Source organism: Buteo buteo, chromosome 22 (genome assembly GCF_964188355.1).
Source record: "Buteo buteo chromosome 22, bButBut1.hap1.1, whole genome shotgun sequence".
Taxonomy (NCBI): domain Eukaryota; kingdom Metazoa; phylum Chordata; class Aves; order Accipitriformes; family Accipitridae; genus Buteo; species Buteo buteo.
The window spans coordinates 10,092,579-10,164,667 of record NC_134192.1 but is presented as its reverse complement, the minus strand read 5'-3'; the positions used below and the strand labels follow the sequence as shown (position 1 = coordinate 10,164,667).

The 72,089-nt window shown below is 41.1% G+C and overlaps 1 protein-coding gene across 1 annotated transcript; it reads left to right on the top strand.

Moving 5' to 3' along the window:
* Positions 1 to 24,482: 24,482 nt before the first annotated feature.
* LOC142043395 (uncharacterized) lies at positions 24,483 to 70,555 on the top strand. The gene is given in 8 exon segments (XM_075054558.1): positions 24,483 to 25,055; positions 26,083 to 26,270; positions 28,956 to 28,962; positions 68,385 to 68,930; positions 69,601 to 69,900; positions 69,903 to 69,979; positions 70,061 to 70,123; positions 70,510 to 70,555. Coding segments are annotated over 8 exon segments (1,800 nt in total).
* Positions 70,556 to 72,089: the final 1,534 nt, after the last annotated feature.

Below are 72,089 nucleotides of genomic sequence, written 5' to 3'. Positions count from 1 at the left end.
AATGCCCACTGTATAGCAACTGATTAAGTACATAAACAAGACAAACTCTCCCCCAAATAGTTTATTTTTAGTGTATCTGATGATTCCCTGAAGAATCTAAGGCACCAGAAGTGATAACTGTTACGGCTTCAAAGCAGCACAGGACTAACATCAAAGGAGTGCAAAAGAAGAGCAAGGGGTAACACAGGGAAAGAAAAAAAGAAAAAAAGAAAAAAAGAAAAAAAGAAAAAAAGAAAAAAAGAAAAAAGAAAAAAGAAAAAGAGAAAAGAGAAAAGAGAAAAGAGAAAAGAGAAAAGAGAAAAGAGAAAAGAGAAAAGAGAAAAGAGAAAAGAGAAAAGAGAAAAGAGAAAAGAGAAAAGAGAAAAGAGAAAAGAGAAAAGAGAAAAGAGAAAAGAGAAAAGAGAAAAGAAGAAGGAAGAAGGAAGAAGGAAGAAGGAAGAAGGAAGAAGGAAGAAGGAAGAAGGAAGAAGGAAGAAGGAAGAAGGAAGAAGGAAGAAGGAAGAAGGAAGAAGGAAGAAGGAAGAAGGAAGAAGGAAGAAGGAAGAAGGAAGAAGGAAGAAGGAAAGAAAGGAAAAAAGAAAAAAAAAAAAGAAAAAAGAAAAAAAGAAAAAAGAAAAAGAGGTGTCACAGTTCGGTCCAGTCCAAACCAAATTCTTGTGAAGAGACTTGGTCTCTGAGTATGAGATGGGGTCAGGGAATAAACAGTGACCTGTCCCACTTTGGGGTCCCTATGCAAGCTCATGGAAAGCACATCTTCATCCATGGTGCTTTTGTCATGGCTCTTCCCCTGTAACTAACTTTGACCCTTCAGGCTCTCCCACCACAGTTGAATACAATCCCATAAAGCTCTCACAACTGAACTACTCAGGAACACGCAACACCAAAAGAAACATATGAGGTGGATTATTCCCTGTCCTTCCCCCCAAGTAATGCATTGTTCTTTACAGACCAGCTGTATTAAAATATAGTACTCTTTGCTGGGTAAAAAACTAGCTGGATGGACGAGCCCAGAGGGTAGTGGTGAATGGAGTTAAATCCAGTTGGTGGCCAGTCACAAGTGGGGTTCCCCAGGGCTCAGTTTTGGAGCCAGTTCTCATTAATACCTTTATCAATGATCTGGATGAGGGGATCAAGTGCACCCTCAGTAAGTTTGCCAACAACACCAAGTTGGGAGGGAGGGTTGATCTGCTCGAGGGTCGGAAGGCTCTACAGAGGAATCTGGACAGGCTGGATTGAGGGGCCAAGGCCAATTGTATGAGATTCAACAAGACCAAGTGCCGGGTCCTGCACTTGGGTCACAACAACCCCATGCAGCGCTACAGGCTTGGGGAAGAGTGGTTGGAAAGCTGCCCGGCAGAGAAAGACCTGGGGGTGTTGGTCAACAGCTGGCAGAATATGAGCCAGCAGTGTGCCCAGGTGGCCAAGGCAGCCAACGGCATCCTGGTCTCTATAAGAAATAGTGTGGCCAGCAGGACTAGGGAAGTGACTGTCCCTCTGTACTCAACACTGGTGAGGCTGCACCTTGAATACTGTGTTCAGTTTTGGGTCCCTCACTACAGGAAAGACACTGAGTGCTGGAACATGTCCAGAGAAGGGCAACGGAGCTGGTGAAGGGTCTAGAGCACAAGTCTTATGAGGAGCGGCTGAGGGAACTGGAGCTGTTTAGCCTGGAGAAAAGGAGGCTCAGGCGAGACCTTATCGCTCTCTAAAACTACCTGTGTGTGTAGTGTGTGGGCACTGGTCTCTTCTATGAAGTAACTAGTCATAAGACAAGAGGAAACAGCCTCAAGTTGCACCAGGGGAGGTTTAGATTGGATATTAGAAAAAATTTCTTTACTGAAAGGGTTGTCAGGCATTGGAACTGGCTGTCCAGGGAAGTGGTGGAGTCACCACCCCTGAAGGTGTTCAAAAAACGCATAGATGTGGCACTTCAGGACATGGTTTAGTGGGCATGGTGGTGTTGGGTTGATGGTTGGACTCTATCTTAAAGGTCTTTTCCAACCTAAACGATTCTATGATTCTATTATAGTATATGATTTCATATTAACCAGGTTAGATGCCTACCTACATTTAGGGTGAAGATGAGTTTCTCCATAACCTGTTGAAGAAGATTCACCCAAGCAAAAAAGTATAAATACCTTACATGCATTTTATAACTAGCAGTCCAGCCCCTGTCATACAAAATTAACAACTTTTCACAAAAGAGCAATAATCCATGCAATAATTTCCTCTTGATAGAAGTAAGTTTTTACTTAGAACTATTGCATGTCAGTGGCGGGAGACAGTCTGCTATCTATTGCTGTGCCTATGCCATTTCTCCTTAGAAATTTCTGCCTGTGATAGAAATAAAAACAGCAGGAAGGTAAAGACCAGCTATAAATGACCTATACTACAAATCACTGCCAACATACCTTTTGTTGAGGATGAGCTCAGAGGAGGAAGGGGAAGCAAGGCATGCAGGTAGGCAATCCCGTGGCTGCTTGCAGCCATACAGGGAAAGCCCTGAATACAGACACAACTTCACCAGAAGCCTTTGACTTCACTTTTACCTTCTGAAGAGGACATTCAACTTCTACACAGAGAAAGTCTTCCTGCCAATATCCTGTGCATATACACTATGACACAATTGTGTCAGCATGCCTGTACTGGCAACACCTCTCCTACACACCTGCTTGTATAGCAGAAAAGGGTACTTCCAGACACATACTGAGTTCATCTTCTTAAAACGTAAGTTTCTTGATGTACACAGATACCCCAGACTGTCAGTAAGACTATAACTTGCATTTTCTAGTCTTTTTACAGGGTTATGTTTTTGTTTGTTGTATTTCATTCTACTAGGACTGCACTTAGTGGTAAAATACAATCATTTCGTCCTAAATTCTGACCTCTTAATTTAGAGAGGAAGAACTCTTAGGTGTGATTGTTATTCAGAGCATCTTTTCCACTTGAAGTTTTTACAAACCCAGCAGAGATGATGTGGCCTGTCCCATGATCAAGATAACTGTTTTATCTTTTGCTACTGACATCACAATGTTACTTTTACATGCCTATCCCTACAAAGCGAGCTAACTAAATTCAGTATTAATATAAGCAGTTGTATAAGAGTGTCTGGCCTCAGTTGGCATCTTCTTTCCCTTTTTACCCATTCCAGTGAATTTTCTTCAGGTCTCTCATGGGTTACTATCAGACATTCAAAGGAGAGATCAAGCATCAGAAAAAGCAAGAAGGCGTTTTATTATGGTGGGAAAACAAGAAGCTACAATTTAGTCAATGCCTTGAAGGCTTCTGGAGTATGTAGAGTTTAAGAGTACCAAAGAAGTTCCTGAGAGGAGGTAAATGTTAAGCATGCATGGCACATCACCGTAATTTACAAAAGAAAAAAATTTGTTCAGAATTCTGTCTTGCAGTATACGATAGTACTCATATATCATAGCCTTGTAGTATAGCATCATAGGGCAGACTCATTTGACCAACTCACTAATGACCTACATCCACATGTACTTCAGGTACAATGCAAGTATACACTTATTTTCTTGTATTATTCTCAGCTAGTCTGCAGAGGTGAACAGAGACCAAAGAAACAGCAATTGGCAAGAACCAAACCTACCCTTGCCTACACTAAGTCTTCTCTTCTAAAGAATTGCTTTTTCACAGGCACTAATTAAATATCAGCAGCAGCATCAAATACTGCTTCCAAACCCATGGAAAAGAGCAAAATCCAAAGAAAATAGTACCCAACTCCTGCAGTCCACAGTTGAAAAAGCAGAACAAAGCTACCAGGAGAGAATGATGGACCACAAAGAAAAGACCATATATGTGATGGAAGTATGAGGGCTGCTCACCTATGACATTACATCAAGGCCTGCATCTACTTCATCACTGCAAGCGCAGAGGTCATGGACCATATGTATTGTCCCAGTTCCTCCCCTTCCCCAAAACCACCAAGAGTCATTCACTTTGAAAATTAAATGGAATCTTTCCATAAAGTTATTTTGTGCTGCATGCTCCTCCTTTAAAGTGGGAGGAGGGAAAGAGCAAAGACACTCAAAATCCTTCAGCTGTGCGGCTCACCAGCAGCCCTTTTGCTGAGGAGAAGTTTTTGTCTGGGGGACCTCAGCCTTTGCCACAATAGCCTTTATTCTTCAAGGAGCTTTCAGGAATCAGTCCCGACACAGCCACCCTGACAATAATACATGATCAAGAAGCAACTTCAACAGGGAATCCTTGCTGAAATAGCTTCTCTTTCTTATTACCCTGTTGGAGAAATATTTTTATAAATGCAATTTTACTCTGTCCCTTTAAATTAACTACAATACATAACATATATAAATTCAACAAAATACTATATAAATTTATAAACAAAGGCTTGTTGCACTCCCTTTTTACACTGCGTTTACTAATTGCTTGCACTTCAAAGATGCTGGCAGTGCTTCAAATTCTGTGAGAAGTCTACAGACATCTTTCCAGCACTGGGGCAGTAACACTTATCTGATGCACTGCTCTGCTTTTCTGAAGTTCCATGGTGGCAGATCTGGCTACAGGCAGTGTTTTCTTCATCCTTTCATTTTGCTGCAAAAATTTATTGATAGCTTCTCTGAAGTGGAAGAAGAATAACCAGTTTGTACAGGAATGGGCTAAAGAGAAATCTGAAGTTATCTCATCTAGCTGTTTCCAAGAGAGCTTAATTTTTCTGTGGCTCGATTCCCTCAAGCAGTTTTTATTGCCTTACTATCAACATCACAATATCCTTCCCTAAAGCACATACATACACTACTTTGCTTAAGTGGTACAACAAAGACCTTTTCCCAAAGGACCCTGAAGCACTTGGCAATAAATTCGACTTCTGAAACATCATTTTTTCTAAATGATAACCACAACTCAAACCTCTAAACATAAACCTCTGTAAAGCAGCAATCTAACAATGAGAGCAATTTGACTGGACTGTGCTATTTGACAGATATTTTGCACTGGCTAAAAACATGGAGCTCCACTGCAGTAAACAGACTCCCTCATTTTTTACTTACTCTTTTTACATTTAAAGTATTTCTAAGCCTGCGCTGAAGGTACAGATTTCATTTATATTTCATGTTGCTCAACTATCTGGTCTTTCACTAGAGGACAAAGAGAAAGTGGTTTTGGTTTTGTTTACCTTGTAGAAATCTAAACAGAATCAGCTAACCTATACCTTATGCCAAAACAAACAGTCTCACAAACATTTCGAAATACAAATGAGTTCTTCTAATACATGCCTGTGAGTACCCAATTTACAATTATGCTAATGGATTAAACCATGGAATGAAATCTGTGTAGGATCTGGATTTAAAAAGTACATCTTCGCTCAAAGGACAACGTCTGGTAGTTTTAATGGTAATCCAGGAAATACTTGTCAGCTCTTGTGACACTGCATGTTTGAACTTGAAATGCTTCCCTGGCTGAGGAAAACAGTTTTTTCCACTGATACACTCTCAAGCTAATTTGAAGCCTAGTTCTAAGTGGGCTCAATTTGATATTTAGGCATGTGTTAAAGTTTAAGCATCTGGATAATCCCTGTGGAGACTGCACAACATGTACTTGACACCATCTCACTAAGCTGAGTCCTATTGCATTTCCTTTGTGGGGTCTGCTACCATTGAGGCAAGTTCAAAGTAAGGTGCAGTCCATTTAACTTACAAATAAAAAGAATACTAATACTCATGAGGAAAAATGTAATCAGCTTCAACAAACTCCAATCAAGCAAGCTGTAATTAAAAAGCATCTCTCCAGATCTGATGAATTACATCGACATCTATTAACTTTCTCATCTTGCTTCTCTTCCTCCTCTTCCTCAAAAAGTAGATCATATTCTTCACCCTCTTGCATAATAGAGTAATAACCTGGGGCACCCTAGTTGTCTTCACCATAGAATTAACATCTGCAGAATCAAACAGTATCCAACTAAAAAGAGAGGAGTAGGAAAAGAAAAGTATTTCTACCATGCTTTGGCTTGGAAGGAGCTCAAACATAACAGAGCTAGTGAATTCAGGCCAACATTGGGTAATACACTGTTCATATGTGAACTTCACTCAAATTCCCATCCATTATAAATTTATGTCTCCAACATGAGGTCCTGCAATTGTTACTGTCATATTACTCAGGTTCCCTCACAAATAATAGAGAGAAAACTAAGGTGTCTGGGAAGCCCCATATGTTAAATATGGTTCCTGCTGCTTTACTGAAACAAAAAAATCCTTTTAAACAAGGTGCAGAGAGCATTCTACCACTAAAAAGCCAGTAAAGACAGGAGTAAAAATACCTTTACTCTTTTTCTTTTTTTTAACCCCAAAAGCATGCTCTAAACTGCATCTTTTTAACTAAGCCAGAGGGCAGATCACATATTAAAGTCTATATTTGACTGAACCATAAATAACCCAAAGATAACTGTGTACACTAAAAACCAACTCCTCCACATCCCAATCTACTATTTGCAAAAGAAGCTGACCTGCTGCAAGGACTGGGATAATTGAGAACATGAGTGCCAGAGGGAGCAAACCACTTTAAAAGTTCACACTTCTAATTCACAGGGAGGAAATCTTATGAACTGTACCATATTAAACTTTCTTTACCTTCAAACCACTTTATTACGGCTCAGAGACTATTAAAAACAAGTGTTTCTGCCTAAAACCAAAGACAACCTAACTACATTTGCCGTTTTGTTTCTTTAGTTCTCACCAGCTATGAATTTTCCAGTCCATTCACTTCGTGGTCAGAAAGGCTATGAAAATAAATTCTAAGCACATGGAAGCAAACCTCAAGAAAAAAAATTGATTCGAAGTGTCTTATGCAGCTAAGAATTCAAACTAAGACCCTGCTATGACATACAAGCACTTTCGCTTAGGAATAAAAATCCCTACTGAAATTAAGCAATCCATCTTTATGTTCTGAATACTGATTACTTGGAATGAACTCTTATGAACAATTGTTATTTACTAGTGCAGTAAGCAGGTCATTTCCACTGATTCACATTCAAGCATATGCTACATGACTTGCGTACAATTTGCAAACAGAAGAGTGTAAATTTGTGCAGTAAGCTTGATTCAGCTTGACCCAACCATGTTACATTTTAGGAGCTAACTTAATTGCTATCCTTTACCACTCCCTACCCAATTCTACTCTGGAATATAAATAAAACAGAATAATCATTCAAGCTTCTTCAGTCCATCATAAAGTGTCCACGTGAAGAAGTTACAAAACAGTAACATTCATATACGGTGTATATCCAATATGTGCACCATTGTTGTATGTGCACCAAACCAACTTATTACCACTTTTAGATATACCTGTCTTGGTACTGAAACAATCAGATTTTAGTCTGGGATTTGACTACTCATAACCTGACGCATATCAAACCTAAAGTACCCTCAAGAAATTTCAGCATTTAGATTTCTCCTTCATGAACATTCACTAGCACATACCACACTGCAGGATATCCAGGCCAAACTGCTAAGGAGACCAAATGTTTCAACATGAAAGTCCATGTGTTGTCTAATTTGACCTTAAATAAGTGCATTTGATTTTTTTTTATCCCCAAGAAAAATACCAAACATGGCACAGCTTCCTTACCTAGCGTTTGCAGTCCAGATTGTCCTCTAGGTAGACCATTAAGATGGTCTGGCTGCACAAGTCCCTCTTGACTACATACTGCTCACCATCCACACAGCAGTACTCCCATCAAAACGTATTTTATAATATGTTTGCACTATGAAAGTGAGCAGAGTACCAACACAGTTTTGATGGAAGCATCTGTAAAATTCAGCTGTAAATTTGATAACTCTTTTTGCCAAATAGGCCATTCCTATCATGCAATAAATGATCACACAATAAAGTTTTCTTTCAGCAAATTTTGAGATGTTCACAAAAGCTGTCTACTACAGTTCAAAGTAGGAAAGTTTGACTTTGTGCTTTATTTTGCCTCTGCTTAAACTAAAGCAATCAAAACTCAGCATAATGTATTTGAAAAAGATTTTTCATGCCACAAAACCAAATAAGTCCTCTCATCTGATCATAAACTTTATTAACTTCTGTGTCTTTTTTGGTTTGGTTTTTTAAGAGCTGAATGAACTGGATTTATTTAAAATTAGAAATTACAAGATAAGTTATTCAGAACTGATTGGTTTTGCTCTTGGACAGTGAACAGGAATTTCGACTCGTTAATACAGGACAATTTTAAAGAAGTCAAGCAGAAACTTCCCAATTTTCAACTATCTGACAGCTTATACAATTGTGGCGTAAATTAGCCTCAGACTAATAATGACTTGATTCTTTCTGTACCACATTATTTGAAAAAGATACTTTCATTAAAATGGGAAAAGAAGGAAAGAAAAATAATTTAACCACCGCCAATGATAGGGCTTATAAACAACTATATATATTGTTGTGCAAGTTTCTCATCTTTTAAAGTTCTCCAAACAGCAGTTGCTGTTTCCTCTAGGAAATGATGGACCAACTGTCCTGTCTCATTCACCCATTCACTGATCACTTCCTGTTCTTTAAGTAATATACCTATTTTAGGTGCAACTGCTAAAGTGTTCAAACTGTTGAGCATCCCAGAATTTCTACTGGACTTTTTCTTTTTTGACCAGTTTCATGTATGCACATAAAGTATCAACCCACGCCAGGCTGACCGAAAGAAATGTGCCCCGTTTCTTTTTTAAATCTAATATCCCTTTGCACATAATATTTTTTAACCTAGTTTATCAAATTTAGCATTTAATGTCTCCCTGTAATTTTTACAATTCGTAATAGTACTCACCTTTACCAATAGCCTGCAGGGTTAATGGCACAGAAAAATACAAGCTGGAAGATTGATCTGGCCATATTTTCAACAGCAACAATATTTTTTGCTCAATGCAACAGGCTTAATATTATTAATTTTATTTGACTATGGGCAAATTTTAAGAAAAGCAGTACTGACAAATCTGAGCTTGGCATGGTAAGAAATAGCTGGTATTACAGCTTCTCCCCATGTCAGCTAGGTAGTAATACAGAAGTACAGAGTAACTTTTAGTTCGGAATACAGTTGTCTTAGAAACTTAACTGCTAAGGGCTTTGCTACTCACTAGTTCTTCCTAGCTGAAGAAAAGCAGTACTACAAACTAAGCATTCAAAAGAGTGAAATCACTAATCAGATCACTCACTTCTCTTGCTCTTTCAAATCAAAAAGCAGCTCAAGACCCTAAAAACTCACAAGTGTTTGATCTTGCTACATATTTTCCTATTCTTATGCAGTAAGATTTAAAAAAAAAAAAAACAAAAAAAAACAAACAACCACATAAACAAACAAAAAAACACATACACAAAAATCAAACCAAAACCACAAGTTAAGAACAAAAAAAACCACGCAGGCACTTTGGTCCTTATATTCTGCTATCATCTAAAATTCTCAGTCATTAGGAATTAAAAAAAAAAAAAAAAATTACCTCCCTTATAAGGTAGGAGACATTTTAAATCTGTAGTAGAAATAGAAGAGAAGGCACATGGATGCAGTTATTGAGTTACATATAAGGAAGATAGGCAGCCCTCCAAAGTTGCATTGTAGCTCCTGAGCTACAAAGCCATGTCTCCCCAACACTGCAAGGGCCTCAGCAACTTCATGGCAGAGCATAACTCAGCTGTGGCTTGCATCCTGCCAGTGGCCACAAGAAGAGCTTATACATTAAAGCAGTTTAACGAGACAGCATGAACTGGTGAGCAGAGCCACAGTCTTTAACACAACCAAACTAGAGATTATTTAGCACATTTGCCACTCTTTACCTAAAGTGAAAACAAAAATACTGTTTATATCACAGGGGTACTCTGATGAGCATCTTTAATAAGATAAAATTCACCCAGCTTCTGCATGCCTGCAGGTGAAGTGTATCCTAGACTTACCTGGAGAATTGCCCTTTGAAAATGTTTGCAGTCAGCCCAAACTCAGACAATCAGCTGGATTTCCACCCCCCTGCAGCAGGAGTGGCTGGAGATGGCAAGCCATGTTACACAAACTCATTCCACGTTCCTATGTAAACTGAGCTGATTGTAGTGCGGGAAGTAACTCCGAAGTATTACTTCTACCAAATTTGAAAGAACTTGCCTCCCACTTCCTATTCGTGAAAATAAACTGATTCCCTCACCTGAGACTTTTCATTTGTATTGCCCTTACAATTCAATGAATCCAGCTAAAACTAATTAATTTTTAAATTTAAGCTAATACTTGCCCTGTCTCTTCCTAATATTCACCAAATTCTATTAAATATATGAAACCATAATATAATTTTTGTCCTTACTGGATACTGAAACTTACTGTATTTACTGACCTAAAGTTTACTGAAATGAGTGAAAACATATATTACTTTGGCTGAGGCTGTTACTTCAAAACTGCAGAGTGAAGTGCTGTCAGCAATTATACCTACTCAAGTCTGAGGAAAAAAAGGGAGAATATGGCCCTTGGACCTATATTTAAAATATTTATATTGGCCATTTAAATATTTATATATTTGTCACTTTAAAATATTTATATAACTATCTATTCAAGCACTTCATATATTGGAGAGTAAACTTACATAATGCAAATAAATTATGTATTAAATATTTACCATACGTTAATATTTTATGAAATTTACTGTACACACAGTAGGAACAAAACTGGCAAGGGATGAGGAACCCAAGAGACTACTTTTGCACTTTCAGCACAAAACAAGCATCACTTACCTCTGCACTGCTTTTAATGGATTTTATAGGATGCTAAGAGAGCACCTCTCTTTAGAAATTATGTAATTAAACATCTAGGGATAACTTATCCTTGGGCAGAATTCCACCAAAGTTTGTGGCATTAGTCACAAATAAAGTTGATCCTGCAATTTATATGCTAGCAGATCAAAGAAGGAATTGAAAAAAGTTGAGTATGTTGAAATATTAATGATCAAACTTCTAAAACTGCTTGTGACTCCCATGCCCTCAACATGGGTTTCTAACAGCCTAATCGGTAATCTAACAGCCAAAGCAAAGCTAGGTATCTCCTTTGTCATGCAGATTTAGACATGAACAGAATCTCTCAACACAACAAAAAGTCATACTCCATGTAGCAGATTTGAAAAAAACCAAACAAACGACTTGTCTACCCCTATAGTTCTAAAAGGTTTAACATTTTCTCAGCCCATAACTGAACTCCATTTTCAACCATCAGGCCATAACTTGTTCCTGTGTCAAATTCAAAACAGCCACAGTCTATCTGAATCTTAAAAAAAACATGCTGTGAATTAAAAACCAAAACAAAACAAAGCAGCAATCCCAAGGGTCTGCTCTCTATGCTCTGGGATACACAGGGACAAATTCAGGATCTCAGAATCAACCTCAGACTGTAAAGGCATCCTACTGCTGGCATAGTCCCAGTCCAAATGAGAGTCTTCTAGCAACAACTTATAACAAATTAATACCAAAAGTACATTGTAGTACCAATACAGTCCTTTTTTACATTTTTATGACAAGTCGATATATCGGCAGTAAGTTTATACCAAAGGGCTATATGAGTAGAAGAGTCCTTATGGCACTGAAATTTCCTCAGAGCTTTTTAATTCCTTCATAAGTTTTTAATTCTGATTAACAGTCATAATAAACTCTAAATTTACTTACAGCCTCCAAGCATTAGACTTTATTAATCCACATAACATGCCAATTAAGTGAATATACTTCAATTCTGTCTGGTTCTGAAAAATGTTTTAATCTTACTGGCAAATATGAAAGCAAACCAGCAAGCAAGTCTCCTTGCTCAGTTTTTGAACAATTGACCTTATTTTGCTGCATTCTAATAAATTAACTTCCTGGTGGGAAGCACGTACTTCAAGAACTAGGAATTGTTCTGCCTGCTAGCAAACATAGCAAGGTTCCTGTCCTTGCACTGACCATGTAAGAGAGGCACAGGAGTCAGATTTGCTCCAGAGGTAGAATTTGTCCTCTGGTCCAAGTGAAGTCCCTGTCCACATCCCAGGCTCTCTCCTCTGCCCCTTCCTCATCCTCTGTGCTGCTCTGTCAGTCTCATCTCCTCTGCCTCCCTGGTTCTGCCTTCTGATGCAGGAGCCTGTACTTTCCTGTGCACTTTAGCACAGCATTTCCTCATGCTGCTCTTGTGGGTCACTATGATCCATAACCTCCTTCAGCTCCATCATAGTCCATGTAGTCTGCCAGCAGCAGGTTTAGCAATCCTCATTAGTTTATAACCATGGCACACACAGTCTGATTTTGACCACTAAAAATTAAAAGTCATGGCTGACTAGGTGATATGCATTACATTACAAGCAGTTCACTGCCATCTTACTAAGAATATTTAAAGTGTACTCTCTGCCTTGAGAGAGTTCTTCAATGCCCCTTGTTTAAATTCAAGTAGGGGACTAACAGGACACCCAGAGCTCTCAAGCTTACAGAACCATTAGTTTTGATAGATGGCTGTTATTATACCTCTCCACGTTTAATTGTTTTCTGCTCTGGTTACCTATAAGCCAATTAGGAAATGCCTGCTGCTTCTTACTTTCACATGAATGGCACCATCCCGATTACAGGGCTGCCAACAAGGAAGAAAAAAGCTTCTTCCAAAAATACGTATATTGAAGTCAATTGTCCCTCCTGCTGCAACTGCCTGTACGTGAAGAATTACTATTAGAAAATATGCACTGCTCTCTTCTCAGGTAAGGTGACATGTTGATTCACAGGTCGGTTTTTATTTCACATTTTAGTTCTCTATGAGTGTGCCAGCCTAATGTCTTCAAACACTTTAGGAAGTACTGCTCCGGCCAGGAGCAGCCAGGGTGTGATGGCGAAGGCACTTTGGAAGCAGCTCTTTCAGAAATGACACTTTGTTGAAGGCAAGCTACTGCCTGCCTGCCACAGAGAGAGAGAGCACATACAATCAGCAGACACTACAAGAAGGTGACCTGTCATCAATTCATGTCCAACTTTACTCAGACCAGCTTATCTGCCTATGTCCCAAGCAGTAACAAGGAACTCTATCAGGGTATTCATAGTACACTCCACTGCTCTTCTTATAGCGACCTTTTCATAGAAGACAAAGCTTAAAAGAAGAGAGAGAGGGCACTGGTGAAAAGCATATTAACACAGTCCTTCTGGGGATCAGCGTGCATTGTAATTAATAGTATGGGAATACAAAAAACCATTAATTTACTGTGGAGAAAAAAAGGGAACAGAAGCATGATGACCATAGGAAATTCAGCACAAAAGGTCATGAGAATGCTTAGCTAACTGACCTTCCTTAAGGAAATTTTGATTGCAGATGAAATAATGTTTCACAAAAATGCTCCCCAATTAATTTCTCAAGCAATTCTTTCACCGCAAAAAACAATCATGATCATGTTTTGAATACATTCTTTTTGCACCAAGTACATTATTCATGAATCAATAGATTGTGTAGAGGACTTGATATGGAAGTGAAGTCTTACTTTCACACATCCATTTGAACTTTTTTGTATTTTGTTCAGCCACACATGCAGAAAAGCACTGGGAATTAGTTTAGCTATATCCTTAATCATGATAAGTCAAAGCAAGGGTAGCGCCATATTTCTGATCCCCCACTTGCAAGGTGAAAATTTTCAGGTGATGAGACACTAGTCTAAGGCTCACACCAAACAGCAGATTACAAAGCATTTTTAAAGTTCATTTAAAAATCTCATTTCAGCATAGCTTGGAAAGGTTAAATTGCAGCGAAGCAAACTGATAGTCACTTAGCATCTGTGTCAGACTTGAAGATTTTAATCTGAAATAGCCCTGCTTAATAAAATGATTGTCCTTCTTCCCCATCCCCCAAAAGAAAACAGAATCTCAATGCTGAACATCAGTTACCAGTAAAAGGTCATGTTGCAATATGAGCAATGAAACCAAAATGAGATCTGTATAACAGCAATAACAGTCAGAAGCTTCTTAACCTAGGTACTTAATGAACAATGTTAAAAAGCTGCTTTACTAACAAAAATAAATAAAAAGTATCCAATAATAATAATAGTGACCTCTGAATTGAGCTAATTAATGTACATGAGTACTACGGATAAACTGACACTCAAGAGTTACTTCAGTAATCTTAGACATTGTTTTGGGAATAAATGCTGAGACATGAACAAAAGACATCTTCACCTCCACAAAGCCAGAAAAAAAACCCACATTGCAGCGGTGTGGTGAGAATTATACTTGCTGACATCCCTCATTTTCCTCTGTTTTCTCAACTTCCCTTTTGTTCTTGGTGGAATCATTAAACAGCATTTTGCAGTGAATTGTTCACATAGAGTTTTAAGCAAGCCTGTGAAAGAACACCACCTTGTACAAGACTCAGGACTTAAGCAGGGCAGCTACAGCCATGGTCCAGGCAGAAGTCCTGAAGAGCTGGCCAGACTGCATGTTCAAGATGGCAGTCAGTGGAAACATTTTCAATCATAAAGGCCCTTTCTTTGACAATTTAGAAGACAAAACAGAGGAATAGCTCAAGAGGTAGGCAAGGGCAGCAGACTACCAAGAGCAGATCAGCCTTGCTCCCACTGCCTACTTCACCTGTGCCCTGCCTCTGGGAAGCCAGTCTGGCTGCCAAAGCGGCTGGGGACACTGCTGCCGTCACAACCAGCACAATCTCACATGCAGGCTTGTTCATCCCACCACTTGTGGCAGCAACAGCAGCAAGCCCAGCTTCTCTCCTTTCCCTCTTTTCTTCTCCTTCCATGCCAGAAGGGATGACATCCCAACCCTCATTTTTGACTAACAATATTTAAGTTTTCACAAAAAGCTGGGTAGCTCTGGGACATGTCGAATATAAATTTAAACTTTAATCTTTGAACAATGCTCACGTTTCATCTTCCATGTCTGTTTACACAAGCATCACACAGTATCAGCTAGTTCACAGTAAAGTCACAAGCTTTGAAATTTTTAGAACTGTTAGGCTTTGCTTTCAGTATGTTTGTTTGGTGAATATTCAAGTGAGCTTGCTTCTCCTTGTATGACTAGTTCCCCAAATGTAAAGTTCACATAATGAATAATTCATATTCAAGAAGACAATGTATTGACACCGGACAGTAAGACGCTCTCTCCAGACACCAGTGTAGATATCACCAAGAAAATACAGGGGGAGGGAACCACAGCTAGACCCTGCTCAATGGATATCATACGTGCATGAGTCCACGTCACTATGAAATACCACTAAACTTCTTATTCAAAGCAACTTGTGGACCCCTCCTAATACCATCCACAGGTCAGTTGTTGTCAGTATGTCTCCACCACATACTTTTTAAGTACTGCACTGACATAATCCTATCATCTGACTCCCTTCTGTGAAATGGGGATAATACAGTAACTCTGTGCACACAACTAATGAGGCATAGTGCTCAAGTCCCACACTAGAGCCCCCACCCAGCAAGACACTGTTTTCTCCTATATGCTCTTCACACAGTCAGTGAACATCCCTGGAGTTTGTCTTGGAAAGCCATTTATTGGGGCAAGGTTTGCTTGGTCTGGGAAAGAAAGGGGTTTAAATTCTATAATAAATCTCTTTATATTCTACAACAGATTAAGTACCTGCATTTGCACCACAAGGACTTGCCTGCTTATATACATCCATGTGAACTGCACAATTAGTCACAACCTGCTCAAAGATCAGAAATGTCATTTGGTTATATACATATATACATGTATATACAAGGCCAATTCTTTCTACTGGTATCACTAACTTCTTTGAAGTGGAAAGACTAGTACTAAAAAGAATGTCACACCTTTGCTCTTTACTGAATGTCATTTCAAAAAAAACAAACAAACAAAAAAAACAGAAAAAGCCACTTACCAATTCATAGAAATGCCTACAGTATTTTTCTTACTGTCTCCTCAACTCTTAAAAACTCATAAATAGAGTCCTCCCAAACCTAGACGGCTTAGCATTCCACACAATTTAGTTTCTAGGCACAATCTTTGACTGATATACTAAACTCAAGCTGCTTATAAAGTGATTCAGTTCTGTTTAATGGAAAGGAAGATTATATGATATAAACCAAAATATTTTACAGGGTGGGTGCATGAAATCAATGAGTAACTTAGCTTTTATAGTCAACCTGGTCACAATAGCAAATGACCTTGTCCTTTTCACATCCCAAGGATCAAAAGTGTGCACTTAACATTTTTCTTCTTTAATCTCCTAACTCACAGTCCTGCCATCCTAGTTTTTTATACTTTCATTTGCCAGTTACAGCAGGGAGATTACGAGTGATGTACGTGTTCAAGATCAATATGCCTGTAAGGAGATGGAATTCATATTGATCTTCAGTCATGCAGCACATATGCCTTACTTGTTATAATCCTTTCACTATAAACAGAAATCCTGCTCCTGCATGATGGGTTTTTTCCTTATTACTGCTTCAGTAGTGCTCTTTCCTGCTCCTACATCCCATTCTCAGACTGCTCCTACAGCAGTATGTAATCTTTGCTCCCAGACTTTAAAAACTAAAAACTAATGGCAGCAACAACTGTGTCTAGTGTTTCATGGCAACAAAACAGAATTTTATTGTTTTCTCAAAGATCCAATCTGATTAACTAGCCCTTTGTAAATTAGAGCAAGGACAACAGCTATTAGTGTAACTTAAGTTCCAGTATCCCTGTACAGACTGGATTTCACAGCTACACCAGGAAGGCACAAGGCATCGTGGTAAGCATATTCTGACCATAGAGTCTGATGCAAAGAGCATAAATAATTATTTGCATGTGGAATCATCACAATATTGCCAATAAAATGTTCTATTTTTCTGATTATTTGTGTTTATTCAGGTTGTAAACAAATTTCTCGCCTTTGTATATAGGTTCTGCTCCTCCCAAGAAGTTTATACCTTTTTCACATTTGATCAAACTTTCCAAAGCAGAAGGGACATTTTTTTACAACCTCTACAACTCACACTCTTCTCAGGAGTTGCTTAGAAGTTAAACCCATACTGTTGGTGTTCTCAGCCCTTCTTTTTCATACTGTTGCTGCATAGCTTCACAAGCCTTGCTGGGCATGTGGTGAGCCACTGGAGAGACACAGCAAGACAGCAGGCTGAGCTTTGTGTGGCATGCAACTCCAGGCATTCATTATGGATGAACACACATAGTGCTTAAAGAAGCATATAACCCACAAATATAGTCTGTTTGTCTCACAAACAGCAGTATCCAAAGAAACCATGAAGACTCTAAAAAAAAAAAAAAAATAAAAAAAAAAATCACACTTTGAAGCTAACCTTTACAATCTAGCAGTCACACTGCCATTCTGAATATCCAGGCTGTGCACGATTCAGACTACGCACTTAAAACCAGAACACCCAACATCCCAACTCCAGAAGCCCCAACTGCTGGGTGGTTTTGGTTCTGTTCCTGTGCTCCTCATCAATAGTGCAATTTAAAATAAACAAAAACCAGAGAAAATACACTCTGACTTTGAAAGGCTCCAGTTTCATTCTGTTGTCAAATAGGAAAAGTTTACAGAGCTCATATTCCACAGGATGGGAAAGTTTTCCCCACCCATATAATCTAATGCTCTGGTGTATCATAATATTGTCTTAAAGCGCTATTTTTAGCTGAGCCAAATGTGACAAATATTGAAACAAGTGTAATACTTTATTTCTTTCATCTTGTTTGCAGAAAGATTTATAAAAATTCATGTCAGGACAAGGATTTAGCATTCTTCCTATGAACATCTGCAATCGCATCCCCTACAAGGGCTGACACATCTACTTACATTGATAGCTTTACTTCCAATCATTCTGATTTTCACAGACTTTCAGTGGCCTGTAAAACTGACCCATAATAAGATTTTTTTGCTATGCATCAGATGGAGGCTTTCAGTGTGCATTAATGAATGTCTACCCATTCATTTATGGTATAAAGACACTTTCAGAGTTTCTGCCTCCTACGGAAATATTAACTCTTTGCCATCTTTAGAATATTTGCCCCCCCGCAAATTACTCAGCTTAAAAGCAAAGTAATTCTATGTATGCAAACAACTGACAACAAAATACTACGTATCTCAAAACAAACATCTAGATGGAAAATAAAAGATTCTTAAGATTATAAACTGAGTTAAACCATGCAGATTCTGCCACCTGTGTGGGTGTAGCTCAAAGGCCAGCCCAGCACTACTCAGACTCAGCAATGCAAGTCTGCCACCAAGAGAAAACAGTTCAATTAAGGAAATAAAACTAAAATTATACTTCCAGTCTTGCAACAGCCCAGAAGTCATACCTTTTAAGTCAATGCCTCCTGCTGTGTTATACTTATTCTGTAAACATCAAAGGGAACTTTAAAAGAATACGAAGTCCCCTTCCATAGTTTACACAAGTTTAAAAAAACAGAATACAAACTCATTCTCCAGAGAGTGCCATTTAAAAACGCCAAGTATTTTCTTTTCTTAAAGCTAGCATATTACTCTCTTAAACAGACCTCTCCATTGCCACGGGGCCTGCAGCATTGAGACACACAATGCAGAGACATCTTCACACATTGAAACGCATGACAGAAGCACACTCCCTCACCAAGTTACATGGAAAGAGCGTGTCCAGTCATGCAACAAGGCGGACACAACTGGCAGAGACTGCAGCCACAAGCCTGACGGCACCTCTGGCCACACAACAATGCCAACAAGAAAAAAACTTATTTAAAAACATCTGATTTTGACAATCCAAAGCTAGCACTGCATTTTGGTATTTAACATTTTTTCAGCTAGTACATAGTGGGGAACAAAGTATTGCTCGCTTCTCAGAGTAAAAACCCAAATATAGAAGAAATCTGTTGTGTGGTATAATAGAGGCTGATCTACCTCCTCAGCAGAACTTCAACCACTTAAAAAATATTGAACATTTGCATATGAATGTCTTCAATGGCAATTAAACACCTTTTGAGTTTCTACATAGAACACAGCAGTATTAATGAATTCATACCACTTTTAATGTAAACTGGTAAAAAAATGAGAAAGATTTAACAGAATAGCCTGTGCAAAAGTAGTCCAGGAACACTCCTGTAGAAATTAAGATAATGAATTAGACCAAAAAAAAAAAAAGATCTTTTCCCACTCCCCACTTGATTAACCTATGATTTCATGTACAGAGGGTATTTACCTACACAACAGGAACAACACCACATCTGGGTCCATCTGTCAGAGGAGGGGAGGAGCATCTTCGGTCATAGGCTTGCCAAGCTGGTGAATAGGGTTTTAAACTAAAGTTGCTGGGAGAGGGGAATCTCAATCCATCCCACTCCTACCAGTTTGATGCCAGTGCCAGCAACAGATGCCTAGAGCCTGGAGCGGGATCACAGGTCAGCAGGAGAGCACCTGAAGAGCAGCACAAAGGAATTCCAGCCACTCCAGCCAGAAAGTCAGATTCATTGGGGCGGAGGGGTCAACCACTTAAATGCCTCTATGCAAACACACATAGCATGGAGAATAGGCAAGAGGAGTTAGAGAAGTGCCCACACCTGCAGGGCTATGACCTTACTGACATCACAAAGACATGCTGGGATGGCTCCTATGATTGGAGTGTTGGAATGGAAGGATACAGGCTCTTTAGGAAGGACAGAAAGGGGAGACAAGGAGGAGGTGTCACCCTCTATGTCAATGACCAGCTGCAGCGCATGGAACTCCACCTGGGGATGGATGAGGAACTGACCAAGAGCCTATGGGTCAGGATTAAAAGGAGGGCAGGAAGAGGTGACATTGTAGTGGGGGGGGTCTGCTACAGGCCACCCAACCAGGAAGACTTCACAGATAAGTGATAGAGGAGCCAACGAGGAGAGGTGCTATGCTGGATCTTGTTCTCACCAACAAGGAGGGGCTGTTGGGGAGTGTGAAACTCAAGGGCAGCCTTGGGTGCCATGACCATGAAGTGGTGGAGATCAAGATCCTTAGAGCAGCAAGGAGGACACGCAGCAAGCTTGCTACCCTGGACTTTAGGAGAGCAGACTTCAGCTTCTTCAGGGATCTGCTTGGTAGGGTACCATAGGATACAGCCCTGGAGGGAAAAGGGGCCCAAGAAAACTGGTTAATATTCAAAGATCACCTCCTCCAAGCTCAGGAGCGATGCATCCCAACAAAGAGGAAGTCAGGCAGAAATGCCAGGAGGCCTGCATGGGTGAACAAGGAGCTCCTGGACAAACTCAAACACAAAAAGGAAGCCTGCAGAGGGTAGAAGCAAGGACAGGTAGCCTGAGAGAAATACAAAGACATTGTCTGAGCAGCCAGGGATCAGGTTAGGAAAGCCAAAGCCCTGATAGAATTAAATCTGGCCAGGGACATCAAGGGCAACAAGAAGAGCTTCTATATGTACGTCAGTGATAAAAGGAAGACTAAGGAAAATTTGGGCCCTCTCTGGAAGGAAACAAGAAACCTGGTTACCTGGGACATGGAGAAGGCTGAGGTACTCGACAACTTTTTTGCGTCAATCTTCACTGCCAAGTGCTCCAGCCACAGCATCCAAGATGCAGAAGGCAAACACAGGGACTGGGAGAATGAAGAACTGCCCGCTGTAGGAGAAGATCACGTTCAAGACCATCTAAGGAACCTGAAGGTTCCATGGGACATGACAAGATGCATCCACAGGTCCTGAGGGAACTGGCAGATGAACTGACTAAGCCACTATCCATCATATTTGAGAAGTTGTGGCAGTCTGGTGAAGTTCCCACTGACTAGAAAAGGGGAAACATAACCCCCATTTTTAAAAAGGGAAAAAAGGAAGACCTGGGGAACTACAGGCCAGTCAGTCTCACCTCTGTGCCCAGTAAGATCATGGAGCAGATCCTCCTGGAAACTATGCTAGGGCACATGGAAAATAAGGAGGTGACTGATGACAGCCAACATGGCTTCACTAAGGGCAAATTGTGCCCGACAAATCTGGTGGCCGTCTATGACATGGTTACAGCATTGGTGGATAAGGGAAGAGCAACAGACATCATCTAACTGGACTTGTGCAAAGCATTTGACACTGTCCTGCATTACATCCTTGTCTCTAAATTAGGGAGACATGGATTTGACAGATGGATCACTTGGTGGATAAGGAATTGGCTGGATGGGTGCACTCAAAGAGTTGCGGTCAACGGCTCAATGTCCAAGTGGAGACCAGTGACAAGTGGCGTTCCTCAGGGGTCGGTATTGGGACCGGCACTGTTTAACATCTTTGTCAGCAATATGGACAGTGAGATTGAGTGCACCCTCAGCAAGTTTGCTGATGACACCAAGCTGTGTAGTGTGGTTGACACGCTGGAGGCAAGGGATACTATGCAGATGGACCTTGAAAGGCTTGAGAGGTGGGCCTATGTGAACCTCGTGAAGTTCAACAAGGCCAAGTGCAAGGTCCTGCACATGGGTCGGGGCAATCCCAAGCACAAATACAGGCTGGGCAATGAGTGGTTTGAGAGCAGCCCTGCAGAGAAGGACTTGGGGATACTGATGGATGAAAATCTGGACATGAGCCAGCAATGTGCACTCACAGCCCAGAAAGCCAATGACATTCTGGGCTGCATCAAAAGAAGTGTGGCCAGCAGGTCGAGGGAGGTGATCTTCCCCCTCCACTCGGCTCTCGTGAGACCTCACCTGGAGTATTGCATTCAGCTCCGGGGCCCCCAAGATAAGAAGGACATGGACCTGCTTGGTCGAGGACAGGCTAAGAGAGTTGAGATTGTTCAGCCTGGAAAAGAGAAGGCTCTAGGGACACCTTATAGCAGCCTTCCAGTACCTAAAGGGGGCCTACAAGAAAGCTGGAAAGGGACTTTTACAAGGGCATGCAATGATAGGACAAGGGGTAATGGCTTTAAACTGAAAGAGGGTAGATTTAGACTAGATTTAAAGAAGTTCTTCACTGTGAGGGTGGTGAGGCACTGGAACAGGCTGCCCAGAGAAACTGCAGGTGTCCCCTCCCTGAAAGTGTTCAAGGCCAAGTTGGATGGGGCTTTGAACAACCTAGTCTGGTGGAAGGTGTCCCTGTCCATGGCAGGGGGGTTGGAACTAGATGATCTTTAAGGTCCCTTCCAACCCAAACCATTCTATTCTATGATTCTATGTTATACTCAGAAAACACAGGGTGCAGAAAAGTGGAAGTATATCAAAAAGTACTTGCCTTGCAAGAGCCTGGACAGGCAGAATTTACAGCAACTAAAGCATTTCTCTGAGGAGTCTAAGTAATGACATTCAGAATTTTGTCCACCGCACAGCTGGATGAGCTATTCCACTAACTGCAAGAGAGTTTAGCACAGGAAGCCTACCCAGGAGAGGGTCTGTGGACGGTCTCTCATCTTTTTGTATAATGCAGCCAGTAGTTTCTTCCTATAGGACTTGACCTTTCAGTAAGTTAAGTATTAAAACTTCTGCTTGCATCATATCATCAGACATCTCAATTTGTAGACACCATGCACTAAGAATAAAGAAATCTGCTCTACATGCAGCAGAAAAGGCATACAAGCAAAGACACTGAGTACAGCCTAGCACCTCAACTCTTACAGCAGCCAAGGACTCTAAGTTTTAAATGAGGAGTGTATCTTAGTCATTATGCTGTTGAAAAATAAGAAAGTTTAGTATGAAAAAAATACTACAGTAACAAATTATTGCCATTTACTTTTTAAGTGGATTTATATTGATTTTCCTAACTCCAATTCAGAAGTACCTTACATCTTAAAAAAAGGAAAAGGTAGCAGTTACAAGCTTTCCTAATTTGCAGGTTTCCTGCTTAAATTTTAGTGTGAACACCAAAAAAAAACCCGAGACTAAGCAATGTGCTTCCCTGCTTAAAGGCAGTACTAAAGATGAGTGGCATCAATTAAGAGTCTCCTCTTTAATAAGAAATGCAAAAAAAATATTCCCTTCCCAATCTGAGTGCACACGTCAGCTCCCTCCACTGACAGAAGCAAGCAGAGGTAGCATTGCTGACCTCAGACTTCGGCCACAGTACATCTTTATTGCACTATAGCAGCTAAAGAAAGCTCACACTGTTAAAATAGCCTTTGGAAAAACATCTTAGCATATGGAGTTTGTCTGGCATAGGCTTGACTGAACACCCACTACAGAAGATGCCTATGGCAGGAGTAGAGTGTTCTGGATAACCTTTTGAGTAGCAGCTCTGACCCTCATGTAAGCTGGACAGTGAGAAAGCCACCAACTGTCCCAAAGATATGGGAAGAAGTGGCCTTTTCTTCCCTATTCTATTTCCTGAATCAAGAGAAAAAAAGGGATAAAAGGAAAATCCAGGTCTTTGTGCTTCATACGTGAAATACAGTTAACCAGCAGATCTGCAGCTCTCACAACCCCCTTGATCTGCTTTCCCACTTCTTTTCTATACACTCACCACAGTTTCATTGATGATCTCTGAACTGTCCCCATCTGCAATAACAGACACATGAGGAAGGCACACTGGCGCAGGGTGGCTGAGAGGGGAGAGCCATCAAGCAAAAATGCTACCAGAGGAAGAGAACAACAAAGAGGTAAGAGATTGTTTGATTTAGATACGTATTTGAAGAAGACCCAGGAGGGTGCTGAAAATACTTGCAGAATCAGAGAGTGTTTAGAAGCAGGAAAGAAATAGGCTTCAATTTCATCTGAATGAGCTAGCTCAGGGGAAACACAAAAAATGTTACTTCCCTCATGTAGCATTGCAAGTCTGGTTTTCATGCAATGTGTCCACAGCTGTGGGCCAATTTGTTTCTACTTTTTCAAACGTCACACCACCTCCCCCAACACGCTGGGCCACAGTACCACAGTATCGGAAATATGGGCATAGGCATGGTGAGGTCAGTCAGGCTGCTTTGCTCACCCTACCTTTTGCACAGCAAGCCAAGGGACTTGAACTCCTTGTGCATGCAGGGAAGCATATGGGGATACAGAGAAGACAGTCTTTGTATTGCTTTGTTAAAAAAAAATCTATAGGCTTCAGCCTTTGGCACAGGGCAGCGAAGCAGCTTGTCTCTGTACCTCTGGTACAGCTTTGGAGCACTGCTCCGAACCAGGCACCAGCTCAGTGTCTCAGCAACAATAATGTAACACATAAAGGAAGAAAGAAAGACTGCAGCTTTTTTGGTTTGGGTTTTTAAGACCACCTGGTGTCACTGGGGAGAAAAACCAAGCGAGCTTCTGGGTACAGAAGCCCCTCGGATGTACTCACCTCACATGAGGAGAGGAGCAGGGCCCGGCTGCTTAGGGGATGGGTACAAGGGGACACCCACACGCACACAGGGGAACCAGAACAGGCAGTGACCCCAAAATCTGGGTGTTTACTGTACAATGCAGTGCCAGATACAGGCCGGGCTACACGAGGCTCTGCCACACTTCTGGAGCCACTTAGGGGAGGAGGTTGTGGAGATGGCTGCTAGCCCAGAGACCCAGGCAAAGGTAACAGGTTAAGTAAACCAGGTGAGGCAAAACACTGGCTCCACACACCTTCCTCACAGAAAAAATGAAGAGACCACCTCTGACCCACCCTCACGCTCCAATGGCTCAGCCCGGCTGTGAGGCACCCGCCGGGACCAGCTTCCCCTGTCTCCCTCCCGCTCCCCGGGGCACGCAGCCCCTTGTCAGCCCAGCCTCGCCGGGGAAAGCCGACCCGGCCCCACCTGCGGTGGAGCTGCCACCCCCGGCGCCGAGGCTCCGGCGGTCGGGCGAGGCGGGAGCAGCGACCGGCGCCCTCAAGGAGGGAAGCCGCCTGCCGGCACCCCTCAGATTTGTAGCCCCTCGCACCCCCTCCTGCGGCAGGAATGAGGCAAAGCAAGGGGCGGAGGGAGAAGGGGAAACGCTTCAGGGCGGCCTTCGCCGCCTCGGTGGTGGCGGGGCCGTGGGACCCTACACCGTACCCTTCGGCCTCCGTTTGGTACGATTTCTGTGTGGAAAAGGAGCTGAACCTGTGGTGAGGGAAAACCACTGCAGGTCCTTTACGGTACCTGGTGGCTGCGGTGGCCTTCAGCCCTTGGGACACCCCGGGATTGAAGGAGCACGGGTGTCCCTTCAGGGACCAGCGGTGACGCTGAGGGCCCAGGCTGGCGCTACTGTTACGGTTACGGGTTCACGGGTTTGATTTGGGGTTGGTAGCAGTCCCATCGGATCCTTGGGAAAAATAAGCGAGCATCAGAAACCTGAAAGCAAAAATGAATCGAAATCTTCCGGGATTCAAACACATTCCCTCCAGGAATGGTCTGTCGGGCAACCTGCACCGGCCGGGGTGCGGGGCTGAGGTAGCGTGGCCAGTGGTGGAGGGGTTTTGAAACAGCAACACAACATGAACAAAGCCCAAAAGCACTAAAGCGCTGAGACAGTGTTCAGCATAAAGCCTGAGATACATACTCTTATATCAACAAAATCCATTTGTTACATAAAATCATTTTCCCTTCCCTTTAAACAGAGTGGGGGAAGGGAAGCTTAAAATATAACTCAAATGGCTTAAAACATAGCTCATACTTTCAGTGCTCATTACCAGAATTATACTTTTCGTGTCTGGCTGTACTGTACGATAGATGGAATTTTTTTCCTACTTCCTGCAAAACAACATTTGCTTATTCAACTGCCTTTTAGCAATGGGTATAATCATAATCCCAAGTGACATATGCAGTGAGAGCAACTGACTACTTTCTCTCTCTCCAGCACTTTATTTCTAGAGATGCTGTGTTTAATTAGCTCCACGGTAGTCAGAGGAGGAAACGGGTCACCTCTATGTCAAATCTCTGATAGTCATCTTCCTCACCGCCACCCCCATCCCCTTCATTTGCTTTTGTTTTGCATGCTACAAGTAAGGTCATTAGTGTCAGATAGATAGCTTTTTGTGTGTGTTATGTTCCTGAATATCTGCACTTTGGGGAAGGGAGTGAAATAAACTGTGAACTCCAGCATACAGCTTCTGTGTGAGGGAGGGAACATTTCATACAAATTCTATATTCAAACTGAATGTCACCAGAATTCTCTGAACAGATGATGTCATAAGTGTTGCAAAACACTGAGAGTGAGGAACCCATATGAATTTTATTTTTGTCTGGATTCCAAAATCTGTAGGGACCCAAAGCCTTCTCCTGTACCAACTCATCTTCTTTTTTCTCTTTCTGCAGATAGACATTTTTTTCCACATCCTGCAAGAATCTGTTGTTGGACTAGCATTCCAACAGTGCCACGAGACTACACCAAAATCTATAGTTTTTAAAATAGACCTGCCACAAATGTTGAGTCACAGGGAAGCATATACAAGGGGCAGTTACTTGCAGAATGCACTGCTCTTTGATCCTTTGTCTGAAACAGAGTAAGCAGGCAGGCAGAGGACGGGAACAGGATGCATTTCCAAATTTAAGCTGCGCATAAGCCACAGAAGTGCTTGCTTCTGCGGGAAGCAGTTTGCAATCACTGACATTGTGGCAAGGCCCAAGTGACTGAAGTCCAATCTGGAATATGACCAGGGTCATGCCTCTTTGTGTTTCTACTGCCCAATTTTCTAACTTAGATAGCAATCCTTTTGGCAGTCCTCTTGTACAGTAGGGATCCACCTGCAAAGCTGTTACCGTTTTGAAATCAGCTGTTACTCTTGAAAGAAAAGCAATGTTTTATAACGCTTGCAAGTCACCAATATCTTTTTCAGTATTCTTTGATCATCATTATAGACCATGATAGGCATATCCTACATGTTACAGTTTTGCATGTTATATCTGTAACTTCACTACCACTGTATTATGTAGAAGTTAAGTTTGGTAAAGTATTTATAAAAACAGCTGAGAAAGGTATGCAAATATTTCCTATTTTTATATATATACTTTTCTAAGTGGGTTTCAAGGTTTGACAGTCTTGGAAATAAACAACCAAGCTCAGCTGCTGGTATAGACAGATCTCCACTGATCTCAAGGCAGCCACACTAATTTATGCAAGCTGACTCTCTGGCCCACGTATCTCTATTTATCCATTGAACAGTAACTGCATAGGCCATAGCAAATGTGAACTGCTACTGCAGTGCCTAATGTGCCTCATTTAGTAGGTTGTATCTGAAACCTTTTCACAAAATGTAGGGAAAATTCCCTCTCAGGTGGTGCTATGACCTTTTTGTATGCTGTTCATGAACCATCTACTGCAGAATTTCCTGGACTTGGGGTTTTTTTGTTTTCCTATCAAGAAAGGTCAGTCTTTCTGCATTGTGTTAACTTACCATTTGACTCCTTGTTTCCCATCTCTTTGAAGCTGTGTTTGTTCTACTGTCATAAAACTCACTCACATCTTTATTTTTCACTGTTAAATAAAATAGAAGTTATTTTTCTCCATTGTATGGCAATAAGAACCATTGTATTTCATCCTGTGAAGGTTGCATGTTACAACATGGTTGGGGTGCTTATTGCCTAAAAGAGAGCTAATGCATTGTATATCTGATAAAAGCTGTATGGGACTGCTGGTATATGTACCCAAGTACCCAAGGGCTTTAATCAGTACCCAGGTATGATCAGGACCCAAGGACTCTAGCCTGTGCCAACATACTGACATTTATATGTAAGATAAATTAAGACCTCAGGAGCCCAGGGGCTTCTCTAAGATTCAGGATTCAAGGAAGGTAGAAGGTTTAAAAAGGGTTTAAGTCAGATAATGAACTTCCTGTGCAATACCAATCCTATAAAAAATACACAATGTTGGCTTTGAACCATCATTGTTTGTGGGTTTTTTTCACATCCTTCCAGCTCAGGTAGGCTGATGACATAGACTGATGGGATATGCATATGAAATGTACTGGCAAGTAGCAGGAAATATCCCTTTATGATGATCCACAATAGGTACAAATCATTCCAGCTCAGGCTCAGACAGCCTCAATGCAGGCAAAACTCTAGAAAATAATTCTTTTAGCTCTGGTGGTCCCTGCTTTGTTATGAAGGATAGCCATTGCACATGGTCATCATATTAAACTACACCAGGAAAGAAGGTTTGAAATACCATCTCTTTGAGTGTTTCAACACTAGCCAAAAAGAATGACAAGATTCACACAGCAGCCTTAGAGGTTTAATGGATTAGTCCAGGTGATATTGGGGCTGCAACTTTAGGCTACTGTTAGTAGCCAAATCACTTAATTTAAAATTATTTATGAATATAGTGTAAGAAGACAGTCAACACAATAAGGATGTACTCGTCTAAAAAAGACCATCTAAACAGGAGGCTCAGAGAGTGCAAGCGACATGAACAAAGAATTATTTCAAAAATTAGCAGCTGTTCTGCATCATTTTTAGTTGAAAGTAATTGTACCAGTGACTACCAAGGAGGCAAAGGCCAAGCTCAATACATTCACATTTACAGACACCTTACCAACCTTTCTTAATGCCAGCAGTTGAAGTGGTAATATTTTTAAACATAAAATGCATATTGTTTACAAACTTGGTGGGGTCAAACAGTTTCAGCAGTTTAATGCTTCTCAGCTCAAGCTCCAGCCACAACCAGAATCATTATTCAGTATTTAAGTCTTGCTATTCCTAACATTTTAGAGGTGCTGTTTTACATTATGTGTATTTAACCTTCCAGTCTGCAAATGATTCACCACTTGGCAGGCCCATTTATAACAAGTGTAAAAAAAGTATAAATTTTTATTCTGTTTTTTTCTGTTCTATTTAGAAACGGTCCATTAGGAAACATGTTTTTTTCTTTAAGAAGTGAAATTAAAAGTAAGGCATGAATTGTATTAAACTGAATATCCAAGGGTCTCTTTCTTAGTGTGGTGTGCTTGCAAATCCAGCTACAACTTTTGTCAAAATCTGTGGAGTCATACTTCCCAAAAAGATGGCCAAAACCAGTAGGTTTAAAGTTAAGGAAGATAAATTTATGTATTTGCATTCAAATCACTTGAGAGCTGAAGATTTATTTCAGAGGAGGAACAGGAACTGTAGAATTAGTTCTACACTGCAAGTTGTCCTTCCAGACCAAATGAAATAAACAATTTCTTAAAATATTTATTTTTTCTGAATTTCAGGTACAAGGTATGTTTTGTACATGGGAGCAAAAGCTAAGCAATTTGCAGTCACTTGTCACTGTTGGTTGTTTTCAGAGGACTAACATGGTGCAGCAGCCAAAGCATTAAACCAGGACCCAGAATGCCAAGTGCTCTCTTCCTGGCTGTTTTACAATGATTTGCAAGCACAGACAGCTCTCACACCTACCAGAATTCCCCACTGTAGTGTGGTGAAGTCTGGTCTAGAAAGAGAGACAACTAATTGGACAGAGATTGCAAAAACACTTAGGGATAGAAGGCTCTCTCCCTCTGCTCCAGTGCATATCAAACTAGTTAAAGAAAATATCAAATAGAAAGGAGCTGTGTAGTGGGAAGGAAATAAGCTTATGTTTTGGTCAATAATTTATAGAAGGTTCACATTACATCTAGTCAAGGTCTGGATGTCCCCTTCTCTCACATTCATGTGAAATTACTTTATTTACTACCTATCTTAGCCTAGAAAGGCACTTCTCAACCTAAAGCTCTGGCAATTGCCCCTGATTGCTCAAAACTGGCTTTAAATTACAGTTTAACAAACTGTCCATGACACAGCAAAGGGCAGAAGGGAAGTATTAACATGCTGAACTGTTGTGTGATATGTAACTCTCTTTAGGGCACAGGAGTAGAAATGAATGGAGATGAAGAGGAGAGTAGTGATCTGCCAAGCACTCCTCTGTTAGGAAATGGGGTCAGGGCTTCTTTTACTGCATACCTACACAGTGCTTCCTATTAAAAGGTTGAGACTTTCAGCAGTGCTGAAATTTAAAAAAAAAAAAAAAAAAAGTTTTTTTTAATTATTTCATAGAATCATCTCTTACAGTCAGAGATGTTACAAATATAGCTCCAGCTGAGATCCGGATTGGGTAGATGAGCAGTGTATCTCCTTTTACAGATTCTTGTAATTGGAAACCACTGTGATCATGTAGCCTGACTTCCAGAACAAAAAATACCTACTACTCACTCCCACATCAATGACATCTACCCATAACTTCAGACCTTAAGTTAAGCAATAATATTTTTCCAGTGAATGATTGACCTTAGCATATCAGGGTCGGATAGAAAACTGGTCAAGAAGGCTATGTTGTTATATTCCAAGACATAGATAATACAAGCATCTGAGAGCATGTGTATTAATAATGTACTTTACCAAATGGAAAACAAAAGAGAGGATGCTTTAAAAAAATATATTTCATTCTTTGAATTTTCCTTCTCTTTTAGACTGACTCATTTCACTCCATTGGAACAGAAAAAAGATGAACAAAACTTGATGAGGCAAGGATCCCTGCAGAGACAAGGTGATTATGAAAAAAAGTAAAGTGAAAAAAACAGAATCAGAAGAGATTAAAGTAATTACTTCAACCAAATTGTCCAAATCATATTTAGGCCTGATCCTACAACTTCTCACCTGCAGTAGGTCTCTGGGCTTTACACCACTTTGCAGGCATGCAAAAGGTAGTAGATTGAGGCATTCAGAAGATTTCTTCTCTTATCATCATGGTAAATGTCTGGAAGTGGTAGTGAGAGAACAGAGAGCACCAGTATCATAACTAAACATCTATATGTATAGGATAAAACTTGCAGTTAAATTTTTGCATTTTAATCAATTGTACTTATTCATGAATACTGTTCGGATATAAATATATCTATTTATAAAACAGCAAACAAATGCTGTTTTCTTCCTTTCTTTTTAGTAGGATACCTATGAAAAAGTTACTTTTGATATGCATTTGTTATAGCAGATGGCAAGTATTATTATCCCTACACTTCTAACAGTTATAGAAAGGAAAAAAATTCATATGTACATCAAACTGTGTTTTATTTTAAATATAAAGATAATGAAAAATTAATAAAATTAATCTGTTATCCCTTTCAGCAAAGGAAAATATTATCTTGAATCCAGTCATGTGAAGAACACAGAGCTATCAGGTTCTGCATTGTTAAAATGAATGCAAAAGAATTCCTTCACACAGAACAAAATTACCATTAAACAAAATAACACTACATCTGAAATCAGGGCAACATCCCCAACAGTGCAAGTAGCTGCCTTGAAACTCAATGTTAAAGAAAAGCGTAAGATTGCCCCTGAGTTCTGGAAAGATCATGTTTTTTTAAAAAAATAGCCTGCTAATACAGCTTTTTAATATCTAGGGCTACTTGAGGCATTTGAATGATCTTTCTATTTGGCATTTTATTAATGTAAAAGCTCTTGGAGGGATAAAAATGTTTTGAAGTGGGGTGCTATTTTCATAAAATATAAGTCTGGCTGACAGGTCTAGCGGAATTTTTTCTCATATTCTATATAAAACTTACCATGGAATTTCACTAAAGGATTCTTGAATTAACATGAAGTTGATACTGTTCACTGCGATACAGTACTTTTTTTTAAGAAAGAGATGAAATAGGCTGAAATTTAAGCAATTAAGGCTTTTCTTTTTTTTTTCTTTTTTTTAGAGGAATGACCACTTTCTCTTCCTTAAGCTTTTCATACGTCATAGACATTATGGATATTATTCTTAGAGACATAATTCTTACCTTGTTTACCACAAGATGAACAATAGGTAATTTCACTTAAATACTTGGTTTTCTACCAGTGATATCAAATTTGTTTTGTTATCACTATCGTAGTTCCCCAATATCTTGCAACACGTGAGACTGGGTCCAAAACAATAACCATATTCACCCAGTGCTGGGACCAGAGCTAGTATGTCAATACAAACCTGCACTATTCTATATAAATTTGCCAGTTTGGGCTGCCACAGACTTCATGCATACTCTTTTGTGGGAAACATGGACTGTCTGAACCTTTCCCAGGGACTAGAGCTAATGCATAAACTAGACTTTTGATAGTGACTGTACTCTGTGCTGGTGTGGACACCAAAATTAGATCTGGCAAGACATCCATGGCAGCTGAAGTTTGGATTTCAATTCATAAGCTTTTCTATTCTCAGCCACACCGAGACGACTGGTATGTATTTTACGCAGAAACCAAGTCAGGACATAATAACACTCTTGCATCTGGCTATGAAGGTGAAGAGGAGGCATTGGTGATGTAAGTGGAAAATAGCCTAGAGCAGGCTTCTGATGCCCAGAGACATGGGAATACCACTCCAGGTACCAAAATGAATCTACCATAAACTTTCATTGACACTTATAAATCAACAGCAGTACAGTGTAATTTGGTTCAGTGTGTTTCTTTTCCCAAACAACAACAGAAAGTTTGGTAGAAACAGTCTATGGCACAATTAACATTTCAGAAGACTGGTAACATTAAAGGGCTTTGTATTTTTATTGGCTAAACAAACAAAAGATTCCCTTTGGGCTTCATGGGAGCTCTGGGTTATCAGTCCAAAGCTGAGTTAAATTAGAAGTGATTGGGAGCTGTTACCATCTGTTGAGTGTGTGGTGGCTTGTGCTACGTGAGTTAATATATTTTAGCAGACAGATGGGCAGAAATGTGCAGGCCTTAGTCATTCAGCACCCTTGTTAGCAATCTGAATAGAGAGATCAGGAACATGGAAGGCATAGGAGTGAATTTCTTTTTAATTCCATGACAAAGTCCCCTGCATCATGCTTTTGGCCTTTTTCAAGGATGTTTCTACAGCTGCTTCCTCTGTTATATATATTGTGTGGTTAAGAAAAGCTTTGTTCTTTCCAGGTGCTGTCAATCTTGGTCCTTTCTCTTGCTCTAAAATAAAATTAAAAAAAAAAACCAAACCACATTTCTGTTCATGCCTTCAGGTGTTAAAACCCACACAATTTTTTTTCATGGACTGAATGTCACAGCAGTTAAATAATGATGATGTGAAAGAACACTGCCATATCAACTATGAATTAACTCTCTCTCTCTCTTTTCCTTCTTTCCTCCTACCCAACACAGCTTTCCAGGTCTAAAGTCACCGATTCTCCTACCATGCAAAACAAACCCAAACTGTACTGACAAGGAAACTATTGTCTGATGGACAACTGCACTGAAAATTAATGTGTTTCTTGTAAAGACTGCTTCATTGTAAGGAACATTATCCATCTTACTTCACGCTCAGAAAATTCCCTTTCCTTTACTAGATAGTCTAATGAAAAGGAACTGTTTTAAGCAAGAAAAGAGGAAAAGGAAATAGAGCACTGCACAAGGATTAAGGAGGCACCAGTGCAGTTTTGTAGTTAACCTCAGATTTTGTGTGCTTCTTTCCTCTCTGTGCCTCAGTTTCCCCACCTACAATTGGCAATCATTAATCCACACAAGGCCTTATCACATTCCCAGAGCCAATGCCATATCTTTTGGGTTTCCAAACATCTCTTTCTTATCAGTTACTTGTATTTTGTCATGCCTCAAATTAGACAGTAAGATTTTGGAGCAAGAAGATTACCTTTTAATATTGAAAACATTTACTACATTTTCAGAAATACATATATATAGTTTCATAAAAAATTCTACATCAGAGAAATGTCAAGGTTGTGAAATCACTCAACATTATGAAATGCCAACATAAAGGCTTCACATGCCCTCTGCATATCCATATTTTTTAATAAAGTCCAGCTTTCCTCGATCCTGTGTCTGTACTTTAGCAAGACCAGAAAATGTGGTCTCTTTCTGAAATCCTTCTTAATTGCTCATCCTGAAAGTGTATATAGTAGGTGTACCAAAAACCAAACATGATAAGAGTAATTGCAGCACTATGCATAAAACAAGGGCACAGCTTCAGTAGATCCTTACAAAATTTTCACATGGAAATTGGCTCTTTATTTCTGACCAAAACAAGTCTTAGTGCAGTGCAGTCAGAAGAAAATATGCCACATAACCAATATACCAGACCTTAGAACTGGAGCTACAGAACCTTTTAATATATCTAAATGAAAAGATTTCTTTCATTATAATTTTGACATTAATATATCTTACTGAATGACCAGCATAAATAATGCATAAAATGTCTCTTGTCTACCAGTTCGGCAAGGTAATACAAAATAATCTGCACATTTTACAACTGACAGAGGACCCTGGGCTAATGGTATTAAAGTCCCTCTGAAGACTCTTCTGCTTTCTGGGAGGTGGGCAACAGAAAGCAGAAGATGAGGAGGAACTTTAATAGAACAGGGTGCAGGCGTTGGTTTAATAGCTTTAAAAGGTGCATAGCTTTATAGTGAATACTGATTTTGACTCTGGTGAGACTCTAACTCTGCACACGTTAAAGAAAGTACGACATGATATAGCACTCATGCAGGTGACAGATGAATGAACTAATGCCCCATCATGGTGCTCAGAGCTCATGAAATAACTGTCTTTCATCTGAAATCTAAAACAAAAGCACAGACTGGTTATGCTCTTTAATCTCAATAGTACTTGTCTCTAAGGAAAAGCTTTAGCCCATAAAGCTCAAGCCAGATTCCACTCCGACTAATTATATTCTGCCCACAGTAATTATGTTCCCTTTGCAGTTTCACATGGAACTAATGTCAACCCACTTGCTACACTGAACTCTCTTATTGCTGTGCAATTGCTGTGAGTAGCAGAAGAGTTGCTGGAGTGGGAGAGGTAACCTGGGGCCAGAGAGAGCTGCTGTGCATGGTGTCTGCGTGGTGGCAAACCATTCCCTGCCAACCCACCCAGAGCCTGTACTGTGGCAGGACACACTGCTGAAGGAAGGGTTATAGTACCTGAGCCCACAATAAGTCTTCCTTGGAGATAATTCAGCTTAGAGATAACTCACTAAGTGCTGTGGGATCTTACAGAAAGAAAGGCACTATGTACAAAGTGTAATGAGGTCAGTAGTTACTCATTAAATGTGGCAGCAAACTCCTTTGTTGTACAGAGCAATAAGACACACGGCACTAAATACACAGAAAGCTTGGAAATACACCAAAATGGCAGTGCCTTCTCTATTCTTAATGTGGGCTTCCCTTGTCATTAAAGGCTTAGACCAGCAGCGATTGAAGTTAATGGATGTTTTTCTATGGACTTCGGCAGTTATCAGAGCAACCTTAAGCACTGTCATTCTGCCTCATGAATTTAGCATAGTCTGAAAAAGGCTCAGCCGAAGCATTGCATCAATATGAAATTCAGAAAGTGCATTAAATGTAAGCTCTAAAAGGATGTTACCATTCCGCTTTAGCTGTGGAAACTGAATGACTGGACAGTCTAAGCATGGGTTAATAGAACTGCATGTGCAACAAGCAACACTTCTGCCTTCCACAAAGAAAAAATAGCACCTGTTCTGCAGACATTTCGTGAGTGAGGAGGTTTTTAAATTTTATAAAGAAAGATAAATCTTTCACTCAGAAAATGATCAGGTTCCTGTAATAAGGACTTCCTAAATATCACTTTGTAAAATGCAGCAATGACTGGCCTGTTGCAAAGTAATCTATGAGCTCCTTCCAGTGCTTTTCTGAACAGCATTTGGACACAAATCATGTAGACGATCCGTGTTTTAAGGACACACTGAATGCATCGGTTCACTCACTATTACTTCTAACTCAATAACTCTGTCCTCCTCTTTTTCATGTTCCTCAACAGATTATGTCAATTCTCTCACAGATATCTATCTTGCTTTTACAACTCTGATTGTTGCTTAGAGTCCTGTCTACCTAACTACTAGTTACTCTTAAAAAATGCTCTGCACTATCTTTCACTAAGCACTGGAATTTTTTGGTTTATCCTTGAAAAACCCTATAGGACTTCACCTAAAATTGTGTAAATAAATATATGTAACAACCTTGAATTGGATCATTAACTGTCTGTAACTGATTTTCTACAATTAAAATATTTTCCTTTCTCTGTTCATTATGTCCAGTTTGGTATGTCTGACCAATTGTAATATTCTGTTTTGTTCCTGTTTTTTCAGTGCTTGCTGCAAGCTGAGGCTGTTTTGAGTGTTCAATATGTAAATAGCCTGACTGAATTCAGTGGAGCCCAAGTGTTCGGACATAAACCCATGGTTTAGCACCTCCTTGGTCCAAGTGCTCTTCCTGTATGTATTTAATACATCAACAAAGGTTTTCATTAGCTTCTGTCCCAAGGTATTTTTGCTGCTAATGAACACAGGTCTACTTCTGTCTGTTGTGTTGGTGGGATCTAAGAATAAAATCTAATTTTAGTAGTACAAGTTAACAAGAGACAGAAATCAGCCAAAGCTGAATAAGAAGCTGCGTAGTAGATACAAGTAAAAAAAAGAGATTAAAAAAAGAGAATCACATGAATCAGATCTCTTTGTTATTTCAGCAGCTGTCTCCAATTTACCACCATGAATAATAAATCAGTCGCAAAAACTAAACAGTCAAGAATTTTTATTAAATAGTACATATCACGAGTTACTGAATATTAGCCTATTACAATTAATAGCCATTGTAAAACATTATAAAATGCCTCCATAGACATTGCCCATTTTGGCTATATAGGAGCAGAGGAATCGAAAGATAATGCTTATATAATGATAATGCATTATATCAATACATAAATGAATACATCTAAATAAACCATGCCCAGTCTTCTAAAGCAAGGAAAGATCTTTCTTTTTGGTGTACAGTAGGGTCCATCCTAGCAAACTTCGTATATGAAGCACTTCCACGTTACCTGGAGTCCCCAAGCCAGGTTAACAATCTTGGCTGCCTCTTCCCCCACGGCCACTCCCCAGCAGTTGGGACCATCCTCTTGCTGGTACCCATTCATCTCCACGTGTGGCTGAACGTGTGCTGAACATTTCGTAAGTGACATGATCTGATTGAAAACTAACCAGATACTTGGGGAAAGTGTCAAAAAACCATTCTACAGATCCTCTTTAGCACACAGCCACACATCAGTCGGATTGAGGAGGTGGTAGGAAATACGCAAGAATTACTTTAAGCAGCTCTGCCCTAAATGATTCACAACATGGAGGTGCAGGCAGGGCCTTTCCTAAAACTTCACAGATCCCCCCTGCCCACTGTGTGCTGCGCTGCCCATCCCGCGTTTGTCACGGGGCTGCATCCTGATGAAACTCCAACATCAGATCAAACTGGGAAATGAGAGCCAAACTGTGATAAAGGAGAGCAGATATGATTTGACAAATTGTTTTCTTTCAGCAGGAAAAGAATGGTTTTCTTTGAGAAATGTGAATCATAACAAATTAACACAAACCCTCGTTTGGTCTGCTTTTCAATCTGAGGGCTTCGACACATAAACAAGTCATTGCAGAGGAGGAACAACACAGCATAAGTGACCTGCAAAGCAGCAGCTCTCCATTTATCGTGAGGCAATGGACACGAGCTTATTCTTCTTCCCTCATTTTTCTCCTTTCGAACTTCTTCATCTAAATCACCAACTGGCTTCTTCCCCTTTTCCTCTTTCTGGTCCTGCTTCCTTTTCAAGGCTGTTAATATTCAGAGTAGCTGATCTGCTCTTCTGTCTTGTAGTGGGACTTCGATATTGGTTGTTGGGCCACGTTACTGCTGGCCTTTTAAATTACATGCTGCTCTGGGGCTGTGCGGGAAAAATTCGCATCTCCCATGGTTAACTTTCACAGTAGTTAAGAGCCTGTATTAAATTGGTCCATTTGCTACTTTAAGTTTTGCATATGCCTTTAGCTAGCACTGCTTATAGATTCTTGTGATGTGACAGTAACAGGCAAGGACGTGATCTGGTTTTCCTCTTCTTTAAATGGTTTTAAATGAAGTTTTTTGTCCACAGGCACCAATGGTATGGGATGTATAGAATCTCCTCATTTCCCAGCTCTGTTTGTCTCCAGGTTCTGTGGCCTGAGCCCCGAAGATGAGTCTCAGTGCCCATAAGCTGATGGACACTCATCAGCTAATAGAATTTGAAGATAGAATGTACATGTATTACTGAAATACATTGTGAATATAATCTCCATATAAGCCTCTTACAGCTTTCAACATCTGTTCTGTTGACTGACATTTTCCCCGATGCTGTACGTTTCACAAATAAATCCCTGAGTAGGTTATTAATGTAGAAGTGTAAGTGATGTCTTTTAATGCTGATTGTGTACTTTAAAAGGCTGCTTATATGAAGGAATGTTATTCTGTATTTTAAAACCACTTGTTGGCCAAGAATATTTTGTGGTTTTCCCTTACCTGAAAACACTAGCCCATACCTTTTATTGTTCATTTCCTGACCTCAGTCATTTTTGCTACTGTAGAGTGTTTCCAAGAAAAATCCTGACCTTGCTGAGCACACAGAAACTTTATATTGACTCCAGCATGGCCAGGGTTTCCAGCTTGATCTCCAGATTATTTGTGACGTAGCTGTTTTGCAATCAGTAATTGGATAAGCATCCATGTTGGATAAGCATTAGCCACATTAGTTATGTTTGCAATCCATATTAATTCTTAGAAAAGAGACACAATGTCAATAAAAAAAATAACCTGTTTGTGAAAAAGGAGTTAAGTACACAATTAGAAAAACCTTTTCCCATCAGAAGATTTTTCTTTGCTTATTACTTACATTTAGGGACTGCCACCAATGCATACAGGTCTTCTTATAGGACATGTTTCTGGCTTACCTTTTTTGACTGGTCCTTTAAATTCCAAAATGTCCAGAGAAGAGATTCTTTTAAAGTAGCTATTTTGCAACTGGTTTCTGCTTCTCCATTTCTGCCAGCAGGTAGGACATTTCTTCCAGTCTTTTCTTCCTTTTTCTACTTCTGAAAGGGATAGCATATAACGAAAAGTCTCTTTCCATATAGCTGCATATTAAAGTGCTTAATATAAATTTTATGTTTAAAGTTATGAGAAAAAAGGATTTTTTATTTTATGTATTAAAGTCACAAAACTTTTCAATGAAGGTTTTATTATAAGAAAGGTTTCCCAGCTGAAGTCCGTCAGCTCCGGTAACAGAACAAGCAAGCTGAAGTAAACACCTTAAATAACAGATTTTGTTTTGTGCCCTTTCCCAAAGCCTTAGTCCTCTGGTTCCACCATTGGACCTTTGTGTTTCACACCATTTCAGCTGTTTCCCAACTCTGTGAATGCTATGGCACACATGCCTGCAGGACTCGCTTAAAACAAATTTGTGTCTGCCCATCTTTAAGCAGTAGCTGTTTGAATAGTTGTAAGATAATTTTATCAAAAAAGATGGATCTACTGTTTATTCACCCACAGGTTTACAACAAGCAGCAACTGCAACCCAAATCACAAAAGACTGAATAAATCTAGTCTTAAGTAAACTTTGGCCTTTCCTGGGACAGCTGAGGAGAGTCAGGGGCTGGTTTGAGCAGGGTGTTCCTACCAGGCAGGCTGGGACAGGCCGGCTGCCCCAGCTGTGTGCTTTCCTTCCCACTGGAATAAACATGGAACCTGACTAACACGCATGGAAAGAAAGAGAGATTTGCTCCTCTTCCAAAACAGCTCAAGCATTGTGATACACTGTCTCATGCTTTTACAACAAACAGGAGCCTTTTCCTGGATATGTTCAGCCAAACTCCCAATATTTTTATTTCCATGTCTCTAGCATTGTCCATTTAGGACAGCAGGAGTTTAGGGTTGTACCCAATTTCTATTGAGCAACTTTATAAAGGATTGGGGTACTTAAAATTTTTTCGGCCAACCCTGGTGCATGACGCAGCATAGCACAAAATAACTCACATCCTCAGCTACCATTGCTGTCCTTAGAGAGAAGAGCAATCACTACCAGTAGGTGTTTTATCCCTCCCAGCATCACCGATGCATTTATGCAGGAAGTATATATAGGCTGTGTTGAGTATTCACAAAACTGGAGATTATAACAGAATCTTTAGGGTCACAAACATGAGCGCTTTTTTGCAGCTAGGGAGCTACAAAATAACCTTTAAAAATAAGTGCATAAATGTTAACAGTTTGACCATAACCCCATATTTTCAGATGCTGAAGCTTGGAGTACAACATCAAACATTATGAGCTTCATGATAAAAATGCAAGACTTGGCAACACTGGAATTGTGGCAGCCCATTAAATTGTAGCATTTTATAATCAGGCATCTGGCATTCTTAAATATCCCACCCCTAGGCCCTCAACACTTAAACCCCAGTGGCATCCCACAGACATGAAAGGGACTCTGCCCAGGCACGGTAGCCTGCCTGCACAGATCACGTTACATGAGCATGGTAATGCTGAGGCAGAAGGTTAAATTAACTAGCTTGGACAGAGGCTGTGCCAGCACTGCCACTGTATGGACTAGCCAGCATATGTCAAATCAAGACAATATTGGTCACCGAGCCACAAGGCCAGCTGCTCTGCATTCAGCACATCATCTATTTTACAAGGATTAACAGCCCAGGAGTACTAGAATGGCTGTTTATAGTTATGTACTCACTAAATTGCAGCTCAGATGAAATTGCTGTTAACATTTGGCTTCCTAGCTTGTGTGTTTGTCAAAAAGCATCTTCATTAGATGGTCTAAAAGCAAAACCAGAATCTACAGGAATGAGGAATTTGACGGAAAATCCAGAGAAATTTTAAGAGATAAGGAGACTGCAATTAACCAAGTTTTACTAACAGAAACTGTTCTTTATGTGTGTTTAAAAAGCTGTAAGTGCTTATCTCAAGATGCCTTTTTATTTGCTTTCTATTCTTCGGTAATTTTCACAACAGAGAAACTTAAGATTTGAAACTGCATGCATGTGCATATAGCAGGTAAGATGCTCAGATGCTCAGTGGGTACAAATCCCTGACGTCAGTGGAGCTCTGCTGATACACCCCAGCTAAATGTCTGCTCTAATATGTCTCCAGACCATTCATGTGAGGAGGCTGCTTTTTGCTATTTGACCACAAATGCCTACAGTTGCCTAGTGATGGCCTCCCAGTGCAGGAGTCGGTGCCATCGAGGTACCCTCTGTGCATCTGCTCAAGCCTCTTCGGTTAACCCTTTCATTAGCACGACGATGGTCAGACTATTACAGTGTTCAAGGCAAGAATTCAGTGGGATTTTGACTGGTTTAAGCACTTACAGACACAAAAGAGGGGTAAAAGAATGTTGTGTGCTCCCTGAGTTCAGGTCATCGGCAACTTCTTGGGGTTAAAGAAGAATCTTTTCCTCCAAAATAGTTTGTTCTGTAAGATATTTTATTATGAGGTTTCCCTGACATACATGGTGGTGGCCACCTCTGACGGAAGGATAACAAACTCACTAGACCTTCAAGTATGATCTAATATGACAATTCTGACATTTCTATCAAATATTGAGTGGTGCAGGGCATGAAATGTATACAGTTACCTCTCTTCTGGTCATTTATTCTTACTAATGGATCCTGCGGATAATGAATACTTTAGCTCCTGTTTATAACAGATAAATGTTCTACAATAATGCCTCTCACTAAGAAAACATAATTTTAACTATGTGAGAGATTAAAAATAACTAGAGAAATATTGTGACAGATGGCACCGCTCATGCTGCCTTAACATTTGGGCATGTTCTGTTTAATGTTTCTCTCATTCTCCTGATTCAGAACAGAAAATCCAATTAAATTGGGCATGTTGTAACTTTTCTGATATTTTTTTCTTGTTTTGTTCCTTCTTTTGCTGATGAAACCAGTGTGAATTTAATGCCCAGTTTAGATGAGGAATAGGAGGCCAGGGAAGTAATGTACTACGAGCAGACATAATGAAGGTTTTTCTGCCACACTGTGAACTACTGCAGAGGGGGCAGCATGTACTTCAGGCTCTGTGTTTTTTCAGTCCTCTACCTCTTGAGGAAATGCAGTGAGTTGTGTTAAATTCGTGCTGATTTTTCTTAGGAAATATGGCTAAGATTTCCTGAGGGGGAAAGAGCTACATGGCACTGAATTTATGTACTATTTTCCTGTGATTTTCCCCATCTTGGAGGTCTTATGTCTGCCTCTTTGGAAAGTGCAGAGGAGATGATAGCCCACTCCCAAATTTCTGTTCAAGCTGAGTTAAGCACAGAGAAGTCAGACAAAAAGAAGACCCAGGTGTGCCATCAGTAGACATGTTTTGACCATGTCTGTCAAAGGATTCTAGGAGATGTGATGTGTAATTCCTTCCATCAACCTTAAAGTACTGCCTTTTCCTTTTCTTCTTTTCAACCCAATTTTAAGTGTCTGTTGGAAGAAGGAGAACATATCACAAAGCTCCATTTCAGTGTGCTGTTGCTCTCGTTGTTGATGGGTCTAGACCCAGAGTCTTACCCTCTCAGAAATGTCTCCATTTCACAGGAGTGAGGCTACACCAGAGAAGCACCAAAGATTGGAAGGACACAGCGGCCACTGCTAGTCTGCCTTTGGTCACTGCTCAGCTGTGAGCTGGGGGTCAGCAACCCAAAGTAGCTCTTAGGGCTCTTTGGAGAAACTCATCCTCTCAGTCTTTTTACTAAATTAATTCCTGTTTCAGGCTGTTTTAACTATTCTAGGACTGTATCACAGTCATCCTCTGGCAGTGCTTTGCTCTCTCTTAGATACCCACATTTTAGATTACATTTGAGATCTACAAACTTGCTCAAGATAAGCAGGGCCAACCTGGCAGGGGGTTTTAAAAAAAACCCTAGTCCTGCTCTTTCTCAGTATGAAAAATGTTCTTCCCAATACATCTTCTATAAGTTCTTTCCTATAGGTTTTGGAAAGGGCATGGGTAGGAGGAATCTGAGTTCTTCCCACTCAGACTCGCAGGCTAGCACCGGACAAGTCTGCAGGTGGGAGCCCTGTATTAGGCTTCTTATATATGGCATTTTACTTCCATGTATCAGCTCTACTAAACCGTCCTTTCCATGGGCACGCTCATGTAATTCTTTCTCGTGCCATTGAACTCTCACTCCTTTGAACTAATCCCACAGGTGTCTAGAGAGCTACTAAAAGGAGTTAAGTTAATGCTTTCTTTAGCTGGTACCTTAATGCTGCAAAGTGGAAACCACCTCTCTGCTGAAGAGGAAACTTCTCACTGTGATTCAGTCTGGTTGCATAAAGCAATCACTTTTGCTGCCTCCACCTTTTTCATATGGAGAAATTAAGAAAAATCTACACATGCAATACAGCCAGGGTCTGTAATTAGTGCCGTTCCCGAGAGGCCCATGAACTGGCAATGCACAACTTCTCTCTCATACTCGAGTCCTCCAGGATCAGCCTGAGGAAACAGGCAATTAAAGGCTCTATGACCCAACTGCAGTTTTCGTTGTGTGACGATCAGAAACTCACCCTGAGGCAACAGCTGCATTTTCCAGTGAACTTTGCTATTGTAAAGTAACATCTGAAGACACTTTGGTCATTTCAATCATTTTTAAATGTTTTGTCTCTACCATTCCCAGAGGAGAGTGAAATTTCATTCTCTTGTTTGAAGAAGAGAAAAAGTATACAATAAATCATTTCCACGGGGAAGAAATAATCCTACATCTGTAACTTCAGCTCTGGTCCCTAAATGTGTCCAGCTCACTTTGAAAGAAAATAGTACTCAGTATGAGTGAGTCTCTTCTGATTGCTATTAAAACAATTACAACTGAACGCTTCGTAACCGCATGAAAACTAAATTAAAATTGTATTGTAACTGGGCCATCTTCAACTTTTATGCTTTTGCTATGTGCATTTATGCATGTATTCTTTAATAGACTGATAGCAGCACACCTCAGAAAACTCCTTTCTTACAACTTGCAGCAACCAAAAGAAAAGGAGAGGAGCTAGGCTTAAAAAAGAGCCAGTTAAGTGTTTTCTTTTTCTATTGCTATTGTAGAAATTCTTTTTTCTCCAGACTTCCAAGACATTTCTGTGACATCTCCATGCAGCAGGTTCTGTTTTATTCTATCAAATCAAATGAAAAGGCAACCTGCAGAAATCTAAAAATATATGGTCGCCCTCATATAAATACGAAATTATTTCAAGTGGGTATGAGCTGCTTTCATCCCTCTATCCCTCTATGAATTTTTAATGTTTGCATTTTTGTTCCCTAGATTGCTTTTGGAGGAAGATGTAACGTATTTTTAAGATTATATAGCTGATTTCCTTGTGGGTTTGTCTGTTTGTTGCATGGGTGCCTTTCCTGGTGTTTTGGCAGGACTGGGTTTCTATAGCAGGAGAGGTTAATGATTTTTTTATAATGGCCACAAAGGAAGAGTGATGCATGAGCAGAGAGTCATAAAAGAAGATACAGGCACAAAAGGTCATGGGGCTATGATGTATCTCATAAAAGTCTAGGGAGGTAAGAAATCCTGTCTTCCTGCAGGGAAACTGCATAGAATCATAGAATCATAGATTCTTTTAGCTGCCAGGGCACACTGTTGGCACGTATTCAACTTGCCATCAACCTAAACCCCCAGGGTTTGCAAGGGGAAGGCAGGAAACAATCTCTGCCCTGAACGAGAGAGTGCTCCTCACCCCTGTACCTGCAGATATCCCAAATTCCTCTCTCCCACACAGGCAGAGCTGTACCCAGAAAAGCTTCTGCTAGTCTGCTCCGCATATGAATTTTCAATTAATACCACATCAGAGAGAATCCTCAGCTGGGCTGCAAAGCTGAAGCCCTTGCTTATCAATGCTGCTTCTCTGAGCCCTGGCTGTCCATCGGCAGGGAGTAATCTCTGGGGCAAGGGCAGGCATTTCGTCCTGTGGTTTAGACAGCACCTGAGGCACACAGGATGGCAGCTGGCAAACTCCTCATAGTCCCTATTCTCCCAAAGGCTTTCCAGTTTGCTATGCTATTGATAATAGCTGAAAATATTTTCTCACTGCATTTGCGTGTTCTTTCTTTATCCTCTTCTGTAGCTCTGGCTTCAGAAGCAACGATAGTGTGACTGGTACCCTAACAGCTCTTCTTTGAATAATTGCCTTTCTGGGAGATGTGGGTTTAGGGGAACAGCTGTGTCTCACTCAGCTACTCACATATTTTTCTGAATAAGAGCTTCAGTCTGAGAGAGTATTTTGCATAAGCAGAATTAATCAGCTTGGTCCTGCTCTTGTGGTCATGGGGAGCTAAGCTCTTGCATGGATTTCATGCAACGTACAGAAGCTTCGCTATGAAAAAACAGTAAGAGAGAGTATGTGGCTAAAACTTCTTTAAAGAAGCAAATGGTAGATAGCAAATCAGCAGTTGCACCTTCCACTAACTGCTGTGCATTCTGTCAATCATTATTTTCTCCAAGCAAAAAAGCAGACCGTTTCTTGTCTGAGTCTGTTTTGCTTTTAGGAGACCATTATATTTTTCAACCATATTTCCCAATTGCTATATGTGCCAAACAGGTCAGCATCAATGATGTCAACACCCCCCCTCCCCCTGCAAAGGAGGTCTAGAATTCTGCAAAATGCCAAAGATTTTCTGGCAACCAAAAATAATCAGGTCTGGGGGACTGGGAGGAAGGGGTATTTTCACTGAAGATCCAGTCAGGAGCATATCCCTTTTTCCTTTTAATGGTATTTCCTTTCTATTTGCTGAGATGTTTTGAAACATAAAGCGTAATTATTACAGATACTTATGCATTGCACACCTTTATGACAAACAATTGTCAAAGCCGTCAGCTTCTGCTGCCAATTTATTCAAAACAAAAACATCAGGTGGAATAGACCTTCACATATCTGAGTAATTGTCTCTTTGAAAAGAGTTCTTAAAAAAATAGATGTCAGATTCTTAGTGAATCTCATTGTTTACTCTGGGCTACAACATCTGAAGTTAGATTTTGTATCTGACTGCTGTCACAGTGATTGAAGTCAAAACATCCTGTTCTATCTTTTGTTTGTGTACTGCAATCAGCTCCACAAACCTGTGCAACTTGAAACACAGCTAAAAACTGCTTTATAGATGTGCTCCCTGGCATACTTTTCTTTCTCTAAGATGGGCCATACCAGTAATCTTAACTGACAGAAGCAAAGCTAGCATTACCTTTGCAAACAAGTGCTCAAAAAGCAGGAGGAAACACTTATTTATAAAACAAAAATCCTTAGAAAATTTGCTAACTAGTGCTTCAACCATTATGATTGTGGTTCTGCAAGAAGGCATCTCAAATCGCACTCAGGGCTTACATTTGGGGGAAAAATCAGCACGCAGTCAGCTAGGGAGGAAAACTGCATTTCACTAGCACCTCTGCTCTGACGCCTTCTCTGGCAGGCCCAGTGCCCAGTGAGAGCTTTTTGAGGGGGACTGGGGAAGCTCAGCCTCCGTGGGTAACTGGAGCACGGCTGAGAGCTGAAGTGTGCTGCCATGTGCTGCATACCAGTCCCTAACTGCACCCTGACACTTCTCACACACTCCCTGTGGGGTCCTCGGGCATTCCCAAGGGGAATATTTCCCTGGAGATCTGTGGCTGGTGCTGGCCTCTCCCTGTACCTTACTGGGGACCCTAGAGCCACTCCTCAGAGGCAGCTAAGTCTTAACCATTGACTCAGTTTGTAAACCACAAAGAAATCTGGTATTTCAAAGTGACTACATCTACGAGATAAATTCACTGTCCTTTTAATATAAAATTAAGTAGCCAATTATAATTTGAGCTGCTTACTTTTAACACATGAAGGATCTGGGACAGCAGTCTGCTCTTACAAAGCAGGAGGGAAAACTGTCAAACGAAGCAGAGTTTTGTCTGCTGATAACCACATTCCTTCAAGCTGCACCCAGAGTGCTCCCACTTGGCAGGGGCACTAAGAGGATTTGATCCTGCTAAGTGCAGACCAGAAGAGGAATGAGGAGTACAGCCGGCCAGATCCTGTCCTTGGACCCACCAAAGGGATATTCATTCATCTTATTTTTCTCTCCCACACTTTCTCTCTCACCTGCAGGTGACTGATGTTCTCATTCCCACTTCAAATAGGAGTGTTAGTAACCTGATGGCACCTTGTGGATTGGTTTTCAGGTATACGGGTTGTAAATGAAGGATTTATTTTGAAGGGGGAGAAAAACACACACATTCTTTTCCATCTGATTCCTTGTCACTACTAGAACTAGAATGCTGGTTTCCTGGGGGAGCCTGCAGTGTTCTCTGTAGCTCTCTGCATGCATAGCTGCCACATCTGCAGGTATGTGCTAGATTGCTTACTCTTCTTTTGAAGTCTCCGGACTCCCAGCTGTTATACAGACTGATATTCATGGCTGTTTATTTGGACAACAGTTTATGGACAGACGTCCAAACACATGGCAGCCATGTACTTGCTACACAGCTTCCACCTCTACCTTATTGTAACAGCAAGAGCCACTGCAAGTGGGGACCATTTTATTAAGTGCAGTTTCTGCATCTTAGGAAGTCTTACCTATCTAATACAAATCAGGGGGATAGGAGAGGGACAGGCAAGGGTTACATATAGGCTGTTGAGATAAATGATGACCTGGGAAAGTTATAAACCCAGGCAAGTATGTAACAGGAGTAATTGTGTACAAGACTGAACATCTATTTTGAAACCGGTGTGCAAATTCCTGACAAGAAGATAATACTTGCCTGTAAAATGCTCTTCCAAAGGAAATTAGAGGCTATATTATTTGGGCAAGGATTACTCACTGTTTTCCTTAAAAAGAATAAGATTGCAACCAGTATTCTGCTATAAAACTTTTTTCTTGTTGGTGAGCACAAGTGCCAGTGGGAAATGCTGTCTTTCATAATGTTTGTAATTTAGGGATGATGTAGGTCTTCACTATGCCGCAACAAGTAAGACTTCAGAGAGCAGAATGAAATTTGTATGTAGTATTGGTACATAGATGCTTCTCATCTCAGTCTTTGTTCCTGGTTTAAAATTCGTATGAAAGCCCACTGTTAACTCACTTAGCATTTTGGCCTCATAAAGAATCTGTGTTACTTGTTAAAATGCTACTACATTTTCTTTGAAGCCTGATCATTCTCTGGTTTATTGTGCTCAACCTTCTGTGATGAGTCTGTCCTCTTTAGCACAATGTGCAACCAGCAATTTTAATGTATAAAGATCACTTCAGCTGACTTACCCTTTGAATGAATAAAAGCTTTGTTCTTGTGTCTGGGAACTTTTTTAAAAGCTTATGTGGATGTCTAAATGTTTCCAGTATCATAGCATTTTCGTTTTATGTTCCATGCAACAATTTTAATTGGAGTAGACTTTATGTTCAATTTTAAAATTATGGCGTTGGAGGATAATAACATCGACATTATTGTTTCATTATCTAGCTTAATTTCTTAAAAATAATGAGTTCAAATTTTTGTAATAAGTGAGGTCTCTGAGGTCTCACATTGAGTATCCTTGCAGTGAGTCAATGTGTTAGTCAGATTTAACAATAGGAAAACCATTAATAAAACTGAGCAAGGGACACTGTGCAAAGCTAAAGCTACATCCAGATAGTACTCCTGATATTTCAAAAGCCATTTCCACCACATTACTCAGTTCATACTTCACAGAGTAGATGACAACTGCTGACATTAACTGTAAAACCTGAAAAGATGGCCCCTGGCTTGCACAGCTGTTCACCCAGCAGATGCTCGTCATGGATTTAGAAGGAGCGAAGAACAAGCTGAAATTTTCAGCTGCTTCAAAGGAGTCTGTGCTGCAAGTCCCCAAGAGTTCACAAGATGTCTCTGCAGCAAGATTAGTGCCATAATATAGGAAACACAGAAATCCACAATATAACTAATCCAATATCATTTGCACATACAAGCTATTATTCTGTTCTAGACTTCTAAAAAATAAAATGTCTTCTCATGTCCATGTGGCTCCTTGATTCCTGTTAACAAGTAAAAATGTTGATTATCTAGAGTGTCTAGATATTGTGTTGCAAATTTAACACTATGAGATCAGCATATGTTGAATAAAATTGCTTTAGAGTTCACAGAAGACTGCTGAGAGCTAGAAGGCCCTCAGACAGAGAAGATGGCTGCAGAGGAAAGACCTCCATTTTATTCTTGCCCAGTGTGCATAGGACGAAAAATAATGGCCTTACACTGTTATAGAGAAGGTTTAAGTTGAACATAAGGAAAATATTGTAATGGCAAGAATGTTAAGAATGGGATTAGACTGTAAGGTTGTAGCCTTACTATCATTTCAGGTTTTTAAGAACAGCTTAGAATGACAAATTATTCTTGACAATTCTTTAGGTATAGTTCCTTCTGCCTAAGGGAGAAGAAATGGAGTCAATGACTTCTCAAGGTCCCTTCTACAGTTATTTTGTATGATCTTATGATACCACAGCTGCAGATCTCTAGAGTTTCTTTACAATTTAGGAAATACCTGTATTTGAAAGTGTTCATCAGAAAAGAGACCAATATGTAGGATTTGGGGGAGAAAGGCTTTATCAGCTCTATACAGCAACTAGAACCAGAAAGTTCTTGCAGAAATTTTGCTTCTAATGTATTGAGAGTATAAATAAAAATGTGAAATATGAGGGAAGGGATGGAGAGAACTCCATTACACAAATTCCATTCCACTTCAAACCACACATGATTTTGGACAGGGTAGCAAATGCTCTGAAAATTATCTGGTTCTGAAGGAATATATGGCATGAGACCAAGATACCTGATCATGAGACATTCTTGCAAATATCTGATTAGTCTCCAGTACCACATCTATCAAGGTGAGATTTGATTCCTGCTGAATGAGTTTATTTCAGTTTGAGAGTAATGTATTTAACCTTTCAGCTGTTAAATCACTATGGAAAAATAAAGACATCCTATATATACAATTTCTTTTTCTCTTAAATGCCTGGCAATTTTAGTTTAGTTCCTGGACCACAATTTACAGGGTATAATCAGCTATAAAAGTTCCTATGTAAAAACATTTTCAAGAAATACGATGGTTAAATCAAAGGCTTTTAAACAAGGAGTTTAAGAGTTGCATTTAAGAGGGCATATAATTTAATCCTTCCTATTTCAAAAACTGTTCTATCAACAGAGTTAACCATTTTTTCGGAACCTGCAATAATTCTAATTTCAAAATTTCTAGTCCATTTCTAGTCCAGATCTATTTCAAATTTCCACTGTGATGGGTTGACCCTGGCTGGATGCCAGGTGCCCACCAAAGCCGTTCTATCACTCCCCCTCCTCAGCTGGACAGTGGAGAGAAAATATGACAAAGGGCTCATGGGTCGAGATAAGGACAGGAGAGATCACTCACCATTAACTGTCATGGGCAAAACAGACTCAGCTTGGGGAAAATTAACTCAATTTATTACAAATCAACCAGAGTAGGGTAATGAGAAATAAAACCAAATCTCAGAACACCTTCCATCCACCCCTCCCTTCTTCCTGGGCACAACTTCACTCCAGGATTCTCTACCACCACCCCCCCAGTGGCACAGGGGGACGGGGAATGGGGTTTATGGTCAGTTCATCACACGTTATTTTCTGCTGCTTCATCCTCCTCAAGGGGAGGAATCATCACACTCTTCCCCTGCTCCAGTGTGGGGTCCCTCCCACAGGAGACAGTCATCCATGAACTGCTCCAGCGTGGGTCCTTTCCACGGGCTGCAGTCCTTCAGGCACAGACTGCTCCAGCATGGGTCCTTCCCACGGGGTCACAAGTCCTGCCAGAAAACCTGCTCCAGCATGGGCTCCTCTCTCCACAGATCCTCAGGTCCTGCCAGGAGCCTGCTCCAGCGCGGGGTTCCCACGGGGTCACAGCCTCCTTCGGGCATCCCCCTGCTCCGGCGTGGGGTCCTCCCCGGGCTGCAGGTGGAGATCTGCTCCCCCGTGGACCTCCCTGGGCTGCAGGGGGACAGCCTGCCTCACCATGGGCTTCCCCACGGGCTGCAGGGGAATCTCTGCTCCAGCACCTGGAGCATCTCCTCCCCTCCTTCTGCACTGACCTGGGGGTCTGCAGGGTTGTTTCTCTCACATCTTCTCACTCCTCTCTCTGGCTGCCGTTTCCGTCTGTCCCAACTCTTTTTCCTTCTTAAAAATGTTATCCCAGAGGCGTTACCACTATCGCTGATAGGCTCGGCCTTGGCCGGTGGTGGGTCCATCTTGGAGCCGGCTGGTATTGGCTCTGTCGGACACAGGGGAAGCTTCCAGTAGCTTCTTACAGAAGCCACCCCTGTAACCCCCCCACTACCAAAACCTTGCCACACAATGCCAATACACACTTACTGAAACTTTTCCAAATAAAACAACTTTTGCCAGAATAGCATTTAGAATACCATTAATTTTTGCAGTAAATATTTCAAATATTTATATTCTTTATGCATTTAGATGGAGAAAAATTATTTCCTCGTGCATATCTCTTCTCTTTTTCTTCTTGTGATATTTAGGAAAGCAATAGCACCAGCTGGCTTTTAAAAAAAAATCATGTCATTAAAATTTTCAGGTAAATCACTTTCAAACTTTTTTTTTAAAGTACTGTTTCCCTCTTCTACTGGTTTTATTTATTCTGATAGCATTTTTAGTAGTCATTTTCAGTAATATATACTTCCTTTTTTCTTAAAAGAAGTACACACACTTATGCTGGTGTTTGGGGGAGAGAAAATATCACCTCATGAATGTCTCCGTGGTCGTTCAGGGAATCAAACAAAAAAACCTCATCTGGTTGACTGAAAGCCCATGGGCCACAGTAGATCTGTGCATCTGACAACTCCGGAGTTTTCGCCCCAGCTTTGGACCAAGGAAAAAAAAAGCTTTTGAAACACCTCTAAATGGAGCTTGAGGAAATCAGTTCTCAAAAATAAGTTACCTCATAATGGAAGATGACAGATTTTGTGGCTGTCAGGCAGGTGATATAAACTCCACTATTGTCAAAGAGATGCTTTCCTTGGCTGAAATGATGTAAACGAGACCCAAAGTCAGCTAGCAAAGTACGACATGCAGGCTCCTCTAACAGATAGGTTTGGGCAGAGCATTTCTAAAACAAAACCAGACCCTTAGATTTTGCAGTTCATATTTTGATCTTTATCAGACAGTTGCTAGTGAATAATCGTTTCTGGTGTTAAATGGGTGTGTCTGAAAACATGTGTCTACACACTACCTTAGACAATGAAACACTGATTTGGGTAATGCCCAGCTAACCAGATTTGTGTCACTGGATAATACCCAAATATCATTCAGAACACCAAATCTTCTTTCAAGGCTTCTATCAAAACTCACATCATCATGAACTCCAACACATCTCGTGAAAAAACGTTGAGTTGTTACAATTTGCAGTGTATGAATCTCTGCTGGACACTTCATAAAGTAAAAGAATGGATGCTATCTCAGCCTCTATCTGGGAACATTACGGTGAGGGAACATGTTCGTATTTCCACTCAGTATAAAACTGTCACTCCATGCTAGCTATTGCTGTAGACAGTGTGCTAGAAATTGGCAGAGCTCAGATCAGGCATGGAGAGTGCATTTTTGTGGAAGGGTTACTGCTGACAACACAAGAACAATGAATTAGAGTCAGGAATAAAAGAAGACATTAAGGCCCCCATGGCACCATCTTAAAAGAATTTAATATTCTGAGATATTTCACTTTCTACTGTATCTACATGCCATTTATAATCCAGACAAAGCAATATCCAGAAAACAAATGAGGTGTAATTTTCATGCTAATTATGCTAGATGCTTTATCCCTTTGTCATATTTATTTTTATATTGTGCCTTTAAAATATAAAAAGACAATAATATTAAAACACACAAATTAAATTTTAACATTGTTTTGCCTTCTGCATTCCTCTGTTTTGCATAATAATTCCCAGTTGACATTTCATCCTGTCTTGTCACTTATATTCCCAGATGACAGAGTTATTTATTCCCTTGGCCAAACCCTGGGGGTTTCTTTTCAATCCTTGCTCAACGAAACCTTGACTGAAATGTGCGGGTGTTCTGAGCAAGGGGAGGAAGAGAAATTAGAAGGTCTAATATTGTTTCACTTGTGATTGCATAAATCAGGGGCAATATAAATGAAGTTAAGGAATTCAGCAGTTTTACAGTGATGTATGTGAAGGTAAAGAATTGGATTGATCGGTAGCATTCATACAATATTATGTGACATTGACCAATCCTTTTTCATTGTTGCTATGTTTTTCTGAGGCAAATTAAATTACAGATTAAACCCACCAACCAGTTCTTGAGTCAGAATATAGTTACAGCCATTTTAATAACATGTTTCATAAAGGGACCCAAGTTGAAAATGTTGTAATTTATTTATCAATGTTCTTTAATATTTCAGGCAGTTCAGATGATCGTTTTTATTTATTTATGTATTTGAGGATTTATTAAATATGCCCATCATCTTTTCTGGGTGAGTCTACAAAATTGACATCACAAGGAACTTAAGCTAAACTGATGTATCTCACTACCAGATCTTCTTTCCCAATCTGTCCCAGTAATACACCCACCATGTAGTGCCCCTTTGCAGTCCCTGTCTGGGAGCAGGGAAAGCAAATTTCATACATGAGAGCTCTTCATGGAGCTCTCACCCAGGACTCAAAAAACTACAAGCTCTTGAATTACATTTCCCAAAGGATCTCTCTAGCAGTGGAGAACAGGAGGATGGGTAAATTCCTACTCTAGCTAGAACTTTATATCATCTTGGGCCTAATAGGCTAAGAAAAACACAGGGAATTGATCCACATCCACAACGATGCTGAAGAAGTGCACTCAGCCAAAGACCTGGCTTATATCCTGCTTACATCTAAGAATAATCCTTGGCTTCATCTCATATAGGACAAAAATAATGCAGGAGTTTATGTCAGTGTATTTGCTGTTTACCCCATAATCTTTTATTCTCAAAAAGTGGTATCAAATTCTGAATCTACCAATTTCCCTGTTTAGATGGACTGGCGCTGCATCTGCTGTGACAACTGCAAGTTTTGCTACTACTTTCCTAAATATGGTTCTTTAGAGACATGTGCTGAAAAATCAGTAGTCATAGAAATTAGGCTAATTAGACTAGATTAAAATTACACTCCCAGAATTAGTGCTGAGCCAAAGTTTGATGCAAATTTCTATTTCTGTTTTTTATATGCCCCATCTCAGCATCATACCAATTTTCACATCTGTTCATGTTCATATTAACACAGTCCTCCCTTATTCTGAAAATAACCTACTTGAGACGTAGCCTAATCCACAGCAGAACCAGAGCAAGCCATGATGAGGAACCCCACACGATGTCAAAGGTTCAGATGAGCAAAGCCAAAGGAGCATAGCCCATGACACATCCCATGTTACAGTTATCCTCATGTTTCATAGCAGTTTGAAATAGTACATAAGACAGCTGGCAGGGATGATATTGGGACTTGCTCATCTAACCAGTGAGCTACAAACAGATGTTGTGCATGAAATTGGAACCACTGCCATTGACACATCTCACATGCCAGACAGTGGGGCAAAGTGACTCAACCTGACATGAAGAGGAAATTGTGTGTGACATGTCCTTCATTTCAATGAGCAACATGTCACTCCTGGCCCAACTTTTCATCTGAAACATCAAATGCTATTTGACAGGATATACATGTGATTTCTGGGGTGGTGAAAGTCTGCTTATATATATATATATACAAACCAAGTATAATGAGAGGCATCGTGACTATGCGGCAGGAAAACAGTATTTCTGCACTTAAATGTATTATTGGAATCCTTTATCAGAATTTTAGAATTTATTTTTTTATTACACTGTGTTGGACTAACATTGATTATAAATACTGTCCACAAGCATCAACAATGATATTTGAGAGGGGTAATTGCCAATGCTTAATTCTTTCTTACAGATCATTGTTTTGCTTCCAGCAGTGCTGTTTCTAACTGGCTAGGCTGAAAACATTGTTCTACATTGGTGGGTGTGTAAGAGATGATGAGAAACTGTGAGAAGTGAGGAGAGACATAGAATTGTGCAGCTATATGGCTGCGACAACACAAGATCTGGAAGTCTCCCCTGGTCCTTGGTCAGATGTTTCTGAACAACAGTGCTTGCTCATGTATCTGGTTACACAGTGACAGCTTTCTTTTCCAAACTCAAGACTCCAAATCTGAGAGGAAATTGGCATTTTACAGCAATGACAAAATCACAGAGCTCAGACAGAGCTGGAAGTATTTCCTAAGTTCCTTTCACAATAGAATTTCTCCAGGTAAACAAGTGCTCTAGTCACCATGGGCAAAGTTACAATAATGTGAATGAGAATAGATTCCCCGTGCATAGGCATAGATGAGCCCGTCCTTTCACTCCTAACCTGTGAATCTGTAAGATCCTTTGATAAGATGTGTACAGCACTGTGATACATGCTGACAACTAGTGAGCCAGATAAGGACCTCAGTACACCCGAATGTAGCAGCTCTGTATACAGCCCCTTGCAGACAGCATCTAGCTTAGTGTTCTATGTTTTGGAAGAGATTCACCTGTGAACACTTCCAAGTGAAAACAAATATTATTTTCTTTAAATTGTAGGCAATGTTCTAACCTCACACAAAGAATTTAATCTTAGTGACCTTGCTTTTGTGATAGATTTCTTCATTCTGTTAAGATCACTAGAGGCAGTAAAGAAAGAGGAATTGCCCCAGGACCTCTACCCAAAACAGCCCTGGGTCTGAAATAGAGACATTCATCCAGCAAAGTATTTGATCATGTGCTGAAAGTCAAATAATGAAGAGCCCACTGGTGGGCACGGTAATCTCCTGTAGTTTACACAAAGCTTTGTGGGCTTTGCTAGACTTTATGTGAATAAAAAAAAGCTCTTAAAAAGGTGCACTTCCTCCTAGCTTCTCAAATTAGAGGTTAGGAGAGAACAGAATGATTTCAGTTGGTAAGGATAAACATCTTGGCCAAGAGTAAGTTGCAAAATACCCACCCACCTCCTTGTTGCTCACTTATGGATATAAAAGGCCTATAATAAACAGAGAAATCTGGGAAAGGAGGTCTCATGGCAGTGTAGCACCTCAAGTACTTTGTACTCAATAATTAACATTTTTCCTTGATGCTTTGAATTATCAGATATTCCCAAAGCATGTGCAGTAGAGAGCAAAGCAGATTTACAATGCTAACAGGGATTTTATTAGTGGCAACATTGGCAGTATGCATGTAGGCAGAAAGCCAATGGGTACCAAAAATTGGGTGAGGTTTTTTGCTGAATTAGTCATGCTTTGATGTTCATAAAGGTTTTATTTCTGATATTCAAGTTTGCAAGTCCTGGTCCAGCTGCCAGGATTCAAGGCTTTAGTTCAGGTATCAGAAAGTGATGGATATTGACTGCAATAAACCCAAGAGTTGACTCTGAAGAGACCTCATAGTTCTGCCAACACGTTCAGAGACTGCACTAACTCCTGAGTTTCAATGTTCTGCTCTTCTGTAGTTTACATCCAGCCCCCACTGTTGCACCTCTCCACCAGCAAGTGTTCCCCAAGCCCCACAAGCTTCTCTAACCATGTTCTTGTAGTAAACTCCATCTGAGAGGAGATACATGGCTCCAGGACAGACAACTCAGTTGTGTGGGGCAACCCTAGTGTTGGCTGCTACGATCTCTGCTACTGATGATTCCCAAATCAGATGGCTTTTGTAGCCACTAGCAAAAAATAGCAGGGAAACTGGAAACAACATAATTTTCAGTCAGAAAGTGTAAGACCCAGAAACTGTGTATCATTTTCAAATCACCAGGTGTCAGTGGTTCAGAAAAAATTCTTTGAAGGTTTCCTGATTCATGGGGAACTGAAAACATCATCATTGCAATCTGATACCAGATCTAATCCCCCAAAATTTAAATACCCTATGAGTCAGAAATCAAACCCATCAGACAGCTCTCCAGTTTTAACTTGCTCAATGCCAATTACAGAATTTGGACTTGCAAATAGTCATGTTATTGCTTCCATATCATTCAGAAATAAAGACATCATGACCATGCAGACAGGTCATTAAGTCAGACAACTCTGCTTTGCTTTCTGTCTGTTCTTTATTTGCAAAATAAAGAAATATTTGAAATAATGATATGTGGTGTCCTATGGACATACACTTGATTGCAGCTTCTTAGACACAGTCCTGGGTTCGACTGGGATAGAGTTAATTTTCAGAAGAAGCTGGGAGGGGGCACAGTCAGGACCACTGACACAAACTACCCAAGGGGATATTCGATACGATATGATGTCATGCTCAGTATGTAACTGGGGGAGCTGGCTGGGGGGAGGAAACATGGCTTGGGAACGGGCTGGGCATTGGGTTTTAGGTGGTGAGCAATTGCACTGTGCATCACTCACTTTATATATTCTTTTATTAATATTATTGTTACTATTATTTCTTCTCTCCTTGTGTTGTCCTAGCAAACTATCCTTATCTCAACCCATGAGATTTTACCTTTTTCTTTTGATTCTCTTCCCCATCGTGCTGGAGGGGGAGGAATAAGTGTCCGGCTGTGTGGTGTTTAATTGCTGGCTGGGCTTAAACCATGACAGACACCAACATCAATATTTGTTTTGAAAAAATTTTATGCAATGGGGGCATTAACAGCTGTTTATGTTGATTCTCTGTTGTCTAATAATAATCATACTGCAGACTTTTTCTTTGGCCAATTCTGTGACCCATCTTCACTATTTAGTTCTCTATTTTGACAAAACCTGTGGCAATATGGACCTGTATCCCTCTGCTAAATTTAGCTGAAATTTGCTCATGGGTTAAAAAAAATTACTGGGAGGGAGAGGAAATACAAACAGATACACAGATGGCCCAGTTGCTTAAGTCTTCTTTCCTCCTGAAGATAAGCTTTCAAACTGATATACCAGACTAATGTCAACCAATATGCCATGGGAATGGGTCTAAGTGCTTGAAGCATGATAATGTATTCCTCTAAAATCTTACAAATGGAGTCAATGTTCCAGAGCACTTTTCCAAATAGGAAAGTAGTCTGTGAAGTATGTTAAGAACATGTGCCCCTTGAAATTCAACTGTAGCTTTTAAAAAGAGATAGTCTAGAAAAATGAAGGGTAAATACAGTAAGAAGTACAGAAGAGGAACCATTTGCCAGCTGGAAATAGCACAAAGGGAGCATCAGCCTATGCCAGTCTGCCTGGGTCACTGCTTCCTGCAGTGAAATACAGTAGCTATTTACTTCTGTCACCATTTATAGAACATATTAAACTACAAAATAGTCTGGAGGTAATGTATAATGATTTCCCTCCCCTGTTAAAATTGGCTTTGAACAGCTGTCATATAGTTATTAAAACATCCTATAAGGAACAGATCAGAAATTACCCATGCACAGAAATAATTCTGCAAGTTGAGAAATTATTTTATCTTTCTGAATTAGCAATGAAATGTTAACAAAAACTTCTCAGCAGCGTAATGGTGCACCGGTTTTGGCTGGGATGGAGTTAATTTTCTTCATAGCAGCTTGTAGGATGCTATATTTCCTATTTGTGGCCAAAACAGTGTTGATAACACACCAGTGTTCTGGCTGTTGCTGAAAAGCATCAAGGCCTTTTCTGTTTCTCACGCTGCCCTGCCAGCAAGTAAACTGGGGGTGTGCAAGGAGTTGGGAGGAGACACAGCCAGGACAGCTGACCCCAGCTGACCAAAGAGATATTCCATACCAGATGATGTCGTCCTCAGCAATAAAAGCCGGGGGAAGAAGGAAGGGGGAACATTTGGAGTTAGAGTGTTTGTCTTCCCAAGTTACACGTGATGGAGCCCTGCTTTCCTGGAAATGGCTATACATCTGCTGCCAACGGGAAGAAGCAAATGAATTCCTTATTTTGCTTTGCTTGCACATGCAGCTTTTCCTTTACCTATTAAACTGGTTTTATCTTCACCCACAAGTTTTCTCACTTTTGTCCTTCCAATTCTCTCCACCACCCTGGCGTGGGGGTGTGAGTGAGTGCCCGCGTGGGGCTGAGCTGCCTACTGGGTGGATTAACCCACAACAAGCAGGTTTTAGTCCATTCATCTTGTTCAATTGACTCAACAGCATGTTTTCAGCTGTCTTGGAAACAATTGCTTGATTATATTAAAAAATAAATGAAAGAGCTGGAACATGTAATCAAGGTGTGCCATGAAGTAGTCCTTGAAAGAGGCTGAATGGTTTCACCTAATTCCTGGTGCATGTTAAGTCAGATCCATGGAAGATTCATAAACCATGCCTCATAATGCCTTCAGTAACTGGTGGCTGATGCTTCTATTTTGCTTATACTAATGAAATATCCCACAATGTTAATAAGTGCATCCAGTTAATAAAATACACAAAGAGATGTCTTCAAGACAGATGGGTGAAAAGGTTACTCTGCCTGCATTTGATTGCCCAGCAGTAAGTACTGCTCGTTAGCAGAAGAGGTGCAGTATAGTATATTAAGAAAGCAATATATATGCTCTGATGAAAAAGATCAGAGACAGACTTGATGAAAATCACTTTAAACAGACAGGGGCTCATGTCACGCTGGGTTCCCAAATCTTACTGAATGTTCTACACATCAAACAGAAGTGAGGACATGAATTGTCCTTTGAATTTCTTTTTTTTAATGTGGCCTCCTTTAGTAAGTCTACATTGGACATGACTCTGACCCTTTAGGCAGTGGAAGTGGAAGAGTGTTTGGCTGCTGAGTCCCACAGCTGCTCTGCGCAGTCTGCTGCTACTTGCAGGCTGAGTAGCAGAATTGGAGGCAACTCAGGGAACAAGAGAGTCATGGATTTGGGAGAAGAAATGGACTCATCTGCATGTTAGGTCTTCTAAGAAAGAGTCCCAGAGACATTTCCTGAACAGCGGGGAACCTGGCTCCCTCTAGGGTTTTTTTGAGCTGTAATTGTTTCTTTCTTGGCCTTGTTTCAATAAGAATGGAGGCTTTCACCCAAAATATCACCCTGTGGCAAGGACACTCTGCTGGATGTAGGAGCTGCCACTGCAGACACCCTTAACCCAAGGACTACCTGAGATAGAGGCCTCCCACTGAATGAACACATATTCCAATGAAAGGAGGACAAAATCCTTGCCTACACATAACGTTCAGCCTTTGAGCTCTGCTGCAGCTCTAAATAGGCATGGAAGCTAAATACAGGCTTTTCCATACATCTCTCCCTCTGACATTTCCTGTTCCCTGAGATCTCTCCATCTGCTATGAAACCCCGTGGAGAACAACCTCCACCCCCCAGTCTCTATTCAGCTAAATTAGCACCCCAAACTCCCTGGTGGGGCAGGGCACTGAATGTGGGGAGAGCAGGGCTAAAAGGCGCAAATGCCAAATTTTGGGGATGCAGTACCCAGGGAAATACTACAGGCCCAGTAGGAAAATGTGGCAGAAGCCAGGCTGGAAGCTGGTCAGTCCTATTAGACTTCCTTCCAGATCCTTTTCAGTCCTCCAGGCAACCCCCCTTGCTCTACTTCCAGGATGTGTTTATTTCACAGACATTTATCATTTGGGTTTTCCATTTTTCATCTGTTTTATGTTTGTGTGGTGGGGTTTTGGTAGCAGGGGAGGGGCTACAGGGATGGCTCCTGTGAGAAACTGCCAGAAGCTTCCCTGGCTCCAAGTCGGACCCGCCTCTGGCCAAGGCCGAGCCCATCAGTGATGGTGGTAGCACCTCTGGGAGAACAGAGTTAAGAAGGGGAACCTGCAGCAGGGGAGGAGATGGGAATGTGAGAGGAACCCCTCTGCAGACACCAAGGTCAGGAAGAAGGAGGGGAGGAGGAGCAGGGGAGGAGGGGATGCCCCTGCAGCCCGCGGTGAAGCAGCAGGCTGTCCCCCCAGCCCGTGGAGGGGAGCGGGGGAGCAGATGCCCACCTGCAGCCCGGGGAGAGAGGAGCCCACGCCGGAGCAGGGGGATGGATGCCCCCCAGGATGGCCGGGACTCCATGGGAAAGCCTGCACTGGAGCAGTCTGTGCCTGAAGGACTGCAGCCCGTGGAAAGGACCCATGCCAGAGCAGTTTTTGGAGAACTGTCTCCTGTCAGAGGGACCCCATGGTGGAGCAGGGGAAGAGTGAGGATTCCTCCCCCTGAGGAGGAAGGAGCAGCAGAGACAGCGTGTGATGAACTGACCCCAACCCCCATTCCCCGTCCCCCTGTGCTGCTGAGGGGGAGAAGGGAGAGAAATCAGGAATGAAGTTGAGCTGGGAAGGAGGGAGGGGTGGGGCAAAGGTGTTCTAAGATTTGGTTTTACTTCTTGGTATCATTGATTTGATTTGATTGGTAGCAAATTAAATTGATTCTGGTTTTTCTCCAAGTCTAGTGTGGTTTTTGCCCGTGATCATAAGTGGTGAGTGATCCCTCCCTGTCCTTGTCTCAACCCATGAGCTTTTCTTTATATTTTCTCCTCCCCATCCCACCGGGTGGAGGAGTGAGCGAGCAGCCTTGTGGTGCTTTGTTGCTGGCTGGGCTTAAATCACAACATCAACCAATCACAAATACTTCCTAAATAGGATAGAAAATTATCAGATTGCACTTAGCTGGAAAAAGAAGATGGAAGTGAAACTTTGCTGGATTGTCCCCAGATTCACAGCAGAGAGATAGCATAAAGTCCTCCGTGATTCGATATTGTTCCTGTCAGCCATCTGAGGAAGCACTCAAGAGTAGCTCCTGTTATAGTAGTTATAGTAGTTTCAAGCTTATCTTTGGGCAGAAGACTTCTTTGTAATTTTTGCCTTCTCTTTTTATTTGTACTTGCCAAAATGCCTGTGATATTGTTACCAAGACTTTACAGTCCTCCCTAATGGCAGGAGCTAATACAGCCTTAGTCATTTTATGCTGGGTGAACAGCCAATTGTTCACACTAGAGATTTTTTTAACCCTCACTAATAACAACCAAAAGCATTTAAAAAAGAAAAGAGCACTTGAAAGCTTGTAATTTTCTGCCAAATACTTTACACAGAAAGATATTGTTAATACCAGTTTTCCCAAGTGTCTCAATTACCTGAAAACCCTGCTTAGTTTAAATGCTACAAGCAAATGAAAGAGAGAAATAAACAGTGAAAACTGCCAAATCTAAAATTGAGAAATCTTATTATAACTTATGGATAGCTCACCCAGTCCCTAATGCCTGAGCCAAGGGAAGGAGTATCTGGACACCATAAGCACTTGTGCTGCACTTGTTCATGATTATTATCTGTTCCCAGCTTGATCACTGCCCTGAAAGCACTCACTGCAGGGGGACTGTTCAGATTAGTTATGTTGGACATGTATGTAAGAGTTTGCATAAACAAACAGGGGCTGATGCTTAACAAGTACTTTAATTTGGCAAGTCAGATACTGGAAAAAGGGAAGCCTTCACTTCCCTTTGAGCATGGGTGATTCTCATCACATCAAATCACCTGTGCGGACTACCCACGAATTTGGACCTGGTTCCTCTGGCACTATTTTTTGCAAAGGTTCAGATCAAGGCTTGGACTCTATTCTCTTCCTGGTCAAGCCATAACAAAGCCGTCATTGACCCCTGGGATGACTGCACACACTGCCACAATGAATCACTATCTCCTTGAAGAATTCTTTAACAGCTAGTCACAACAGCAAGGACAAAGTTTGCCAAAGGTCAACACATTAAGCCCTTGCATCAGTTTACTTTGGTTTTATTTCACATCTGAGGTCCAAGACATAGGGTCACTAATCAGAGATGAGACCTGCCTCCAACATGGGAAAGTACTGTAGCCACAGGCACACTTCTGTAATAGCAGTCAATCCAATCCTGTAAGTGTAATGAAAGCAGAATATGACTCCCATAGGGAGTTCTCATGTAGGCAACAAGAATAACTTCCTTGCAACAGCCAAATCTTGCTTACTTTTTGACTTGTGTAATTCCATTTAATTAATAAAGTGAGTAGGATTAGTGCCTTGGTATTACAAAACAGACCTTGTATCTCATTGACTTATGCCTGTAACAGCAACCACAAATCATCTGCCATTTATTAGGCACTCTCGTGGATCTCTCATCACAAAATTCGCATACCTCAGAGAAGGATGAAGCTAATGATCAGCATAGTATGCATTTATGAGAAACAAAACCTACTGCTTTTCTTTTTAACCAAGAAGATACTTTTATTATTCATTTTAAAAGTTACAGATTGAATCAATTAATTTCTGGATAAAAATTCAATCTAACCCACAGTCTAAGCAGAGTGATTTTCTCAGACCGATAAAAACAGTGGAGCTCTGGAGCCTTCTAGGGGAGGATTCCACAGCCTTTGAAGATCCAAAGTTTGTCGCTTAGGTTGTTAATATAAGCCTTCAGGCTATAGGATGAAACAGCCTGGCAAACTAATTTTCTGTGGTTCTGTGACGGGCTTGTTTTAACCACACTTGTGCCCAGTCATTGAAGTTCTAAAGAGTGGCACAAGGCCAACCTGCTTCCCAGATCCCATTCACAGGTTAGGGGGGTAGGGTGTCAATTGTTAATACCCACACTTAAATTTACTCTTTGCGATTCATAGCCGTTCCACATTTTCATTTGTTCAGCTGAGTTAATTTAATCTTAATATGCCTTATTATTAGCTTTTATTACAGTGGGTTATTGAGGAGGTATGATAACATGGGATAGAAAAGCTTACATTTTAGGCAAGTGCAGTTTGTCCAAAATGCTGAAATTTGCTTTCCTTTTCCTGGTTTTGACAAATGTATGTCAAGTTTAGTCTCTGGATGGCATTTGGCTCTTGCACAGAGGTTGCTGTACTAGTTACATACTAATGCAGAACATGTAGTACATGCAGTACTCCATTTACGCTGTTATGAAATATAAAGCAAACCACCTACATATGTTACATGTAAAAGTAAAACTATCAATCATAGGCAGGTCTCCTGCTGAATATTTATAGAGACCAATTTGGCTTTCTAAAGTTTTTTACGTTAGTAATAACAGGGTCAATAACTTTCCTATGTATATTCAGTATAAGCAAAATGCTCTCCTAAGAAGAGGACCAACAAAACCTTGTGTGGGCTGCTCAAATCCTGTGTAAAACCTAGTTTCAGGAATTAAGAGTTAGGAGAGTGGGTGGTATATTGAGCCTCTGCAAAGGGTGAGCGTAGCTGTAGGGATGTCTGCAACACTGACAGCATTTGTTGCAGCCTGTGCAGGCATACTTGAGCATCGTCTCATCTCCCTCAATGCATACCTATGACAATGAAGTCATGGAAACAGTGGCTCCAGTGCCAGCTAGATGAGGCAGATGGGCACTGGCTACTTATTCTGGCAGCTATATCACAGGATAAAGGTTGTGCTGTTAGATCTTGGCTGCTTGGTTCTCACCAGACTAGCTGGATTGACACATACATGGGAGCTGTAATCATCTCTTTGGCTGCAGTATAACTTTTGGTGACGTGCTATGCCTTTGTCCTGGACATGGGAGATACTATGGCTCTACCCAGCCACAGGTGTGGGAATCACTTCATATTTAGTGCCGTGACAAGAAAGCAAGAACTGAGGCACTGGCCCATATCCCCCTCACTCTTGAATCAGATCACCTACTCATGACAGGAGCTTCTGTCTCATGGTCCAACATAGTCTGTATAATATTAGACAATTTTTGTAATCTAGATACCAGCTTGCATATCTTCTTAGAGAAGACAAAGAGTGTACAAATAAAAGTCACTCTGAGTTCTCACTAGCTGTTACACTGCAAAGGGCGAAGTCTTCAGCTTGTTCAGCTTGTTCAGCTTGGATGTAAGGAAAAATGCGGAAAGCTGGCATTTCAGTCTCATGGAACTGAAGAACCTTATGCAGCTCAAAGCCCGGTGATATAACTTTTGCTCCAGAAGAAATACCTCTTGTATTCTTCTAGCCAGTGTAGGGGAGAAATGGAGAGCCAGCGTAAGTAACACACCATTTCATAATGAGCTATCATTATTCTCCAGGTTCTTAGAGTCTACACTGGTGAGCAATAACCTTCTACTTCATGCAAGTTTATTGTGGAGGATGGAATAGTGGTGGTCATCACCCTGTCTTGCATCCTTCATGCCAAATGCTAAGGTCACACAGAAAATTAGAATAGGTTAATCCTCCCCCCATCCTCTTTTTCACAAAATTGTTGTTGTGAATCATACATCAGTTTATGATGGGATCATACATCAATTTATGAATTGAATTATAGGATAGGATTACCCACAATAACAAAGGACTGGATTTGATAACCATATAAGCCTTTTCCACTCTTTGCTTTCCTGCTCAACGATTTAGGCCATGCACTGCCTGGTCTGAACTCCATGGGATTTCTTCACATACTCAGTTTACGTGAGAAGCTGTATATGCTGAATGAAAAGTTAATTAAACATTGGAACTTCCTGGCCTTTTCTTTGCCTTCACCCTTTCCCTTTGATAGCTGAATGTACTGCTTTACTTCCAAAAACCAAAGTGCCCTGGCAGGAGGGAGGCATAATACAAGCACGTGCCCTGAATACGGAGAGTTGTGAGTGCAGCTCTGGCAGCGCATCTCATTCCTGACCCTCAGCACCTCTGCCACGGGCACATTCGCAGGGCTCATCAGGGCAGACTTAGCATGCATAGCAAACACCCTGTACAATGGTGCAACTATGCAAAAATTCCCTACTAAGGGGAAAATCTGAGAGCAGTAAGCTCCTTCTCTGCTTAATTGGAATGTGAGGATGTGGGTCTTACAAAAGAACATGCTAACAGTCTGTCACACTGGTCTTTCCCTCTTCAGCCTCTTTTCCTGTGTCTTAAACCTGACGATACCTGTTTATACTTGTTCAGTGAACCCAGCAGTCTCACACGTGCTGTTTTAGATTCATTTCTTGGCTGAGGTGAGCCATGTGAATAAAGCTCTGTATGTAGATCTAGGGGAATCTGAAGGTTGATTTTAAACTTGAAGCTAGGTTACAAGGATAAAATGACAATGTAAAATCTTGTGTTCTGTCTGGTTTAGAATGCAGCTCTTGCATATCCTTTGAAGCATTTTGCCGTAGTGCTTTCAGATGAAGAAATTCTGCATCATGCACTGGGAATTTATGACTATGCACACACATATACCCCCCCCCCCTCAGTATTTCAACCAATAATAAAAGCTGCTTATTACTAAAAAAGCTATCAAAAGTCACAAAGCTAAATGGGTTATTCACACCAGCATCAACTAAAGCTTTCTGGTTTTCCACTTCCCCAGCACCTCTTTCACACTGTGCTTAACAATGTGATATATTCATGCAAGTTTTACTGTAGTTGTAACAGGGCTGAAAATATTAAAATATAGCTAAAAAACCCTTGGATCCTCATCATTTACTGTGATATCACAATAGTGACTTTTTTACATGCAATTCTTAATCTATTGTATTTTAGGAATGGTTCCTTGATGCTGTTAAAGCACCTTTGCAAATTTAATGGATTCATTGTGAATTATTAAGCTTGAACATTACAAATACTTTTTATAAAGATTGCTTCTCGTTGGTGCTTTAAAGATTTTAAAACACAATGACAAATATAAAGCTGAACTTAATATCTCATGTCATCTCTTCATAAAATAGTGCTTTTGCCTAACAGCATTAACACTGTCTGAGATGAGTCTGTTCTGCCAGCCTACCTATGAGAGGTGAGCCGGTCTAATTGTTCTGGCATGTCAGAACATTTTACATTAACGTTGGGAAGTTTTTCTACCCATGTATTATGTTCTGTTGCAACTTTTTGGCACATCCTCTGACTCTAAGTGGGGTAATAATCTTATAATACTAACACTGAAGCAATATAAGCTGTGTTTTTCAAAGCTTGTGTTCTGAGCCATATCTACAAGCTGGGGTGCAGCACGATACAATTTGCATTTCTCTGCACGTCAGGGGCTGCTGCACAGGAGAAAGGATTCAGTCCCAGATAGGAGGAGACCTGGAGATGCTGCTTGGATCCTGCAGGCATTGTCACCAGCAGAATCAGCACAACTCCCAGCTAGCTTCATCCTGCTGAGCAGTCTTGTATTGGCTGGTCCTGACATTTCCAAGAGACAGGAGCTTGCCACCCTCATCCTTCTCTGCCTGCATGAATGTACCACCACTAGGAATCCAGCTGCACAAGACCTTCTGTGCAAATTAAATAGTATTGCTGCTGGAACCACCATAAAAAGGGAATTAGTGAAACTTATATTGCTAGTTTCATTTAAAAGGCTCATAAAATGTAGGCTTTTTAGTGAAATTACAGAAAGACATAATGTCTTTTCACCAATTCTCAACCACTGTCAAAATCACTAGAGCACAGAGGATGCTTTCTGATTTGGTATACACGTATGTGAACTCTCTCAGTGTGGGTTACAGGTTATCGTGTTAAGCAATAACATACCCATGTCCACTTAGAGTGCTGTAATCATCACATCTAGTTAGAGAGCAGAACCTTTATCTTTTCTGCCCCCTTTTTATTACACCTGTGGGTCTGTTTTATTATGAGTACTGAACACAAAGTTTTTTTCACGTGAATCAAAAGAATTGTTTTGATTAGACAAAAGGAATACATTTCATTTTGGGTCAGTTCACTGTTCTGAAAATTACTTCTAATTTTTCAGTTAAGTCACCAAACCAAATGAAGTATTCACAGAGTTCTTACAAGTACCTCACTGATGCTCTAGAAGGCTTACTTAAACAGTATTTGTGAAGCAGCCTGAGAACTACCGAAATGCTGACTAAGATGCATTTATGGCCACTTCTCCTTTTTCTACATCCCACTTCATTGATAGGGGTATGTCTGCCTTGTCACTTCCCTGGCACTGAACTATGCACTGAAGAACACTAAGGCAACCATCTCCTTGGGCTTCCTTGTATCCAGCTCTGGTTATTAAGGCTGATGATGTAACACAAAAATGTGCAACACAAAACCAATTAAAATTCCTATTATAAACCAGCTTAAATGTCACAAATTCAGCATCCATTTGTACCTTTGCCTGTTCATCTCAAAAGCTTGAGCCCCAGATCTTTGGATATGAAAACTTTGTCTATGTAGGTTCGGTTTTGAACTAACAAACACAATTGCAAACCTTCCCACTTTTCAGTAAAGCTAAAGGTCCCTGGGTATTGGCCAGTGTTTCAGTGAGGTTCCAGTAAGGTTCGCAGGTGGAAATAAACTTCCTACAAAAATGTGCCTGATAAAATCAATGATTTTAAAAACGCTAATCCAGAGGTGGGGACCTCATTTGTACTGAGCCAAATGTTGAAGACTTCTGCGTTTGTAACATGGTCTCCAGCAGAGGACACTCAGCTCCTTCCCAGCTGAATTTGTCTCAGCATTGTGCCACTTTTTGTCCACAGAGGTACATGGTGGTCTAATGTGTGAACCTTCCTAATGGTTTGGTTGCACAATTGCCTGTAGAGTATTTATATGAACATTTTAACAATGTAATATATTGTTTAAGATTATTGTCCTATACGGTATAAGTATTACCTAAAAGTATTTTTTTTAAAGCCTGAATGGACCTATATGATTCTATGGATTCTATGAACCTCCCGGTCCCTCCCTGTGGACCAGGTACTAGCTGCAACCCAACACAGCACTGTCCTATCACTAAATCTAAAATTTCACTGCAGTTTTATTTACTCTTTGGCTCTTGAGACATAAAATCCATAAATGAAAAGCAAAGAATTGCTGCTGCTGCTTCATGTTGCTAGGAAACAGATGCTTCTCTCTGATGTCATGGCAGCGCAGCAGATGTCATAGTGATGCTTCAGATTCTTCCCTTGGAAGTCTCACTCACCTGTTCACTTTTCAGCTGGCTGTTTGACAGGATGGTCCATCTGCTAGGGTTCAGCTGAAAAATTTACTCAAACTGAGAAAAAAGAATTTAAAATGGAGCTTTCCTCATCGGAAATTTCATGTGATTCTGTTTTGGCCAAGGGATTTGATTCATCAGGCTCGACTTCTCTCCGCCCAGCATGTGGCGAAAGAGAAGCTAGTGACGCTGCCTTTGGACCTCCAACAGAAGAAAGGTCTTTACAAATTTTGACTAGGCAGCCCTGGTCAAAAAGAGAGCATCTGAATTCACCTGAGAGCTCTAACAAAGGCAATGCCTCTCCATGCTTCAGTTTTATGAAGAAGCTCTGGGATGTTATTGAAAGCGGTCAGTTTGAGTCCATTTGGTGGGGTGACAACGGAAAGTGTGTAGTGATTCATGAAGAATTGTTCAAAGAGGAAGTACTAGCAAGGAGAGGACGTCTGAGAATTTTTGAAAGTGAGACCATGAAAAGCTTCAATTGTCAACTCCATCGGTATGGATTCACGAAAAGGCTGTGGAATTTTCCAAAATTGGGCTCACGCATTGACTTGCTAGCAGAAGAAACAACTGGGGAGGTATGTTGGATCCTCTACACGCAAACTAACTCTCAGAATATTCTAGTGGGACAGATTTCTGTTCCAATTAAATAAGCCATTACTACGTAGGAGATGAGGATGATAGTACATGTTCTGATTGTCAAGTTTCTTGGCTCATGTTCAAGAGTTTTTGAGGTAGCATCTGTGAGTAGTAGAAACGCTGATAAAATATACATTGGTTATTTCCAATTACTTTGGGCACATAAAATGAAGAGATATTCTCATCATATCGGAATTGTTTTTTCTTTTTGGTATTTGCTATTGTCTTGCTGGACCAGATATGCAGTTTTCTTGTGGCACTTGCTGAAGGCTTAGAAGGTACGTGCCAGCATCATATAGTTAACTACATGTTCATTCCATGCTAAAGTGGCTGAAAAGTAATAGTATTTGGGTTTCTAAATCAGTTTGTATGCTTTTGATAATCCTACGCTTCTCCGCTACCAAGTGGCAAAACCACAAGGCTGGTTCCTACTTAACAGGACTCTTTTGCACCATTTTACTCAGCCTAAACTTCAGGTTTAGAACACCCCCAATAGTCATTTTTAACATCCACATTTCTCTTTTGCAATTAAAATTCTTAGTTCTCCTATCTGTGTGGTTTCCAGTCTCAAGGTGGTGGCAACTAACTCTTTTCCTTTGCATATTTTAGTTTCACTTCTACTACAACCCAAATTTTAGAAGACGTTTTCGGTATCCGCTCATGAAGTATAAGCGAAGCTTTGGTCCAAAAAATCAAATGCCAGCAGGATTTTCACCAGAAATGGATTTGCATGCACACTGCCAGAAAAGAAAACCAGATGTTGAGCTTGAGTGGGAAACCACTTTTGCGGAGGAAAGCGGTCCGTTCACAGCAGGTCCAAGGGAGAACGTGCCCACCTCTGCACCCAGGAAGATGGCACCTGGCAAGCGACGTGCCTCTACATCTGCACGGAGCGCGGCTCTGACACCTGCAGACCCTGCGGCAGCGGTAGGCAGGGAGAAGCTCAACCCTCTGGCCCGCTCCCTTTTGCCGCAGCACAGCAGCCCCGGCCCGGCTGCCGCTTCTGCTGCCGCTGCCGCTTCACGGGGTTGCGCCGTGCCAGCCGTGCCCAACAGTCCCTTTCCACCAGGGCTGGCACCTCCCGCCTCTCCAGCTGGGCTGGCAGCAGCCGCTGCTCTGTCTATGCCAAGGCCACCTCAGGGCCAAACTCCACCAGACCACCGCTGCCTGACTTGCACTTGTGGTCCAAACAGCGGACCTGCAGGCAACGGCCTTGAACCCCAACCCGGGGTACGCTAGGTGCCTTCTGCAGCTCTTCTAGATGTTGTGTAGTCCAAGGGAACAGAGTCTCTTAAGTGTTCCAATAAACTATCTGAATAAAAAGCCTCTGACAATTGTCCTGTCCTGTTTTTACAGTGGAATCTCACTCAGGCCCTAACATGACGGCACAGCAACAGGCCACAATCAAGGGAGATTGATTCCTTTTGATTGAAGAGAAGGTGAGGTCTTGCTGATTGGCAAGCAGAAATGGAAAAAGATTTAGAATTCACTGTGTCCTATGAAATGTCTGGAAAAAGTCACTCCAGTTCCAGGGTCCTTTGCTGATGAGCAATCCTTGAAATAAAATAACGAGCACTGAAACCATTTTCTTCATTTTCCTAATGAATTCAAGAGTGAAACTATTGAGGTCAGTAATGGGATTAGGTTCCAACTGATCCGAAGAGGAATCAAACTATTACATTTTTTTCTTTTGACATCTTGGGAAAAGATACCCTTTTGGAAGTAGGAAGTGACATAGAGTTTCACCTAGAAATAAATAGCACTATAGAATTATTCCTGTTTCATGTGGGAAATGGGTTCAAGATGATCATGTGAGTTGTATATGCTGCAATCGCTCATCAATTTTGCTTCACAGTGGTGATCTGTAATGCCAGATTTGAAGACATCACTTCCCCAAAAAATCTCTTTGTATCTGTTGGCTTTAAAATGGCCTGGCTTCACCTCTGTATCTAGTTTATTCCTAGAAACACCTGATTAACATCAGTTGAGGACTGTATTGGATTTGCGTGGAAAGATTTTGGTAGCAGGGCACTACAGGGGTGGCTTCCGTGAGAAGCTCCTAGAAGCTTCCCCTATGTCTGACAGAGCCAATGCCAGCTGGCTCCAAACTGGACCCACCGCTGGCCAAGGCTGACCCCATCAGCGACAGTGGTAGTGCCTCTGGGATAACTTATTTAAGAAGGAAAAAAAAAGTTGCTGCAGCACAGGAACTGAAGCCAGAGAGAGGAGTGAGAAGATGTGAGAGAAACAACCCTGCAGACCCCCAGGTCAGTGCAGAAGGAGGGGGAGGAGATGCTCCAGGCTCCAGAGCAGAGATTCCCCTGCAGCCCGTGGGGAAGCCCATGGTGAGGCAGGCTGTCCCCCTGCAGCCCAGGGAGGTCCACGGTGGAGCAGATCTCCACCTGCAGCCCGGAGGGGACCCCACGCCGGAGCTGGTGGGTTCCCGAAGGAGGCTGTGACCCCGTGGGAAGCCTGCGCTGGAGCAGGCTCCTGGCAGGACCTGAGGATCTGTGGAGAGAGGAGCCCACGCTGGAGCAGGTTTTCTGACTTGTGACCCCGTGGGGGACCCACACTGGAGCAGTCTGTGCCTGAAGGACTGCAGCGCGTGGAAGGGACCCATGCTGGAGCAGTTCATGAAGAACTGCAGCCTGTGGGAAGGACCCACGTTGGAGAAGTTCATGGAAGACTGTCCCCCATGGGAGGGACCCCATGTTGGGGAAGAGCATGAGGAGTCCTGTCCCTGGAGGAGGAAGGAGCGGCAGAGACAATGTGTGATAAATTGATTGTAACCCCCATTCTCCATCCCCCTGTGCCGCTGGGGGGAGAAGGTGGAGAATTCAGGAGTGAAGCTGTGCCCAGGAAGAAGCGGGGGCGGGGGGGGATTAAGATTTGGTTTTATTTCTCATTACCCTACACTGGTTTCATTGGCAATAAATTAAGTTAATTTTCCCCAAGTTGAATCTGTTTTGCCTGTGACAGTAATTGGTGAGTGATCTCTCCCCGTCCTTACCTTGACCCATGAGCCCTTTGTCATATTTTCTCTCCACTGTCCAGCTGAGGGGGGGAGTGATAGAATGGCAGTGTGGTGCTTAGTTGCT